The sequence below is a fragment of the Apodemus sylvaticus genome, chromosome 10 (genome assembly GCF_947179515.1).
Source record: "Apodemus sylvaticus chromosome 10, mApoSyl1.1, whole genome shotgun sequence".
Taxonomy (NCBI): domain Eukaryota; kingdom Metazoa; phylum Chordata; class Mammalia; order Rodentia; family Muridae; genus Apodemus; species Apodemus sylvaticus.
Window position 1 is genome coordinate 27998185 of NC_067481.1, and position 59889 is coordinate 28058073.

Genomic DNA, 59889 nt, shown 5'->3' on the forward strand with positions numbered 1-59889 from the left:
CTGAGTCATCTCTCCAGCCCTAGAAATCTCTTTCTAGGAAGAAAAATAAGAGGCTCGCGGCACACACGCATAAGCCTACAATCTCAAGATAAGAGGATTGTGAATTCAATGCTAGCCTGAAGAAGAGCCAATTCCAGATCCTACCTACACTCTGGGGTGGCTGCAGTTACCTTGGTTACCACCAGGTGGCAGGCCCGCCCACTTCCAAAGGATTAGCGGCTGGGAATTAGGATAACTCGGTTGCTTATTAGGTAGGATGGGTTGCTTATTCGTCCTTCGTTCATTTATTCGATTATCATTCATTCATGGTTTCTTTTCCCCAAGCACATTCGATTCCTCACGTGTTCCAGGAGGCACTGCCTTAGGTGTGGCCAGGACAAGATGGATGTTCTAGGTACTTCACCCTCCCTCTCTGCTCAGCGGGCACAGGCTGTCCCTGGCCAGGCCTACAATGGCGGCAGGTGTCTGTGGGCCAGGTCTTAAGCCACAAGGCGGACTGCCTGGATTTCTTCCCGCTGCAGCCGCTTAGGAGAGTGCTCCCATCCTTTCGTTTTGTAGCAGAGCCAGCAGGCAGTGGGCGCAAAATTTGGATCGCTTCCCTCTATCAGGTCGCCCGCAGCGGGTCTCAGGTGTAGCCACACAGTGGTCCCTGGGGCTGAGGTTTTCTCCATCTCTCTTCTTCTTCTAAACAAGCTCAACCTCAAACCGCTAATCCCAGCCCCCTCTCCTGCTGCTTCCTTCTGATCTCTTCAGCAGTTTTTCTCCGAAGTATCCAGGGAGCTGAGCATGGGTATTAGAGAGGTGTTTGGGAATCCATCTATTTTCTTCAAATCTCCACCGCAGCCCCTCACCCCGCCCCGCCCCCACGCCCCGCGCCCCGCACCCCCGCCCCGCCCCGCCCCCCGCGCCCCTGGTTTCTGGTGTGTTGGAAGCATCCACTCTTTGACTGTTGACAGGGTCCCCTCCTAACGGCATCCTCTAAAGGCCAGAGAGCTTTGTTTCGTACACTGCCCAGGCCTTAGTCTCTCGCACAGAGCCCTGCATGTGTAGACCAGAAGAAGGTGGTCTGCTGCACACAGTTTTGTGTAGGAGGCCACAGCGACCCACCTGTGCCAGGCAGGGTGGTGTGAAAGAGGTGGCACTGAAGAACTCACCCAGTACCTGGCACCCTTTGCCCAAGGAGTTGCCTTGATCTAACGTGGAGGCGCCTGCTTCCTACCCTAATAAGAACCATGAGGCTTCAAGGGTTTACTCCCAAAAGACCCTGAGCCTAGAGGGACAGGGAGTTCTTTTTTTTTTTTTTAAGATTTATTTATTCTTATATGTTAAGTACACTGTAGCTGTCTTCAGACACACCAGAAGAGGGCGTCGGATCTCATTACAGATGGTTGTGAGCCACCATGTGGTTGCTGGGATTTGAACTCAGAACAGTCAGTGCTCTTAACCGCTGAGCCATCTCTCCAGCCCTTGGAAACCATTCTTTGAACAGGTCCCTGCTTCCAGAAGAGATCTGCCTCTTCTGCTCCATCTCACATCCAGATCCTCCTCCGTTATCCAGGGTCCCGGGTCTGGTGATTCACAGCACAGCTCAGCTGGGAGGCATCTGGCTGTGCCCACAGCTCTGGCATCTGGCCGCTGGCGCCACATCCGAGGCGCTCTACTGAGACCTTCCTAGCGGTCCTCCTCCCCATTAACGTTCTGTTCACCGATTCCCCGCAAGTACAGCTAAGAGGTGGGCAAGGCCTGGCTCCGGGCCTCCTGTGCCAGGTGGAGTGGGAGTCTCCCTCTTATCAGCTCATCACATTCCACAAATTCCCTGTGGGCCGGGTGGGGGAGGTCAGCCGGAAGGAATGCGGGGAAGCGGGGAAGGGGGGCGTGGCTAAAGTCCCTGGTCTGGGTCTGTGGGTCTGCTTTAGGGGGGCTTCTGTGGGGCTGCCCCTGCGCGCCCCTTCCCTGCACCTGTCAGAGACCTTCCTCCACACTGTGCGCTGCCCCAAGTCTTCTCCCGGTGGCTGTCTTTCTAGTCCTGCTGTTTTTTTGTTTTTGTTTTCTGTCCTTTACCCTCCCCAACCCCCTCCCTTCTCAGCTGCCTTCTCTCTGCCGTCCCTGAACGGTGACAGGATTTGAGACACAGGTGAGTTGCGTTCTTTAGGCGCAGGCTCCTTCTGCTCTGCCCATTTTCTATGTGTCTTGGATCTAGAACTTGCCCTCTCTGACCCTTCCGCCCTTAGGAACACAGTGTTCTGGGTCTCCAGCCCTGGTCTCTAGCCCCCCCCCCTTCCTCCTCCCCCTTCTTTTCCTCCTCTTCCTCTGGCTCTTTCTCCATCCTGGAGAGATTTCTTTTCAGAGCTTCCTTTCGGTCTTTACAAAGCTAATGGTGAAGGCCAGCCTCCCTGCCTCCCACCTGCACCCAGGTCACCTCCTCGCCATCTGAGAAGCCTGCCAGTCTTCCCAGAGCATCTAGGTATTGATTCAGTCAGTTCTCCAACAGAGTTGTCCTAATCCTAAAATTGGGTATGATAGTCAGGCCTTCAGCCCATAAGCCACATCCCCAGTCATCCTCAGCGTATCATATCAAAAATGTAGAGGTTTGTGCCTTCCACAATATCAGAATTTATTGCAAAGCTAATATATTCCCAAGCTGCCTCAGTTCAGTTGGCAGAGATTGGCCAGTTGTTCTGATTTTTCCTGTGGTTGCCAGCACAGTTTCTTTGATTCTAATCTCAACTACTAATACTGGCTGTCAGATCGCACACTAACACTTCTCACAATAACACACAGATGCACTGGTTACAGGCCGACTGTCCTGTGAGAGACAGTGCTGAAGTTCAAGGAAGTCTGTGGAGGACCAGATAAGGAGCGGTTCTACTACAGGAAGGAAGCTAGATAAGAAATTTATGAACCGAAGGCCCAGAGCTACGCAGCCACACAGCTGTCAAACTCAAGTCCAGGTGACAGGCCATTTGAGGATCAGTTTGAAGCGGGATGAATGTCATGAGCAGGGGAAACAGCGGAAGCGGAGAGAGACAGATGCAAGAGTCTCATAATAGGATAATCTTCCGGGACAGAGTGTGTGACAAGTGACCAGGTGACTGTCAGTGTACCTGACATGTTTTGGTCTTGGGTGCTCCTTCTTCCTAAGTGGAGGGTCCTGTCGGGAGCTGGTTGGTAAGCTTTGATGTTTGCGATGGTTTGTCGTATACTCAGATGCTACTATTTCTTGGCACAAGTAAGTTATTGTGTCTCCTAGTGTGTTGGTACCGGTTTATTTGTGAAAAGATAGTCATGGGACAGAGATGGTTCTGGAAAGCACTTAAACCTGATAGTGTGAGTTCCAGCCCTGGGTTTTACACAACAGAAGGAGAAAAGCAGCTCCCAAAAGTTGTTCTCTGACCTCTACACCTCTACATGTATGGCATGGTGTGTGTGCATGTACCTACACACACACACACACACACACACCATGCACACACACACTCCATATAAAAAATTAAAGTGTGGGCTGGAGAGATGGCTCAGCAGTTAAGAGCACTGACTGTTTTTCCAGAGGTTCTGAGTTCAATTCCCAGCAACCACATGGTGGCTCATAACCATCTGTAATAGGATCCGATGCCCTCTTCTGGTATGTCTAAGACAGCTACAGCACACTCATATACATTAAACAAGTCTTTAATAAATAAATAAATAAATAAATAAATAAATAAATAAAGTGTAATGAAAGGATGGTGTGATGTGGTGTGGGGTACATATTTGGTCTAGCAGTCAGGAGCCAGAGGCAGGCAGCTCTCTGTGAGTGGAGACAGCCTGATAAACACAGAGAGTTTCAGACCCATCCAAGGTGACACAGTGAGACCGTGTCAAAAGAAAAAAAGGGGGGGGCATGGAGTCATTGTTTCTTTGCATTTCTACTCAAAATGGAGTAGCTCAGGCCAAGGTTGTTGTTTTATAACGTGGAGTCATGCTAGGTTAGGCACAACCTGCAGGTTGATGTGCCCACAGCACAGAGTAATCTGCAGCGGTCCTTACTAGCCCTTAGTCCCTGGGCTTTTATTTTTGTGTTTTAAAGATTTATTTATGTATAGATAGTGTTCTATCTGCATGTATGCCTGCAGGCCAGAAGAGGGCACCAGATCTCATTACAGATGGTTGTGAGTCACCATATTGTTGCTGGGAACTGAACTCAGAACCTCTGGAAGAGCATCCAGTGTTCTTAACTGCTGAGCCATCTCTCTAGCCCCTTGGCCTTTGTTTTAGTTAAAGAAAGGGTCCCACTGTGTGGCCCAAGCCTTGAAGCTGCAATCCTTCTGCCTTAGCCTGCTACCTCCCAAGACCTTAGGTGTATAGTGTTCTACCTGGATTACAAATTTCTTAACTAGGACACCAGAGCTATTTAAGTGTAAAGATGAAATGTGAGAAATTATTATTCATTAAAATTAGGGTTAAGCAATCATTAGGGAGACAGAGGCAGGAGGATCACAAGTTTGAGACTGCCTGGTTAGTCTGTGCTTCAAAGGGATAGAAGAAGAGTCACTATTAAGCAAGTTTCCCCAGGGGCTGGGGATGCAGAAATTGCTGAGCAGGGGCTCACATGGCCAGGGCTCCTGGGTCCTTCTTCAGTACTTAAAAAGAGGAGATGGGGTGGAGGCCGGGGAGGTGAAAGGCAACAATAAGTAAAAATGAAAAGGCCCCACAGGGCTACAGACGGGGAACTGATCCGCACCCTTGTGCCTACTAGAGTATACACACCACTTGGCAACATCTGGTGCCCTGTGGCCCGGCAACTCCACTTCCGGGCATGCGTCCAACAGAAAAGCACCCACAGTGTTCTTGAAAACATGCAGTGATGTCCACCACAGCGCTGTTGTCAACAGTCCACACTGAAAAGAAACAAACAAATAAAACTCAGATGCCCATCAATGGCGAGTACGCGGGTGGTGTCATAGGTCTACAATGGCATACAACGCAACAGTGCACAGGAAGAGACAATTCCCACACGAAGCCAACTGCACCAATCCCATGGTGTAAGGTTAAAAAATATATCAAAGTAACCTATTGCCACTGCACCAATGACAATGATCATTGACACCAAAGTCAATGACACCAATGACTCGGGCCACAGAGATGATTCAGTGACGCTGCACAGTGCTGGTTGCTTCTGCAGAGGACTCCTGGTCTCCTGGTTGGTTCCTGGCACCCACGTGGTGGCTCCCAATCATATGAATCTCCAGTTCCAGATTTAACCTCCATGGGCAATGGGGGCACACACGTGGTACACAGATACACATTCAAGCAAAACATCCGTACACCTAAGGCAAAATCTGGACACTGATTTTGTTGATAGCTCAAAACAGGCATGACTAATCTATGGTGACAGAATGAAGGGGACAGTGACATGCAAGGAAGAGAGACAGGCGGGTAACATAGGAAGCTTGGGAAATGCTGGGGATATTCTATTTCAAGACCTGAGTTCTGGTTACTGGCCTGTGATCTTTTTTGTGAGAATCCACACAATGTCCTGTCTTGATTTACATCTCAATAAAGCATTTCCATTGAGGGGTGAGGAAATGGTCCCATGGGTAAAGCACTCACCCAGGAAGCATGAGGACTTGAGTTCGAATCCTCAGAACCCATGGAAAGCTAGGCAGAGCAGCACATCTATAAATCTGGTGCACCTACAGGGAGGTAGGAGGTGGAGACAGAAGGAATCCTGGCAGCTTTAGGGCCAGTCAGCCAGCCTGGTGTGTGTGTGAAGGGGGTGGCAGGAGGCGCCAGCTACTTAAAAGAAACTATGTCTCAAACAAAGTGGAATGTGAAGACTGACACCGGAAGTTGCCCTGTGACCTCCACAACACTGGTGGCATGCTCTTACCCACATTCATGCATGAATGGGAACACTCCACCTACCCACCCCACCCCCACTAAATAAAAAACATTTCCATTTAAACAGATGCCATCTGAAGAGATTTTTTTTTCATCTGTCCAGAGTCCCACAGCTCTGAAGTGGGATGTTCGGAGTGTCAGCTTCTCCTCGGATTTTCTCCTCACTGTGCGTGACTTTGCACGGGTTGCTTCCCCTTCTGCAGCTCACCCTCCCTTATCTTTATTGACCAGGAAGGAAGAAAACCACACAGGAACTGGCTATCCAAGAGGATTCCTCTGAGGAAGACATCCCTGTTGGGAAACATCTGGCTGGGCCTTCCAGATGTGAAGAATACAAGAGAAGCAGGTCTAGCCTTATGATGAGAGATATGGGGCTTCCGGAGAACACAGCCTTTCTGAGAAGAGACGAGGACAGAGACAGAGAGAACAAGGAGGAGGCCTTTAATCCCAGCACTTTGGAGACAGAGGCAAGGAGAGGAATCTCTGTGAGTCTGAGGCCAGCCTGGCCTACATAGTGAGTCCCAGGATAGCCAGAGCTGCACAGACAAACTCTGTCTTTAAAAAAAAAAAAAAGTCAATCCGAGAGCACACAGAAACATGACTGCCAGGGTCCATGCTGGCTAGAAGCTGGGGGAACATGGCTGTCAGGATCCTGATCCTTCCTGCCCCCCCCCACTACTACCCCTCTGGAATGTGGTAGCCCCCAGTGCCTTGGGAGAAATGACCCAGTGTTTTGGAGAAAATGGAAGGGCGGGGGTTCAGTTGCATTCCACAGCTGGCCTGCCAATCAGAGCCACTGGTCAGGCGAGAGCTAGAAGATGCTGAAAAGCTGGCCGGCCAGGACGGAGGACCCAAGACTTGTGGGCGAGCTCAGGCTCTGAGAGGATTTTCCAATCTGAGCGAGACAGGTGAGCCTAGAAATGTAAAGAATCGAAGGCCATAGTAATGGTCATTGTGTTATATGGAAAAAGAAACAGTAGGTAAGTTAGATGTGGTCGTAAGCCCACACAGGCCAGGGGTTTTCCCCATGATCCTGGCTGTACTGCTGAGGGCTATGAGTGGGTCAGCCCCTCTGACAGGAACACACACACATACACACAAGACCCACCCACCTGTCATGACATCCAGAAGCTCAAAGGTAGCCCCACCTCCAACCCCAACCAGACTGGACTGTCCTTAAAGCAAGGGATATCTATGTAGGTCCCAGACTTCCAGGAGAGTCAGCTGACCCCCAGCAGTAAGGAACAAGGTTCTAGTGGCTTGCAGCAACCCAAGAGTAGCAGATGCTGAAGCCAGGGCGGTAGGTGAAGGGGCTGCACCCACCATGTACGTCTGTCCCGAGACGGAGGCTTGCCCGGATTCTCACACCTTCGACTGTGACGCTTCCCCAAGGATCTCAGTTCTCACAGAACGATAACCACTGCGATCAGTGCGAAAAGTGCCAGGGAGCACGTTTTGCAGTCTCTATTGCATGGTACATTGTGGTGTAACCAGGGAGGAGCCAAAGTACAGGCTGGAGGACCACACTGTGGGTAAGAAGGCAGCCTTTGCACATGAGCCAGTAACAGTGCTGAGAGGAACTAACTCTGCTTGCTGTGGTCAAGGAGGCTGCAGTTGGTACAAACTGAGGAACTAAGGGGTAGGCATGTGTGGCAAGGGAAGGAGGCTCTGCGCCGATGGGGTGTTTTTGACACAGGCACAGCCATGTCAGGAATCCAGTGCCTCAGACCCATGGGAATGGTGAGGCCTCCCACCTCACCCCTGGGGTGAGGATCAGATGGCAAAGTTCTAGTCTAAGTGTGAACATTGACAACGAGTCCAAGTAACCTACCAGTGTGTACACAAACTAGTAACTGGAGCCTGAGAAGCTTCTCCCCTGTAGCTTGCTGTAACGAACGCCCTGAGGTACTGGGCTGTTGTGTAGTAGGTGTGTCCTTCACCTGATCCTGGCTTTTCTGTATGTGCTTCTGTGTGTCTTTGTTCCCTCCATGCCCCAGTCAGGGGTCACAGGGTGTGGCAGGTGTGGCTGCTAGAGAGATGGAAGTCGGGGGATCTGAGGGATGCTCCTCTTCAAGATTCATCTCCAATTGTCTTCATTGGAGGAGCTATCCAATGAAGCTTTACCTTACCTCTACCTTACCTAGGCTTTACCTTTACCTTATAGCCCTAACCATTCAGAACACCCACACCCTGATATGCCTCATTTGGGGTACCTCTTCACTGATGACTGTCATGAACTGGGGAAAGGGGCTTAGAGTCCTCTTCAAAGCATTAGTGGGTTCTGGGGTGGAGCAAACCCTGTATTCTAGTCAATCACATAATCCCGGAGGGTGGGGCTCCAGCCCCTCCAGGACTGCACCCTCTTTTCTTCCTTCCTGCCGTCTTCATTTCTTTCCTTTGCTTTCTTTCTCTAACAGCGTCTAGTATATCCCAGGCTGGCCTCAAATTGATTATATAGCTGAGCGTGTGACCGTGAACTTGATCCCCCTGCCTCCTCGTCTTGAGGACACATACCACCATGGATAGTTTATGCAATGCTGGACACTAGGGGTGGAATCCAGGGCTTCTTGTATGCTGGTCAAGGAAGCTACTTCTGATCTAAGGCACCAATCCTTCCAGGGTGTTCTAAGTTAACCAGAGAGGAACTGGCTCTGAAGGAGGTGGAGATTGGCAGAGAGTGGTAGTCATAAAACAGGAATGTTCCAAAACCTCAGAAGCAGAAGCAGCATTTGTGGCTAGAGCAGGGGGCTCAGATCTCCCGCAACAGTCCTATTTCCCAGTCTGATCTCAGGGCCTGTTCCCACTGTGCTGTCTCAGGACCACAAAAGCTGTAAAAAATGTAACCAGCTGTCCCCCAGCCCAGCACTGCTCCATCTCCAGATCCACCATTGCCTGTATCTGATCCCAGTCAGTTTTGGGGTAACAGAGACAGGAAAGGAACGCACAGGTCCTATTCTATAGGGGAGCCCTAGAGTCAAGGGACTTCATCCCCTGACAGATCTTCCCTGGATTGGGATGGAAGGGAGCACTGGAATCTTTACTGAGTTTATACTCTAAACCTGGCACTGGGCACTGAAAGGGATAATGAGGTATTGATCCGACGCTCACGGGGCTCTGAGTCCTGAAGGACTGAGAAGATTCAAGGAGGACGCCCTTCTGAAACCATGAAGTATGGCAAAAGGTGCCGGCACAGGCTCCCTCGAAGAACACAGCGGCTTGTAAAGACTTGCTCAGGCCAGCAGGATGGCTCAGTGGGTACTGGCAAGGCGTCCACTGACCGTCACAAGCACACTGTGGGGTTCTCCCCTCCCCATCTATCTCTCTATCTCCTCTGTGTGTGTGTGTGTGCGCGCGCGTGTGTGTAAAGAAATACAAATTTGAAAATGGAAAGGGATTCATTAGAGGGCAGATGGGGGAGGGTTGGCGCTAGTTTCCCATGGTTCTCAGGAGTCTATGGGGGAAAATGATCCCCCTTCTGCCTTGTCAGGAACGTCTTACTTGAAATCCCAGTCTAGCTCCATGAACCACACCAGAGAGGAAATGTGTTCTTGTCTAGTCAGACCCTGTCTCCAGCACTGCAGGGGACTGAGAGGAACGCACGGCGGAGGATATAAGCTTTGCACACTCAGGATCTATGGTCACTTCTGACCTTTTCTTCTCTTCTTATCAAGTCTCTTCTGGGTGGGTGACGCCTGGATTCCTGCCTCAGTCTGTCTACAGACATGGAAGAGACAGGGACTAAGGAAGAGGAAGACAGGAAAAGGGGGGGGGGGGCAGGTCATGGGGCAGAGAAGAGGCAGGAGGGAAGGACCCAGAAGGAAGCCTTGGGCAGGGCCCTGGGGGATTGGGCCAGATACTCAGATGAGCCTGGACCAGAGAGAGAGGAAGTTCTGAACACCCAGCAAAGAATCTTCATCTTTGTGGGGTTTACCGCAGACTGCCATCAGCAAGCAGTTCTGGTGTGTCACAGGCCTGCCTCGTGTGGTGAAATCAGTGCCCCGAGTGATGCCACCAGTGCCCCGAGGAGCAGTGCCTGTTGTTGTTAGGTTGCTACACCCACAACAACCCCTCCACTCCCATCAGGACTCTTGATTATTTGTTCCTGTTGCTCTGCCTCTAGGGACTGCCTCCTGCCCAGGATGTGAGGCAGGCAGAGGCTTGTCCGACCCCACCTGGCCCTGGGGTGTCCCTTCCTGGAGCTGGGGAAGGTTCAGAGTTAGCAAGACTGCTTGCTGCTCCCTCCACTGGCCCGGGAGGCCCCCTCCCTGCCCAGCTCCCCCACCTCTCCAGGGAGCTGGCTTGAGCCTTGGAATACTGCCAGATTCCTTCAAGGCGGGTGGGCCCCACGGAAGCTGCCATTCCATAAATCCCGCCCCCCAACCTCCACCCCAGGGCTCCTGCCTCCCTCTGCCCCTCCCCTGTGCCTAGGACTCCTTAAGCCAGACAAGAGTAATGGACAGAACACAGGGCCTGACCCCAGGTCCTTGGCTGCAGGCCCAGCCCTAGGAGCTCTGTCAGTAAATATTTGGGGAGTGAATAATGCCCACCCCTCCCCGCAAGCAGCCAAGTCTGTTCCTGCAACCAGAAACCCTTCTTGGGTCTTGGTGGCCATCCCTTGGCCTTTTCGCTGAAGGTGATGGGACCTTCAGTATGACCAGTTTGGCCATAGAGAGGAGCCCCAGGGCCAACTCCATCTCAATCATCTCCCTGCCTCTTGGCTGGTATAGGAAAGAGATTAAGGGGCTGGAGAGGTGACTCAGCCGTTAAGAACACTGCTCTTCCAGAGGTCCTGAGTTCAAATCCCAGCATCCACATGACAGCTCCCAACTGTTTCTAAGTTCCAGGGGACCTAACACCCTCACACAGACATACATGCATAAAAAACATCAATGCACACTTTAAAAAATTAAGTAAATAAAAACATACTTTAAAAGAGGGGGGTGGGGTGGGATGGGGACTAAGACAGCTGATCTGCGTTTGCTCCAGGCTGGAAACCCCAGACCACCTCAAGAAAGCATAGACTTTTGGGAGGGGATGGGTGTTCTTTCTGAACCCTTAGCTTTTGCCCTCCCAGAAGCTCTGAACTCCAGCTGCTCTTTGACACTCACCCCGCCTCATGCCCTCCCCCCACTCCCATACTGTGTGTTCACTGCCACCCAACTAAAAGGCCTTGGGGCTGAGTGGGCGCCCCTAAGTTCTGTGGGGTTTCCTGCCGGGTCTGTCAGGAGCAGGGAGGAGGACACAGCTCTCATCCCTCTCTGACCCTTCCCTCTTTTTTCTGGCCTGAGATCAAGGCAACAAGCATGTCTTCAAAGGAAGTGCCTGACATTTTGCACAGAGCGTTGTTAAGAATGCAAGGGAGCCTCCAGCTACCTGCTGCCCTGGGGGCGTCTAACTGTGTTCCCTGGAAGGACTATTGGGACGTTAAAGACGCTGCACTGGCTGAGACACTGGCTGGGGTGACTGAGGAGCAGGGAGCCCAGGATGACAACAGTGTAGGTTTCTCCAGGTTTGCCCCCTTATGTACAGAACCATCCCTAACCTAAATGGTAGGGCCCAGGGTTTCTCTGTATAGCCCTGGCTGTCCTGGAACTCACTCTGTAGACCAGGCTGGCCTGGAATTCAGAGATCCACCTGCCTCTGAAGTGCTGGGATCAAAGGCGTGTGCCGCCACCATCCAGCTAAAGATTTATTTTTGTATTTTGTGTTATCTGAGTGCTCTGTCTTTACACTCACCAGAAGAGGGAATCAGATCACACTATAGATGGCTGTGAGCCACGGTGTATTTGCTGGGTAATTGAACTCAGATCTCTGAAAGAGTAGCCGGAAACTTTCTTGTCATTGGGAAGATTTGAGCCAGGCCCAGTAGCGAATGCTGTAATCCCATCACTGGCAAGAGGATAGTACATTTGAGTCCAGCCTGGGGCTGCATGGTGAGACCCTATCTCATTATGTAGATGCGGTAAACTAAGGCTCAGTTTTCTGATCTGTAAAATGGAAATATTAGCCTCAGGTGTGCCTGAAACCCTAGCATTTGGAAGGCAGAGGCAGGAGAGTCACTTGAGCGCAAGAGTTTGAGACCAGTTTGGGCAATGTAGTGAGATCCCCATCTAAAAAATAATTAAATAAAACTCTATCTTTCAAAGTCACCACTTTGCTCCGTCACTTTTCCACCCTCAACCCTAGATAGCTACTAGTCTGCCTTGTGGTTTCTACTTGCCTTGTCCGCATGGTCCCTATAAATGGACCACCGCATAAGCAGCCCTTGGTGCCTGGTTTCTTTCATTCAGTGTATGGTGGTTTGAATGAGGATGGCCCCCATAGGCTCATACATTGGAATGCTGAGTCACCAGGGGGTGGAGCTGTTTGAAAGGATTAGAAGGATTAGGGGGTGTGGCCTTGTTGGAGGAAGTGTGTCACTGGGAGTGGCCTCTGAAGTTTTAAAAGCACATGCTAAGTAAGCTAAGTCTCTTTGCCTGCAGATCAGGATGTAGCTCTCAACTTCTTCTCCAGCACCATCCCTGTAAGCAAGTCCCACAATTAAATACTTTCTTTTTATAAGAGTTGCCTTGGTTGCTGGGTGGTGGTGGCAGTGGTGCACACCTTTAATCCCAGTGCTCAGAGGCAAAGATAGTTGGATCTCTGAGTTCTAGACCAGCCTGGTCTACAGAAATAGTTCCAGGACAGGCAGGGCTTCGTGGAGAAACAAAACAGAAACAGAAAAACAAAGAGTCGCCTTCTTCATGGTATCTCTATTCATGTGTTTTCAAGGTTTGCCCTTATACCCCATGCATCGAATTTTATGCCCTATTGCCAAAGTTTCGTGTGTGGGCGTACTACATTTTGTTTATCTATTCATCAATAGATACTTGGGTTGTTTCCATATTTCGACTATTATAGATATTGTTGGTATGAATATTCATGTCCAGGATTGTGTGTAGACTTGCTCTGTTTTCCTTGGGTATAAACTCATAGGTAGACAGTCTGAGTCAAATGGGATCTCTCTACCTAACCCTTTGAAGAAATGCCAGGCCATATTTCTATATTTTTTCATTCTTACTAGAATTAGAATCAGGTGAGGTCCTGACATCTTCCTGCCTCCCACCTCCCATCTATCAATTTTTTAATTTTAATTTTTTACTTTCATTTTTTAGATTTATTTATATTTATATAGTCATCTGCATATATATATGTATATATATATATATTTTTTTTTTAAAGACAAGGTCCCATGTATCCCAGGCCAGCCTCCAATTCACTATATGATTTGTATATGCTTAGCATATACAAATGCTAAATGGTTAAGAGCACTGACAGATTTCCAAAGGTCCTGAGTTCAATTCCCAGCAACCACATGGTGGCTCACAACCATCTGCAATGAGACCTGATGCCCTCTTCTGGTGTGTCAGAAGACAGCTACAGTGTACTCATATGAATACATTAAAAAAAAAAAGTATATATGTGCACCATGTGTGTACCTGGTACCCATGGAGGTCAGCAGAGAGCACCAGGTCTCCTGGAACTGGAGTAATAGATGGTCGTGAGCCACTGTGTCGGAGCTTGGAACAGAACAAGTATTGTTTTTATATATATTATGCATACACATAATAAATAAGATATAAAATAAGTGTGGCCAGAGAGCTAATGCTCTCGCACAGGACCTATATTCAGTTTCCAGCACTGTACAGTGGCTCGCAGCTGCCTGTAGCTCCAGTTCCAGGAAATCTGATGCTGTCTTCTGACCTCCTTGGACACAAGGCACACAGAAGGTCTACAGACATACATTCAGACCAAAACCTCATACACATAAAATCAACAGATCTTTATAAAAATAAATAAGTACATAAAATATTGGGAAGATTTTTTTTATTTGGTTTTTTCGAGACAGGGTTTCTCTGTGTAGCCTTGGCTGTCCTGGAACTCACTCTATAGACCAGGCTGGCCTCGTGAACTCAAAAATTCACCTGTCTTTGCCTCCCAGAGTGCTGAGATTACAGGTGTGCACCACCACCACTGCCTGGCAGGAAATTTTTTTTTTTAACCTTTTACTGATTCTTTGTGAGTCTCACATCACACACCCCAATCCCACTCATCTCCTGGTCCCCTCATACCCACCCTTTGCCCTTGCAACCACCCCCCCTCCACCCCAGAACACACTTGCAATCAAATAACAAAAACAGCATAGAAAACATCTCATCATGGAAGCTGTAGTGTGTCCCAGTGCGTCCCACAGCATATCCCTTTGTCCACACATCTTGCAAAAGTTCATTGCCATGAGTCATTGGTCTGGTTCGAGATATCTGGCTTCTGTGACATCAGTATTCAACTCCTCCAGGTCATCCTGTTGTTTCCCTGTGTCACGGAGATCCTGCAGCTTTGGAACGGCAGGACCGGTCCTATCGTGCTTCCCAACCATTAGCGGATGATATCGATTTGGGGGTGGATCAATTTAGAACCTGGATCTGGGCCTGGCTGGTCAGCTCTCCTTAGCCACACCACCAGGGAAAGCTCTCCAGCATTGCTCTGGCTAGACCACCCGACACCGCCATAGACAGGAGGCAGGGTCAGCTCTCCTGCTCCCACACCCTCAGGCAGGCTTCCCCGCATCCACTGTGCTGCCCAGTCAAGGTGTGGGGCTCACTCTCACACCTTGTGGCTGGCTCACCTACGCCTTCACCATCAGGGCCAGCTTCACTGTGCAGGTGTTGAAGGTTAGGGGGGAGAAGGCATCACCCCTGCACCCACGCCCCTCATGGCAGATGGAGGGCCAGATCTCCCACACTCTTGCCCTTGGGGCTGGTTCACTTGCACACACACCCTACCAGGGTTGACTTAGGTCTGCTGTCCAGGTGAGATTCAGGGCCAGCTTTCCCAAGCGCTAAAGCCAATGAGGGGCAGGGCTAGCTCTCCTGAGCTTATGACCCTTTGAATAGTTTTCTTAATGGCCAGAGATGTTGAGGAATGGTAGGGGCATCACCTGTGCAACCCAACTACCCCACAGTAGACAAGTGGTAGGGTCAGCTCTCCCACACTCATGCCCTTGGGGTGGCTCACCCTTAACCCTTTACCTCCCTCCCACTCCTTCCTCACACCCCCTCTACCCTCCTCTCCGCTATCAGGGCCAGCACCATTGTGCTGCCTGGATGAGACGCAGGGCTCATTCGCCCATGTGCTGCCAGCGGTGAGACATGGGGCCAACTCTCCAGAGTACTGCATCCAGTAAGGGGTGGGGTTAGTTCTGCACAGCCTGTGGACACCCGGGTGGTCCTCGGTGGCTGCCCTGACCAGGAACATTGCCATGTTCTCTAGTGGTAATATGAACCACAGACATTACCATCAATCCCTGTTACACAGACTCAGATATGGTCCCCGGCACCAGCTCTACCTCACCATGGCCCCCGGTAGCAGGGCTGCCCACTCATGACCAGCCTCGGGTCTTCAATTCCGTCTCTCTTCACAATGTTCAAACTGCCCCACTTCTCTTTCTCTCCCATCTGACTACCACATACTCACTCACTGGGGTGGTTCCAGCTGCAGGCTGGTCACACAGCTGTCGGGCTGGCCTCAAACTCAGAAATCTGCCTGCCTCTGCCTCCCAGAGTACTGGGATTACAGACGTGCGCCACCACTGCCCGGCTCACTCCCATGTTTTAAGAGTTTTATAGGTTTAGACCTCATATGTATGGCTTTGGTCCGTTTCTTCGTTTCTTTGCGATGACGTTTATGCAAGATTTGCAGTGGGGGTTGGGTGGCATTCTTTTCCCTGTGGTCATTCACCCTCCCCTTGCATGTTTACAAAGCTCAGGGGACGCTAATGCCCCAGGAAATGCCAGCTGGGAAATGCCAGCCTCCCAGACCTCAGACCATGTGACCCGAGAGGGTTGCTGCCCTGGACACAATGCAGTTCTCCCATCCACTTAGCTTATCACCATGACTCCGCTCACCTCATTTGTACCAAAATATATTTACTGAGCGCTGCCGTGTGTTTGGCTGAAATAACAAGTTAGGGAGTGAGTAAAATAATGCGGCCTCGTTGTCAGAACTGGAAGGGACCCAAGCGGCGGGGTGTGTTCCAGGACAGCAACTTGCTTTGAAGATTGGAAGCCTCTAAGACTCACCCGGAGGCATCAGGTGGCACAGGGCCACGTGGTCTAATCACTCTCTACCCAATGCTTTTGACCCCGTGCTGGCTGCACCCCTAGGCAGGCAATGCCTATTTATTCATTGAGTAGGTCCCCTGTGTCAGGCCCAGTGCGGGATCTTCTGAGGCCGAAGGGACAAGATCCCTGGACCCTTGCCCCAGGTTTCTCCTCTAGGGACCTAGGGTGGGGGCTAAGCCTGGCAGATCTATCTTGGGCTTCTAGAACCTCCCTTTCCCGAGCACCCCCTCCATGTAGGGCCATCCCTTGGCTCCAGCCCAACCTTCTCTGTTCCCTTAGCTGGAGCACTGAGAATGTGAGGCGGGCGGGCGGGCGGCAGGCAGCCAGGGGCACAGGGCGGGCCGAGAGGAAAGGCCCAGGTCCGGGTCATTTCCTGGCACCCTTGTTTGCCGCGTGCCCCCGACTTCTGGTAGCTGTTTCCGCCCCGCCCACAGCCTCCCTGTCTGAGTGGGCAGCTGGCCTGGAACTGGAATCCTTCCACCCTTGGGTCCTTACCTCAAAGCCCAGAAGTCCCTAGGCTCTGTTGAGAATGTACCTCCCGAACTTGGGCACTCACTGACCGGGTCAGGCAGCCTTTTTGGGAAAGGGTATCAACATGCTTTTTGTAGTCCATAAAAGATGCATAGACTCTCAAAGGGCTGACGCAAGGAGCCGTCCACTAAAACCCTCTTACTCAGTCAGCGTCTCTGCGTTTTCTTCTTTTACAAAGTCTTCCAGGATGCCTTTCAGGACTCTCTGTCACTCCTTGGGGTCTTAATCCTAGGGTAAGCTTTCTGGGCTCTTCTATGATGGGGGGGGGGCAGCACCTCTGACCATAGCCTATGTGCCCTTACCAATCGAGTATCAACTTCCTTAAACCTGTGGGGGGCTGGCAGGGAGTATCGTCTCAATGGAGCAGAGAAGACTCACACTGTTCTCTCCAATCCAGGCAGAGCTTTGTAGTCAGAGCTCCCAGCACCGTGCCTGACAGAGGCTCTGAGTTTCCTTTTCTGGAGACCCTGGCTCTTAGAAGCAAGTCCACCAGAGCCACCCACCCTCTTACAGTTACCATTATCATCTCCTATAAAAATACCATTTGTTGAGTGGCTACTTAGTGAGTGTAAGGCACCATTACAATTCCCAATACACCGCAGTGAATCTGTAACTAAGGCGCGATGGTTTATTTAGGAAAAGTGAGGCACAGGGAACACACACACACACACACACACACAAATGCCCAAAGCTAATAGGTGACCAAATATGGCAAATACTTCTCAGAGAAGAATCCATGGTAGGGCGGGCATGCAAGAACCCTGGGGGATGGTGGGTTTCTTCTAGGCAGGAGAGGACTGGGGCCTTGTAGGCAGAGAGTAACCAAGTTACAGGGCTGGAGAAAGCAAGGAGCGGGCGTGAGCACGAGGGGCCACCTGCTTGCTGCCCGGGCTGCGTGGCGAGGACAATAGGGTGACCCCGGGAGGAACCCACATTGTCTGGGAAGGGATTGTTCTGTGTGTCATGGGACCTGAGGTTTGAGGAAGAACAGACTGGTCTCCCAGAGCTCAGGTGAGACGGCTCCAACAGAAGAGAAGTGAAGGCCTCGGGCCAGATGCCAGGGGCTTCCCTAGTCCGACTGGAGCCACTCCTCTGGAGTCCATGGTTCTCATTCTTTGCAAAGGAAGGGACTGGAGCTCTGGATGGGTTAGAGTAAATTGTGCACTGGACTGAGTCATTCCCCTCTGAAATCCCCCATCCCAAATCTGTCCTCTCCCATCCCGTCGCAGCCCATCCCCCACCCCTGCTGGCATCGGGCCAGGCCCTTGGCTCTCTTTGCGCACTGGTGGGTAGAGTGGGTGCCATTTGTGGACAGGAAAACAAGATTATCATAAATGAATAAAGTGGAGGCAGCCTGGCTGCAGCCAGGCCACCTAGAGAGCAACAGAGGACGGAGGGACTGAGGGCAGCCTTTAAAGGCCTGCTGAAATCAGCAACCCCAGGGGGCCAGTGATGGCTGGGTTTCCTACAGCCTCCTCAGCGTCGCAAGGAAAGGGCTTTTTGTTGGTGTGTGGATCCAGGCTGCCACAGGGTCCCTCTGGGCTCTGGACTCCTTGTCTCCATCCCCATCCTGGACCTTGGATTTCTATCTAGGAGGCCCTCTTGGTCCCACAGCCACGACCCAGTCTCTTTTTGCTGCCTCAGCCTCTGTCTCCTCTGCATCCTTCTAGGTACCAGCTCCTAATCTAAAACATCTCTCAAATCCATCCACATCTCTCCGACCTCTCACCCTCTCTCGCCACCATCCACCCACACCTGGTCTCCCCGATGCCCTGGCTAATCCCCAGGTTGTCAGCTTCTTTCCTGGAGGAATCGGCTAAAGTTCTCTTTGGGTATCGGCTGATGAAGCCCTACTCTTGATCAAGCACCTAGGGCTTCCTGAACATGGCCGCCAAAGTATCTGTGCTTGTGATTTTCAGTGTTTGCCTTTGCTCCCACGGTCCCCTCATCTCTTCCACCACCGTTTCTGCCTCTCTAACCCCCTGGTCCTTTCCACTGTAATGGCGGTGAGGGGAACTCTGCCTCTGTGCTGTACCCCAAGAATGTAACCTAGAGCAGTCCTGCCATTGAGGGCAGGGCGGGCGTAGCCTTGATGCCTTCCAAGCCTCACCTGACGGGCGGAGTGGGTGGGGGTGGGGGATGGGCAAGAGAGAAAAGAGCCAGAAAGCAAGACCTTCATCTCAGTCCCCATGGACTGCCCCCACCGGCCACACTAAATCTTTCCTTGTCCCCACCCCCCTGGCTCCCAGGCTCTGGTCCTTCCTCTCTCCCCCTTCTCAGTGGTCTGAGTCATCTGTGCCTTGGGCCCTCATCTCTGGCAATGCTGTCATATCCTGCCTCCTCCCTGCCAGGGAGGAGGAGGGCTTACCCCTGCCAGGTGGGACTCCTGCATCTTAATAGGAGCCCTCAGAAGGCCAGGCCCTTCACCTATCCCAGGGGGTCCTGTTGATGAGCTTTTCTGTCATTCTAGCAGGAGAGAGCTTGTATGAGAGAGGTGAGCTGAGACTGGCTCCCAGCTCCAAACCCATGTGGGGCCAGTCAGACTTGACCGCCAGGGTCAAGGCTTCTGGGAACATAGTTTGTGTTTCCCATTCAGCCTGTCCTTGGACGGCTGCCTCCTCAGCCCTGCACCAGTTTGCAAGGAGTTTTCAGGTCAGTGGTACATATATGTCCACTGCCTTCTGCCGGGTGACCCCAGGATGGGAGGAGGGAGGGGAGGAGGAGGACGTGTCTACCTGTATTACTCTAGCCTTAGGTTATGCAGAGTTGGCCCGGAGGAGGAAGTGAGTCAGTGGGCACAGCAATCCACGCCTCAAAATTCTGACTTTCCTTTTCAACCCACTGAGCCAAAACGTTTGTCCCAACAGGATCTTGGAGTGGGGGAGGGGCTGGCAGTGGTGGATGTTAAAGAGACAGAGTCTCTTGCTCTGTTGATCCATTAGGTTTTATTATTTATTTATTTATTTATTTATTTATTTATTCATTCATTCATTTTGGAAGGTTAAAGGTGAAAGGTTATAAGAGCTTGTGGCTGACTGAGGGCAGCTAGACAGATAGGAAGTTGAAGACCTGCTGAATGTCAAGGGCTGTCACAGGGCTGGGAATTACAGGCAGGCGTCATCACAGGGAATATGACAGTTGCCCCAGGGTGTTAATGACTGGGCCCTAGGTTGCTGCTCTAACAGACCTGTGAGTTTGTTATCTTGTTCCCAATATACAGATAAGGAAATTGAGGCTAATGGGAGGAAAGAGACTTGTTTGTTTGTTGGTTGGTTTCTCGAGACAGGGTTTCTCTGTGTAGCCCTGGCTGTTCTGGAACTCACTTTGTAGACCAGGCTGGCCTCGAACTCAGAAATCCGTCTGCCTCTGCCTCCCAAGTGCTGGGGCTAAAGGCGTGCGCCACCACTGCCCGGCTAGAGACTTGTTTAAGATCACAATCCCATCCATCACTTAGTAACCATACTGCCATCTCAGGCAGGCCAAGTCAGTGCAAGGCCTGGAAGTTTCCAGTGAGTGTCTGTGCTGTTTTGTGTATATGGTAGCTGTGAGGGATAGAGTCACTGAGAGTGGAAACTCACAAAAGATTTCAAAGAACAAACAAGTGAACATTTTCCAAGTATTCCAGCAGGCAAAGGGTAACCATTTATGAAGGGTGTTGGCCTGGCCTGTCTTGTTCGAGGAATTCCCTTGGGAGTGGAATGAGATACATTGACATGCTGGGGCGGTGGGTGGGGGATGGGAGGAGCAGGCAGTGCAGGGAGAGGGACCTGTAGAGTCTGAGGCTGCAGCCTGGGGGAACTCTGCAGCAGGGGTCATCAGCAGGTAAAATAGTAGCCCATAGGGTCACGAGAAGGTGACCTCACTGAAAGAACGGTGGGAGGAGACAGTGAGGGAGAGCCCGGGAGGGGAGGGGTTTGAATGAAACCCAGAGGGCCAGCTCAACAGGTTATGGCTACCACCCTGAAGAGGTCAGACCCATGGACCAAAGCTGACAGGGACTCTGAGAAAGCTTCAGCTGGAGGGCGAGACAAGCCTTCCAAGAGAAGGAGGGACTGAAACCCTTGTCGAAGTGAAGGGAGGGAACCGTGATAACCCAAGGTCCCTGCTCCAGAAAAGGGCAGCCGGGTGACTCGAGGCTATGTGTTCTACGCTGAGACCCTTGAAAAGATACGACGAGGTAGCTGATACAAGGGACTGAGGGCAGGGAACCGGCAGCAAGCTGGAGGTAGAGGTTCCCTGGGGATCTGGGAGGGACTCCGGAGCGGGAGAGCAGAGCGGAAGTGAAAGTGTGAAGAACACACAAGGTGAGGTCAGCGGGGTGCAGTCATTGTCCCAGTGTGCGGCTGAGAGGAAGGAGCAGGCACCAGGCTTCCAGCTGGGAGGCCTGTGAAGCGAGAGATCTGGATGATCTTACTGCCTTCCCACTGGACTGAGATCTGGGGGAGCTCACTGCCTTCCCCCCAGGACTGAGATATGGGCGAGCTCACTGCCTTCCCCCCAGGACTGAGATCTGGGGGAGCTCACTGCCTTCTCCCCAGGACTGAGATCTGGACGATCTTACTGCCTTCCCCCCAGGACTGAGATCTGGACAAGCTCACTGCCTTCTCCCCAGGACTGAGATCTGGGCGAGCTCACTGCCTTCCCCCCAGGACTGAGATCTGGACAAGCTCACTGCCTTCTCCCCAGGACTGAGATCTGGGCGAGCTCACTGCCTCCCCCCCCAGGACTGAGATCTGGGGGAGCTCACTGCCTTCTCCCCAGGACTGAGATCTAGACGATCTTACTGCCTTCCCCCCAGGACTGAGATCTGGGGGAGCTCACTGCCTTCTCCCCAGGACTGAGATCTGGGAGAGCTCACTGCCTTCCCACCAGGACTTGGATTCAGCAGCTACAACTAGGTTGCCAGAGCTTGGGGCGGCAGTGCTGATTCAGGACATACAGCTATGGAGTCTCAGATAGTAAGAGTCAGGCATGGTAGCACATGACTGTAATTTCAGTACCTGGAGGGGCGGGGCTGAGGCAAAGAGGATTGTGGGTTCAAAGATATCTCGGGCAACACAGGGAGACTCTGCCTCAAAAGTGAGCCAGCAGAGGGGTCAGCAGGTGAGGGCACTTGCTTCAGAGCCTGGTGACCAGAGTCTGATCACAGGTACATGATGTCACATGCACACTACAAACATACATATACATGTATGCATGCATACATACATGCATGGAAAATGTGGAGCCATTTTACCTCATCGGGGTTTTTGTTTTGTTTTGTTTTGTTTTTGTTTTTTGGATTTGTTTTTTTCGAGACAGGGTTTCTCTATGTAGCCCTGGCTGTCCTGGAACTCTCTCTGTAGACCAGGCTGGCCTTGAACTTAGAAATCCTCCTGCCTCTGCCTCCCAAGTGCTGGGATTACAGGCGTATGCCTCCACTGCCCGGCCTTTTACCTTATTGTTGAGGAGACACAACAGTTGGGTGTAATGGTACACACCTTTAATCCCAGAACTTGGGAGTCCAAGACAGGTGGATGGACCTTGAGGCCAGCCTGGTCTACACAGTGAGACCCTGTCTCAAAACCAAAACAAAAGCCGAAAGGAGAAACCATGGAAATAGGTTTAGGTGGTGTTCGTTTGTGTCATGCTGGAGATGGAACTGGAGGCCCCAAGCCATGCATCACCCTGTGATCTACCTAGAGCCCCCTCCTCCCACTTTTTGTGTTGAGACAAGGTCTTGCCATACAGCACAGGCTGGTTTCGAACTCACAACCTTCCTGCCTCCACAAGTCCTGAGATCCAGGAGGGCCTGACCATGCCCAATGGATTTGTAATTTGTATCCTTACCTGAATGCATAATGTATTTCTTTATTGTGTGCAGTGGTCCTTTGTGTTTGCTCATTTGTTTCATTGTAGTTTTGTTTTGTTTTGTTACTGTGACAAATATCTGAAAGAAACAGTTTAAAAGAAGGGTTTATCCATTCAGTCTGGTCACTTGGGTTCCTTTGCTGCTGGGCTGTGGGTAGGAAGAACATCACAGTATTGTGTGTAGTCGGTGGCCAGGCGGTTTACCTCATCACAGACAGGAAGCAGAGAGGCAGGAAGGGGCTAGGGCTGGATACAGCCCCAAGATGACGAGATGACGCACCGCACCGGTGACCTACTTCCACCAGCTGGGGCCACCTCCTAAAGTTTGCATCATCTTCCACAATGACAGCTCAAGCTGGGGACCAGCTCTTACACTGGAGCCTGTGGGGACACTTCATATCGAAACTGTAACAGCAAAACACACAGAGTCTCACAAAGACCACTAAGTACCTCCTGAGCCACGAGGACCTCGGCTTCTCATAGGGTAAGACCAGGTGCACTAGTTACGTGGATTGCCCAGAACGGGAGGATGTATTTAAGCAAGCTGGACACGTGCCACCATTATCTTCACCAAGGCCACTTGCTAGGGTTAACTCTCTCCCCATTATACCAGTCAACCACTGGCAGAAGGTGAGTCAGGCATGTACACCACACATGCCCTCTTCCTGAGGAACTTACTGTGGAGGAAAGGACCTGCCTGCCGGTAGAGCAGATAGCCCTAGGGCTGGCTTAGCTCCAGTCACATCAGACTGTGTTCTCAACGGCTGCACCTTGGCAATCTTGGTGAGTTCGACTGAAAACAGGTTGACACCTCTGTCACAGGGGTCTTAGAAGAGACCACACAGAATATGTGCCCAATAAATATCAGTCTGTGGGACCATCAGTTTCTCCTCAACGGGGGCCATCTTGACTCTAGAGCAGAGTCTGTTAGAGTTAGGAGCCAGACAAGAAAGGAGAGGGGCCTAGGGTCAAGCCAGTGTGGACACAAGGCTATGCCTTAGGCAGTAGGAAGGGACCTTGATGGAAGAGGCTGGAGTCAGGGAAATTTCCTTTGTTTCTGGGTACCTCACTAGGCCCCCATGGGGGCCACTGCGCAGTAATGCTGAGGCCCCTTGCTTGGTAGCTCTCCTACACCAGCACCCCACCTCCTGTGCCTGGTGTCCATTTTTTCACATACTCCCCACCCTCCCTCTTTCTCTACCCCTGTTCCCGTTCAGTCAGTTTTACATCTTCCTCCATCATTTCTTCTTGAGACAGGGTTTCCCCTGTGTAGCCCAGGCTGGCCTGAAATTTACCAGTTAGACCAGGCTAGCCTCAAGCTCTTAATCTTCCTCCTAGTGCTGGGAGTACAGGTGTGTACTGTTAAATCTGTCTTCCATTGCCTCCACTGGTACCTACTGGTCCCTCTAGGTCTGTGCTGGCCACTCAATCCCATGCTGTAACAAGTGCACATACTCTCTCCCTCCGTCTCCCTCCCCCCTCTCATTTTTTCTTTATTCTTATCACATACAATAAGCTTGCTGTTTCTCATAGCCTCTCACACACACCAACCCTATAACACAAGACTGTCAGTTTAGCCTGTTTAATACTGAGTTCCCAGAATGCTTTGCAGAGGCTGGAAAGATGGCTCAGCTGTTAAAACACTAGGCTCAAACCCAAAAAAGACAGAGAAGGGGGCCAGAGGAAGCCCTTTCTTCCTAGCAGAAATCTTTACCTTTGTCAGTCCCAGTGGGGGACTTAGGTCTGAGCTGATTCAGAGAAGGATTTCGCCTTGGGGCTTGAGGTAGTCAAGGCCAAATCTGGGTTGGTGGAAAAGGAAATCTGACAAAAGGCTCAGCCACTCCTTCCTCCCTCCCACTTGCTCTGCTCTCCCTCCCAAGTAATTTGTGTCTTCAATCTGAGTGACCTGAGTTTAGGTTCAGTAGCAGGGCTGGTTCATTTAGTGCTACAGATCCGAGGAGCCCTGAGACACACTGGACGCGCTGATGAGGAATACTAAGAAGGCGTTTTGGCTAGCCTTTTTGCTTACTGCATGGGATTCCAAGACCTGGGGTAGGAAGGTGCCTTTGCTCAGGTTAAGAAAACAGATTAGTCAGTGCTCAGCCCTAGCAACAGGCCGCTGTGTGGCCTTGTAATCCCTGCAGCAGCTGACCAAGGCTGTGTAGTCCCACTGGTGCGAACACAGCAAGCACTCCAAGAAGAACGGAAGCCGCCTTCTGAGAATATTGACATTGTCACTGATCCAGCTGGGAAAACTTTACCCCAACACAGGCCAACTTCTGCATTTCTTCTTTTGAGGTCTCTCAGGCCCGTCTCTCCTTTCAGCTCCTTTTCCTTCTCCCGGAAGCCTTCCTGACTCCTCCACAGAACGCACAGCTTGCTTGTTGGTGCAGTCACCTGCAAAAGCTGAAACTATCTCACCAAAGGTTTCACTCAAACATCAGGATGGATGGCACCACTCATGACCCAAGAGAGCATGAAAGGTTTGCTTGTTTATCTAATGTCAGTCTCTGAGGTCAGCAGCTCCCAGATGGCTTGGGAGCCAGGATGGAGAATAATGTGGATTTCCACTGTGGTTGGGGGCTGTGGTGAAGGTTCACCCTGGGAGGGGCTCTAGGACTCTCCTTCCCTCAGACAATGAAGAAGAAGCCCGGTCCTTGCTTGTGGGCTTATTCAGGTGTGAGCCGTTAAGGATAAGAACGGGGAGGGGCTTAAAGGCTGCACGTTGTGAGGCCCGTCATTTTACACACATCCGGTGTGTTTCTAGGCCGATTCATTCTCCCTGAGGAAGAGATGACAATGTGGAGGTGACTGGAGGGGTGAGATGAGGCCCTTGAGATAAAATGCTCAGGAACAAAGAGTCTCAGCCCTACCCTACCGCATGGAACTGGGAGTTCTCTCTCCAGATCTCCAGCCTTGACTTAGGCCGCCCATGTCTCCCTCCACCCCATTCCACCCCCCCCCACAGGCCTGCCGGACTCTTCCCACATTCCTCAGCCGGGTCTGTCTTCTTTGGGTCTCCCAGCTCCTGCTCCCACATTCCCTGCGGACGCTGCTTTACACTGGAAATACCACCCCTCATCCCTTTCCTGCTCCAGGTCCCCAGATCGGACATGCTGGTCCTTCCTGTTTGGGATGGTTTACTAGATAAGGCCTGGCATGGGGCCCATCTGTCACCATCACATGACTCAAAGCTATTTTGGACAGGACCCTTGCCTATACCAAGATACCATGCTGGCCCTCCAGGCCCTGGCTATCTACACTCCTCCAGGAACAGGGCCAAGAGCCAAGGGAGCTCTCCAGAAGGGCAAATGCATCGGCTAGGCTTGCATCTAGCTTCCTGTTCCTTGACCCCGGTTGTCTTTGGTAGCTCTAGCCCACAAGCCAAACCATGAGAGAGACTGAGTGGCCCTGGAAGACACAGTTCAGCCTAATAACTGTTCCAAGGGCAGCCAGGGACAAGTGTCTGCTCCCAAATGCCACAGAGAAAACTGTTATCGCAGCTGTTCTTGTTTAGGTATGTCTGACTGTCTGAGCAACATCTGCCTGGAGTTTGTCTCTTAAAGACACAGCTGTGGTCAGCGGCTCCAGCCCCTGCTCCGCCGTGCTCCCTTCCCGTGAGCTGTATGACTTTGGATATCCAGGTATACTCCTGAAGTGTTGCTCCCTCTCGAGGCAAACAAGGGCCCTAGTCTTGACTTTCAGGGGGCACCTGGAAGGAAGAAGTGAGTCTGCACGTTAAATGATTTGTAAGATTTGAAGCCAGGCTTCAGAGGCCACTCCCCTGGCTCTGATGCTGAGGTCACCGTCCTAACTGTACCTGGTTAAGGATGCTCGCTGCTCAAAAGCCAATATTCTGAGGCTAGCCTGAGCTACAAGGCAGACGTCATACCAGGATGGCAAGATAAGGTAAGGTGCTTGCTGTGCAAGGCTGATGACCGGAGTTTGACCCCAGAACTCATGTAAAAGTGGAAGGAAGAACCGCCTATCTCATGAGGTTGTCCGGACTTCCATGTGTAGACTGAAACATGTTGTATATGAGTGAGTGAGTGGTCTTTGCTGTCTATGGCTTACATCTCAGGGATTTTGGGTGTGTTTGTTTTGTTTTTTCCCCCTCTTCCCAGAACACTACAAACCACTTTATCTCCCAGACTGGTTCCTGAATGTTTCCAAAACATACGTCCTCTTATCAGAAGTGAAACAGCTCAGTTGTGAATATGCCTTAGTTTGTATGCAAAGTCAAGGGAATAGGGTTACAAAGATCTTCAGATCTTCTGGTATCTGCAAAGCTAAAGGAAGATAGTTTAGCAGTTACCATTTTAACCATCTAGGCGTGGCATCTAGTTAGAATTCACCAAGCCAGAAGGGAAGTAGAGGTAATGGCCGAGGACACTCCCAAAGGAGAGGCTCTGTTACACTTGAGTCTCAACAAAATCTGATTTGTCCTAAGTGTTAATCATTAGCATAATGGTTAAGAAGGGTTCTGGGGTTAGATACCGTGCTGTTAGAATCCTAGCTGTGTGGCCTTAGCTAAACAGGGTAACTTCACTGTGCCCTGTTCTCATCTCAAAGCAGAGCTAACACCTTGATGACTGGTGTAAAGATTTAATAATTGCAGCACGTGCCTTCCAGCATCTCACCTCTGCTTCCCTGGCTTTCTTTTTAACTTCAGACTCATCTGGGCTGCTCCTGCACCAATGTGGCCACACGGAGCTGCAAAGATTTCAAACTGACTCGAAGCAGGAAGAGCTGCTCCCCCTGGTCCCTCCAGGGGAGGATGGAGGATCAGATGTCTGATGGAGGGGCAGCTCTGCCCCCATATGTAAATAGTGACAGGCACAGACCTGGATTTACATAGTGGTAGCAAAGACAAACTGTCAATAATTATCTTTAGCAAAAAGACAGCGTGGTCTCTAAGGGATCTTATCCCTTGGAGTGCAAGAGATAAGATCATCTGTGTGGAAATGATTGTATCTTCTAAGGTCACAATGTATAGATAAGGAATCAGACACAGACTCTGGCTTCTCAAACACCAGAGCAGAATCCCATTGGATGGGTCCATTTTCTGCTTTGCCTTTTCCTTAGAGAGACTTGTATATATGTATATTGCCTTGAAAAAAGTAGTATTTGTAAAGCAGTTAGCATAGTGCCTGCTGCCTGTACTGTTCTTATTTAATTATAAAGACATATAGAAAATGATGCTCAGGGAAAATGAGTCTTTGTTCTGCATTAGGGAAAATCTGAGTTAGACTAAAAAAAAATTCCATAATGATCTCTTGGAGTTCTCTCTCAGTTTGATTCTTTCCTGGATAGTGAGATCTTTGAACCTAGCTCACCTGTCTCCACCCGAAATCACAACTCTGGGTGTTGAGGTCCCATTCACTGCTCTTAGAGACAAAGGCTGCCCTTTGCTAATTACAATTTCTGATGGGTTGTAATAACCACCGCTAAATATCTGTCTAGCTTTGCGGAAAACCTGCTTCCAGCTGGGATCAGGATAAGCGGGGGACAGGTCGGGAGGAGAAATACTCTTTCATACATAACATTTGAGGGCACTTAGTACGAAGAAGTTAAGTTCGGAGACCCGCAGTCACTTCTTAGGAACTTGCAACGCGGCGGAGGTCCGCATTCCAGGCAGCCGGAACACAGACGACCGTTCCCCAAAAAGCCAACGCCTGGCTTGTCCAGTGAGGATCGCGGTGCCGGCCGTGCCTTGAACGGCCTTTCCAGTTGCAGCCGCCGCGAAGCGCCAGGCAGATCCCACCTCTGGCCCCGCCCGTCCAATCCGTCTCGTACCAAAGGCAACGCTCCTGGGAAGAAGCTCTCGGTTGGAAGGGGAAATCCAGGCTTTAAGGGTTCCCGACAGGTGTCTGAGAGAGAGGGCGGAGTCGCCATAGGAATGATGGAGAGGGAGGGGCGGCGCTGCCCCTTTAAGAGGCGGCGGCAGAGCGGGGACCTTTTCTCTTTCCCCGGAAGGAAAGCGGAGCCCGGACTGGGCGCGCAAGGTGGGGAGGTGCGGGGCTGGGCGGTGGGGAGGCGGGGCGCGCGCCGGGGAGGATCCCTCCCTCCTGCCCTCCTGGCGATCGAGGGCTTGCCTGTCTAGATCCTCCACCTAGCTGAGACCCAAAGAGCTAACACCTCCAAGGGGGCGCGGCCGGGACCATCTAGGGTGCGGGGTGTCCGGAGCCCGGAACGGTGACCGGTCCACCGGACCAACGTGAGAGTAGATCCACGGATCTGGAAAACGGATTGGAGAAGCACCCGGAGCAGACCTGAAAGTGACCCGGACTAGGGCAAAAAAATTGCCCGACTCCCGGTGCAGCGGCTCTGCAGGCTCGGGTGTCCTCTGGCGGCGCCTGGAGCAGGTGAACCGTTCATCACTCCCGGTGCTGAGCCTTCTAGCGATTTCTCCCGGCCCGGTTCGGCCCGGCCGGCAGCCATGGGCCCCGGCGGAGGCCGCGCGCCCCGCGCCCCTGGCTGGATGCTCCGCGCCCTGGCCTTGATGGTGGCAGCTAGCAGCCGGGTCTCCTTCGCCTTCAACCTGGACACCCGATTCCTGGTGGTGAAGGAGGCGGTGAACCCCGGTAGCCTCTTCGGCTACTCGGTCGCCCTCCATCGGCAGACTGAGCGACAGCAGCGCTACCTGTAAGTCAGCCTGGCGGCGGTGAGGTGGGGTGCAGAGAGAGGGGTATGTGCGCGGATACCTGACCTAAGCTAAACTGGAGCCCTGGGCCCGCTGACTACCAGGCCTGCTGCTGCTGGCCTTTCCTTGTGAGGCAGGATTAAGAGGGCGGGTACGACGGCAGCCCTCCGGTTGTGGGGCTTGGCGGCAAGTGGAGGATAGGGGGTGGGGGTGGGGGTAGTAATCATGGCAAGTGCTGACCTGGCTAGAACCTGTCTAGACGCGGCCGCTTCACGCTTCAGACATCTTCGGAAGTAGGGTCTTTGTTGCCCAGCGCCCTGAGAATCCAGTACCTAACATTAGCTTCTTTCCCGGGCTAGGAGAACTCTGTGCGTTACATCGCCTTTCCCCTCCTCCTGCAGAGAACTTGAAAATATACGCGGCGTTCAAGCTCCTATTAGCCCTCTCATTTAGCCTGCAGCCAGAGCAGCCACGCCCTCTGCAGAACCAGGCTGGACCACACTTCTCAAGGGCTTGGTATTGCAGAGAGAGGTGAAGAAGCCAGGCATTAGGAGCTGTCCAAAGGCTCCCTCTGACCCCTAGAGGAACGGACAGTAGAAGACAGAGGAGGCGCTGTCTTAAGCCTCCTAGGCCAGAGCCCACCCGGAAGCAGTGGGGGTACTCCCACCAGACATCTCCCTGCATTCCACAGATTCATGTTGAATCAGCAGCCCTGAGTGTGTTTGTTTTGGTTTGAAGAGGGAAATGGGGTTTTCTCTTTTCTTCTGCTCCTCTTTGCAACAGCTGCAAGAAGTGGGAAGAGCCCAGCAGAGTGGAGGCGGGGAGGAGATCGCATCCAGTCACCTGCCCCTCCCTAGGAAAACTCATGCCCAACGGGTCGTGTCTAGGTGTCTGAGGTTTCTTCTGTGTGCTGAAGCTGGCTAGCTGAGGGAAGAGGGTGGCCTTAGGGGGCAAAACTGCCCAGGGAGGGACAGTGATGATCAATCATATAAGCCCCTCCTACCTTTCTGAGCTGGGTGGCCCACCAGGCATTTACTCCGACCTGGCCTCTCTGATTGTTACTAAATCGGAAGACACAGTCAAGGTAAAAGTGTTGAAACCTCTCCCTGCTCTGACTGGGGCCTGTAGGAACTTGAGGAAGTTTGGAATGGTCAAAGTCCAACGCAACTTCAGGCTTTGCCTCTGCCCTGCTGGCCCAGCCCCTGTCCGTACTGCCCACCTGGACTTCGTCTTTACCCTACCTGGCCCCTGTAGAAAAAGGTGGATCCACCACACCCTTCCTTCCCTGGCCAGGCAGATCTAACCTTCTACCTTTCCAAGGCCCTCTGATAATAGATAGTTGCTACAGCAGCGCCGTTGCCTCCCCCCCAGGCCAGTCCAGAGGTTTTGGAAATTCTGATGTTGTATGAACATGGCTGGAACTAACACAATAGAAGAGATTCAGCAACACCTTCTGCTTCGTTCTGTGACCTTGAGGGTGATAGTACCCTCTCAGGGGCCAGTTTCCCCCTGGATGAGGTTGCACCTGGATCTGGGTGTTCCCTCTTATTTCTGCTGGCCTGTGAGAGGCGCCTTGGCATTGTGGAGAGAAAAGATGAGTGTTCGATGCCGCGGCCGCGTCTTAGCTCTGCTCTAACACCTGAGCCTTAGTTTCCCCAGCTCTGGAGAACACATCTTCTCAGAGTTGGTAATACTTTAGTGTGATAGTGTGTCTAGAATGGTTCTGGCGTGTCCAATCCTCCAGTGGATACCAGAAGGCTCTGGGGCTGAGGCTAGATGAAGGAGTACTTCTTTCACCTATGATTTCTACCCAAGCCGGCCATGTAAAAGACCTTTGCTTTCCTCCCCAGGGAGCTGCATAGAATGCCGAAACTTGCTGACCTCTGAGGGCAGGTGCTTCTGGCCAGATGGGTCTTCTCTGTCTTGCCCAGAGCTGCTTCTGTGTCTTGGCTCTGTCTTCATCTTACAGAGTTCAGTCCTCCGTCCTTTAGGGAGAAGCAGCTGGGATTCACTAGAGCCAGCTGTGTAGCCAGCTGCAGACAGCTGCCCAAGTGGTCTAGGGAACTAATACGTCAAACTGCAGCCTCAGATTCTGTCAGTCTCAAAGTGTCCTTGGGAGAGTGGGGTGGCTCACGGCCCTTCCTTTGGGGTCTGCTAGCTGTTCAGAGAGCCCTGAGAGAGTATGACAATCATGGGGCTCTACATAGTTCCTGGGAGATCAGGGAGGGGAAAGCATAGCTTTGATGTTCCAAAGCTTTAGGCCCAGAAGTGGTTAAAAATCCAAGATAGACTATCTCTCTATCCTGGGGTAGCCCACCCAGAACCTAGATTCACAGAACTCAATATCTTATCAGATATTGGGGCAGCTAGGTGGTGGTAGGGTATGACGTTAATTCCAGCATTGCGGAGGCAGAGGCAGGTGGATCTTCGTGACTTTGAGGTCAGCCTGGTCTACAGAGTGAGCTCCAGAACAAGCAGAGAGAAACCCTGTATTGAACAAACAAACAGACAAGCCAAAGCCACACCCAAAACAAAAAAGGCAAACCCCCCCCCCCAATGGATAGACCCACTCACTTCTGGCCAGCCTGTCTGTCTGTCTATCTCTTTACCTCTATCTATCTATCTGTCTGTCTGTCTGTCTGTCTGTCTGTCTATCTGAGACATGGTCTCTTATATAGCTCTGGCTGTCCTAGAACTCGATTTGTAGACCAGGCTGACCTTGAACTCAAAAAGATCTATCTGCCTTCCTCTGGCTCCCAAGCTACGGTTAAAAGCCTGTGCCCTCCTGTCTGGTTCACTATCGTTACATAAGCCCCCTTAGAGGGAGAAGAGCTGCTCATTTGGGAGGTGGTAGCTGACCCTCTCTGCACCTGCTCCATTATTCCCTCTCGATCTGGCCTGACCCCATTGGCGGATGTGGAGATTCCTCTGGGCTCCCCTCCCTTTCACCATTGGAAGTGAGGGTGTCTGGGAAACCGTGGCTCCTGGAAATGAGGTCATGCCTGAGGTAGGCAGGAGCCTGGCTCACCTGCTGTGCTCTCTTGAAACACCTCCCCGGGCAGGGCAGGGCAGGGCGGGTTCCTGGCAGCCTTCATGGCTCGTGCCAGTAGAAATGGCACAGCAGCTGTGGCTGTGGGCACAAGGCCTGAATGTGGTTTATCCTTATCTGCTGGCTTTCTTCAGTGACCATTCCAAGCCAAAGGACATTAAGATGGAAAAGAGGTAGAGGAGGACTGATCTTGTCCAAAAAGAAGCAGCAAAGAGGGATTGGCATCCAGGGGGATAAGCTACAACTCAAGAGAGGAAGGCAGGAGGGTTGGCAGCTTGCTGAAAGTCCAGGCTGCATAGTAAGACCCTGTCCATTGCGATAAAGGGACTGAGGTTAGACAATTCAAAGGGTCAAGTATGGAATACCTACTAAAAAGCCAGGGAAAGGGGAGACATGAGAAAATCGCTTTATCCCTTTCCACCTAAGGTCCTGCCAAAACACTGCTCTTTCCATCTTTCTCTTTCTCTCCTTGCTCTGGTTCTAGGGCTGAGTCACCAGGGGAGAGGGGACTGGGTGGGCAGTGTGAGGAGGGAGGGGGAGGGCAGCGAGGGCAGCAGTTTCAGCCGCCATAGGAGAGCCTCTGGGGAGGTGGCTAAATCAGGCAGCCTGGCAGAGAGCTGGCATCCACAGACTTCCCTCCTACTCAGGCTGAAGCAGCCTTTGCCTTGCCTCACGTCCTGCTCCCACGCCTGCATCAGAGGTGAACAGTAACCCAAGACCCCAAAGAAGTCTCTGGAGGCTTCCCCAGATCTCCCCATGGGCGCCACCCCACTCCTCCCTGAGAGGAAGTTGAATCAGTAGACTTTCTTTGAGCGCCACCACACTCCCAGAATCCCGAGGGCCTCTTCCTCTTGGGGTGAGCCAGCCTGGTGCCCCTGAGTTCTCTTGGGTCCCATTCTCTGGCCTTCTCAGATTGTGGCATTTTCTGTGCAGTTATTCTATTCGTTTTGAACTGCTTGGGAGGAACGGCGGTGTAGAGGGCTGGGCTGCGTGAAGAGCCCCACTCCTTACGCTTGGAACTCAGGGGCTCCCCAGAGGCCAGGAGGGGCTTTCTAGTCAGAGTCAAATGAAAGGGTGAGCAGGAGGCTGTTGAGAGCTCTTGGTCTTCCATTTCACCCATCCACTTCTTCCTGGGGTGCTCGCTGGCCCCGTCCCCTGCCCTGACTCCAGGAGAGGGCGGTTCTATCTCCCAGGAGCTCTGTCTAAGCATCTCCATTTTGCCCACTCTGACTGTGGCTAGGAGGTAGGTTTAGTGATGGTCTGGAGGAGGTCTGTTTTTTAGATTATCTTTTTGTTGTTTTGATCTGGACCCAATATCAGTACGTAGTACTTTACATTTTAATTTACATACCGTGAAGGTTTGCTCCAGTCTAGGGATTCCCTGACCCTGATCTTCCTGGCTTTGGCAGGAGGAATGTGGACCCTACCCTCTGAAGCCCCTTCCTCCATGCGAGTGCAGGCCTCTGGCTGTAGACCACTGCATCCCGGCTGGGCTGGGAGCCAGAGGGCCTTAAAGGGCCTCTGAGTGGGCCAAGTCGGAGCTAAAAATACTCCAGAGGGTGTGGGGGAGCTCCCGTTGGAATCTCTCCGGGAGGGAGGAGCCCAGGGATTAGGGAATCGGCCCCTCCCCCATCCCCACCAGTGGGTACAAGACTGGCACAGCACAAGAACAGGAATTCGAAGACTGCATGGAGTCTTATTCTAATCCAGGCATGGTTTGTGCTTTGCTCTGCCTGTTCCATACCTCAGGTGGCTAAGAGGAAGGGTCGCTTTCAGTTCCCTCCTGGCGGAAACAGATTTAGGAGGCATGGAGACCCTGTTCCTCAGACACCTGCTAGACAAATCAGGTAGGACGGTTGGCAGCCATGATGGTGGTGCACCCATTACATTGTATGCCCCCACCCCCAGGCCTTTCATCCACTGAAGCCTACAGGTTCACCGTTGGAGATCCTTCCCTCCAGCCAACTCTATGCTTCTTCCAGCACCGGCCTATCCCTCCCCTCCCCCAGTGACTGCCTGCTATCCTCAGGATGTGGAAGCGCTGCTTCTGTTCAGCCCTCCTTCCTTCCAAACAATGAAGTAGTCTGTCCTTTTCTTGGTGTGTCAGGTTCCCTAACCTGCAGTATTGGAATTCCTGGGTCCCTGGAGAGTGTGGAGTTGAGCTCAGGGCAGTGCTGGTTCACAGAAATCCAGAGCAACAGTGTCCGTGTGCCCACCGCTGCCTCAGAGAGTCCTTATGCAGGAACGCAGTTGTTTCCCCCCAAATCCTGGAACAGAGAGTTCATCTGGCATTCCCGTTTTATGGATAAGACACTCAAGACTCACAGGGAAAGGAGATCACTCTAGAAGCAGGGCCCTAGCTTTCTTTCCCACAGGCCCTTTCTTCTCTCCTTTGTCAAGCATGCCAGGAGGTGGGTGTGTACCTGTGGTGAGCCAGGGTAGTCAGTCAGGTACCCCCCCGCCCCCCCCCTTCGGCCCCTAGCCTGAACAGAAGTTGGTTGCTAAGCCAGGCAGTGGCGGCACACTCCTTTAATCCCAGCACTTGGGAGGCAGAGGCAGGAGGATTTCTGAGTTCGAGGGCAGCCTGGTCTACAGAGTGAGTTCCAGGACAGCCAGGGCTACACAGAGAAACCCTGTGTCCAAAAAAAAAAAAAAAAAAAAAAAGAAGAAGAAGAAGAAGAAGTTGGCTAATGGTCTGGCTGTTATATGTCTTCCCTTACCCCTCCTTAGGGTGCTCTGTTTGGGGAAGCTTTGTCCCTGCCCTTGAGCTGGAGCCTCTGAGGTGATGACTGAGCTGCCTCTGTGGGATACAGGTCCACCCACTTCCTAGTACCTCCAGGCAGTGCATTCCTGACTCCTCGTAGGTGGAGGCACCCCAAGCCCCAGCATGCCTGGGCCCTGCCCTGCCTACTCCCTGCAGGTCTGACTCCCAGGTCCAAAGCAGGGCAGTAGGTACAGCCCTTCCTCAGCGATTCCAGACTGGCCAGGGGCCTGGAGTCCTGGGAGCCTCGGGGCCACAGTGTTGCTGGGCTAAACAGAGGGACACCTGGGAAGTGCTGCTACCCAGAAAGCTGAGTCGGCAGGAAGGTGGCCGAGGCCATGGTCTACGAAGAATATTGATAGGGAGAAGATACAAGAAAAAATTTGGTTCTGAAGCTGGACTGCCCCAGATACCATTCACATAGCCTGTGGTAGTTGGAGATTTTCTTTTATAAATACCCAGGGATTGTCTGAGATAGGATTTCAGGACTGATCCCGGCTACCCTGCCTAAGTCACCCTTTAGGTGTGGGATGGGGCTCCAGGGTCCTAGCCCCCTTGTGGGAATTTCTTGGTGTCCCTAAAAGTGGATTCTGAGGACAAGAGGACAGATAGTTCTTGTCCACTCCCATCGCTGGAACTCAGTTCTTGAGCCACACTGGTATCCAGCCCCGCCCCATACCGCTGTGCCTGTCTCGGGGTAGGGGTGGGGCAAGTGGGGGCGTCACTCAGCTCACCTGGAAATCTGTGCCTCCCAGAGCTGTGTGCTTGACAGTTTCAAGAGGAGAGATCCAGGCTTCCAACAACCCACACATCCTTACACAGATGCTCTCTTCTGCCTTCTCTGATGCCTGCAGCCCTTGAACCCATAACTGCCATCCCTTCACAGCTACCTTTACTTCTGAGGCCAAAGGATTCCTTCAGAAACCCAGACCCGGGGCTGGGAATGGACCTCATCTGGCGGAATTGCTTATCTAGTGCTTATTCTGCAAGCTCCAGATAGAGTTCCTAGCACTACATAAAACTGGGCACGGCAGTACATACCTGAAAATCCAGCACGTGAGAGGTGGAGACAGGAGGGTCAGAAGTCCGAGGTTGCCATCTTTGGTTGAATAGGGGGTAACCCAGCCTGGGCTACACAAGACCCTGCTCAAAAAGAAAATGAAATAAAGAAAAACAAACAAACAACAGATCTGATCTTGTCACTGCCTTGCCTGGGGTCCCTCTGTGGTTCCTTTAAGGCCTTTGTCCTGGCTTATATGCCTCCCCCAATGTTCTTCCTGGGTTCCGGTTGTCCAGAGGGCTGGTGCCTGAATCACTGGCTTGCTCATACTTCCTGGCCCTTGTACATATCGTACCCTTGTCCCTGGTGCCCTTCCCCCTCTTTTTCATTGGGTGACCCCTGGCCATTGTCCTTACACTGAGGCCAGGGCACCTTGTGTACCAGACCTCCATGCTTTCCCCGTGAGATCCTTACCGAGCGTGTGTTTCCTGGCCCGCCTTCCTCTGTGGTAGGCTCTCCTGCAAGACAGAGACAAGGCTTATCGATGTCCTATCCCCAGAACGTGGTATGGAGTCTATGCCCAGAGATTGCTGATTTGCAAGCTGACCGGAGGGAGGCTGATCCACCTGCCTTCCTTTTCCAGCCTTCTGGCCGGTGCTCCCCGAGACCTCGCTGTGGATGATGGCTATACCAACCGGACTGGTGCTGTGTACCTGTGTCCCCTCACTGCCCTCAAGAACGACTGTGAACGGATGGACATTTCAGAGAAAAGTGAGAAGAACCTGGGGACAGAGCTAAGCCAGGAGCCTGACAGAGGGAGCCCAAAGAGGAGTTACGAGGCTAGCTTGTTAGCGAGGCAACATTTGAAGCTAAGGCCAAAAGACGGCGAGATCAAGGCTAGCCTGGGCTACATAGTGAGTGTTCCAGAATAGCTTGTGGTGTAAAACGGAGACCCTGGTTCAAAAACAAAACAAAAAGCAAAGCTGATTTGTCCCCTGCCCATCTGGGAAGAGGAGCAGGAGAAAAGGGAAAGTCATACAGTGTGAGCTCAGCACAATGACAGACAGGACAGAGGAGTAGAGCTGCTACGCACAGGAGGCTTTGGATGATGGGGTATGGAGGGAGGGACCCGAGCTCGTGACCCCTCCCATTCTTGCAGGTGACCCTGACCATCACATTATCGAGGACATGTGGCTTGGAGTGACTGTGGCCAGCCAGGGCCCTGCAGGTAGAGTCCTGGTAAGTGAAGACATGACATCATCTTCCCTGAGCCAGGGAGGATGGTGAAAGGTGGTCAGGGATCCTCCGTGATGGCCGGGGCCTTTGCAAATGTCCGATTCTGTGGCCTCGTGTCTTTACAGGCCTGTGTGTTCCCTGATCCCTGCACTCTGGGGAGAGGGTTGTCTGCCACTCTCCTGAGGCTGGGCATGGCATGGGTCCTATGTGACCTGCATGGATGCTCACCACCCGTGGGAAAGGGCAGAGAGTGCCCCGGGCAGCTGGGCGCTGGCAGGCACTCCTTCCTGGGAGGCTGGCTGCCGGAAGAGGCACAGCCCTGACGGCCCTGGAGCACCCTGGCACTGGTTTGAGTGCCACTCCCTGCTGCCAATTGTCACCTTCTGCTACTGACAGTTCTTCAGTGTCAGCCCTTGGGATCTCAATTTCTGTGCCCTGGACAGACATTGCTTAGGTTTATATACAATTTACATACGGTGAAAAGGGCGGATCTTAACTTCTATGAGGTCTGACCATTGATAAAAGCCTGTGTCAATAACACCAGTGAAACAGAGCATTCTTATATCACTCCAGAAAGTTCTCTGCACCACCTCTGAGTGACTGTCACTTCTATAATCATCACTGCTGTGATTTTTGTCCCGAGAACACTATTGTAAGCTGTAGGTGTCGATCAGTTCATGAGACCACCCCTTTGTACCCCCTGTTGTTTGTGGGTGTGTGTCTAGAAGTTTGTTTAAGTGATTGTAGACTCTAGGATTAGCTCCTTGCCCACCCTTACTCAGTCAATAAATATTTAGCTAGCACCTACTATGTTCCAAGCAGCAGAAATTTAGCAGTGCCTAAGGATAAGTTCATGTGAATTGCTGGCAACACTAACAAGCTGGGATATAACAGAAAAAGGGAATAAACAAGAGCACCCCGTTAGCTGAGCCGGGTAGTGGCACAGAGGCAGGGGGATCTCTGAGTTCAAGGCCAGCCTGGTCTAGAGTGAGTTCCAGGTCTGTCAGGATTATACAGAGAAACCCTGTCTCAAAACAAACAAACAAACAAACAAACAAGTAAGTGTTCACTGCTCTTATTAATGCCATTATTATTACTATTATTAATATTATTACTAATTGTAAATGACCCTTTCATTAAGTAGCAGGATTATCTGGGGACAAGAGAAAGGAGTTCCCTAATCTCTCTGTAAATAGCTTCTTTTAGACCCAGTAGCCTGAGTCCCACATTCCCTCATCCTCTTAATCCTTTCCCCAAGATCTCTAAGCTGCTCTCAAATGCATCTTCTGGCTTCCCCAGATCTGTTCCTGACCCTTGATTCCAGTATAATGGCTAGGGAGGTACAGGTCTCAGCGTACCCGCGGAAAGAAAAGGAAGCTAGACTTTGACCCTTGACTCACAAAGCCGGCAGTGCCCAGGGTGAGAGCTATAGCTTGCCAGGGTTCCCTGATCTTGGCTAATGCCATGTGTGTGTATGTGGGTCCCTAGGTCTGTGCCCATCGGTACACCAAGGTGCTGTGGTCTGGGCTAGAAGACCAGCGGCGCATGGTGGGCAAGTGCTATGTGCGTGGCAATGACCTCCAGCTCGACCCTGGCGACGACTGGCAGACATACCACAATGAGATGTGTAACAGCAACACTGACTACCTGCAGACCGGCATGTGCCAGCTGGGCACCAGTGGTGGCTTCACCCAGAACACTGTATACTTTGGTGCCCCCGGTGCCTACAACTGGAAAGGTAGGGACCTGGGAGAAGCGGGTGCAATAGAGACCACTGTCAGTAAGCCACGGCCAGTCCAGACCGGCCAGGGTCAGGGTCACAAGAGACAGGGCCCTAGGCCAACGGCAGTGTTAAAGCACTCACTGTGCGCCAGCAGAGCACCCACTGTGCGCAAGTGGCTTTACATGTGCCGTCTTTTAACTCTTCTGTGTACGTACACATGTGCGCATGTATCCGTAGAGGCCAGAGATTGGCATCAGTTCCTCAGTTGCTCTCCATCTTATTTTGTGAAGCAGGGTCTCTGGGTAAACTTGGAGGTCACTGATGTATCAGGAGTGGCTGGCCAGTGACCTCCATGGGTTCACCTGTTCTTACCATGGCAGAGCTAGGGTTGTAGACACGTGATGCTGCTCCTGGCCTTTTGTGTGGATGCTGGGAATGTGTAGCTCCTACACCTATTATCTGAAAAACACTCGTGTGTGTGTGTGTGTGTGTGTGTGTGTGTGTGTGTGTGTGAGAGAGAGAGAGAGAGAGAGAGAGAGAGAGAGAGAGGTGGTAGATCATACTGTGAACTTTTTTTTTTCTTTTTTTTGAGACAGGGTTTCTCTGTGTAGCCCTGGCTGTCCTGGAACTCACTCTGTAAACCAGGCTGGCCACGAACTCAGAAATCTACCTGCCTCTGCCTCCCAAGTGCTGGGATTTTGTGCACTACCACCGCCCAGTTACTGTGAACTTTCTATGTAGCCCAGGCTATTTTCAAACTCAAGGCAATCCTCCTGTCTCTGTTTCCCAAGTGCTGAAATTATATATAAAATATATAATATATAAAAATACATATAATATAAAATCATTACACATAATACATATAATACATATAATACATATAATATGTTATATATTATATAACACACATATATAAATATATATATTTAGCATTCCTAAAGTCCTCAGGTGGCACAAGCATTTTATGCCTATTTTACTTAATTAAAAACTTTGTCTTAGAGAAAGCCAACAATAAATTAGGAAACCTAGATTGGATTGCGACCCGTCTGATGTCAGCTCAACCTCTGGCAACTTTCACAGACGTGCTTCTGGTGCAGCACTAAAATCTTAGGATTTGTCAGAAGCAAAAGCAAAAATGGCCAGTCCCCGTGGCACTGTCCTGTGATCCCAGCTATTCGGAGCCTGAGGCAGGAGGATTCCATAATCCTGCCTGGGGTATATAGTAATCCTTTTCCAAGGTTCACAGTGTCTTAGGGCTTTTTCCACACTTATTTGTGCATTGATGTTTTGCTGGGATGTGTGTCTGTGTAAAGGTGTCAGATCACCTAGAACTGGATTACAGACAGTAGTGAGCTGCTATTGGGAACAGAACCTGGGTCCTCTGGAAGAGTAGCCAGTGTTCTTAACTACTGAGTCATCTCTCCAGCCCCTTATTTTAGTATTTACAGGTATCTTCATAAAAGCAAACCAGATCAGAAATGAAATGTTCTGGCCTTCCACATTCCCTTTTCATATATTATAAGCTAAAAGTAGTGTCTTGGTTAATACTTACAGGGCTGTTCTTTGGAGGTTACAGAATATTTCATTGTCTCAAGATCCTTGCTTAGAGGAGATGGAGAGATAGATGGTTCAGCACCCGCAAGGTGGCTCCCAACTGTCTGTACTCTAATTCCACGGAACCCAACACCCTCTTCTGGCCTCTGCAGGCACTGCGTGTAGGTGGTGCACAGACATAAGTGCAGGCAAAACACCCATACCTATAATCACATAAACCATTACACGCCAACATCTGGGAACCTGAGGCCTGAGGATCACGAGCTCAGGGCCTGTCTGATCCCCTGGAACTGGAGTTACAGACCACTGTGCGCTACAGTTGGTACTGGGAATCAAACCTGGGTCTCCTAGAAGAGCAGCAGCCAGTGAGCCATCTCTCCAGCCCCGTCCCACCCACTCACCCCCTACATCAAAAGCATTCTTTTTTTTTTTCATCAAAAGCATTCTTAAAGAGGAAGTGATTTATCAGCCAGGCTATGGTGACACACACCTTCAGTCTTATGCTTCAGGTAGCAGAGGCTAGCAGATCTCTGAGAACTCAAGGCTAACCTGGTCTAGAGTTCCAAGACAGCCTGGGGTACAAAGGGAAACCTTGTCTTGGAGAATAAGATAAGACAAAACAAAGCAAAACAAACAAACAAACAAACAAAAAACCTGGAAGTGATTTATCAGAGCAGTGCTCACACACGCTATTGTTGTTCTGGGGAGGTGGGTTTTGTAGAAGAAAAGACTGCGACTGATTCTTCCCCAATCCTTTCTGCAGGAAACAGCTACATGATTCAGCGGAAGGACTGGGATTTATCTGAATATAGCTACAGGGGCTCAGAGGACCAGGGAAACCTCTATATTGGTAAGCCCAGTGCTGGTGGCCTATTGCAGGATGGGAGAAAGAAACCACCTTGATCCCCCTAACACACTGGCCCTTTTACCCCTGCTGTGTGCTGGGGGGTGAGACCACAGTGCAGATCTGACGTGAGGCGTTTAGTTCAATCAGCACACATTTATTGAGCACTGCCTGCATGCGAGACTCTGCCCTTGGTTTAAGCTTTCAGATGCAAAGTCGGTTCCATCCCGAAGTTCAAAACCCAGAGTGCAAAGAAGACTCTGACTGGATCTGTGGCCCACTGAATTACTCAACTTGGCCTAGAGGCACAGATAATAGTAGAGGGTGGACAAGGACAGGCTCAGTATAGAAGGGAGCATATTTACTAGGGCTTTGATTGAACACTCCTCCCCCCCATCCCAGGGTACACGGTGCAGGTAGGCAGTGCCATCCTGCATCCCACGGACATCACTGTTGTGACGGGTGCCCCACGGCACCAACATATGGGCGCTGTCTTCTTGCTGAAACAAGAGTCAGGTGGAGACCTGCGGAGGAGGCAGGTGCTGAAGGGCACGCAGGTGGGCGCTTATTTTGGCAGTGCCATTGCCCTCGCAGACCTGAACAATGATGGGTGAGAATCCAGGGACACGTGGCATCCTCTGGGGCCAGGGGCGAAGGTGGGAGGAGGGGTTGGCAGGCTTGCTCAAGCTAGATCAGGGAAGTAGAAGCTTTGCGTTCGGTTCAGATATTTGCGTTCACTGTTTCTAAGGTCTCAAATCACACCTTATGGGAAGCTGGGCATTTGCATGTCATTTGCATGTCATTTGCATGACACTTGTGCTTCTTGTCTATCCCTCTCATTCATAAGGTGCCAATGGGGTAGGGGCTTTCTTTGTGGGCTATGATCTTTGCCTGCATGGTATCTCTGTGACATGGGTTTTCTGTTTGGTGGATCTCGCTGGCCTCCTTATGAACCGTGGTCAGACATTCGCTCAGTTGCATGGCCTTTGGCAAAATCATGCTCATTGGATGACATCTGCCATTGCCTCTCAGGGGCCACCTTCACACGTCCATTCTCACTTGTCCCCTGTGCAGGTGGCAGGATCTCCTGGTGGGTGCTCCCTACTACTTCGAACGGAAAGAAGAGGTGGGGGGCGCCGTCTACGTCTTCATGAACCAGGCGGGCACGTCCTTCCCTGATCAACCTTCCCTCCTGCTTCATGGCCCCAGTCGCTCTGCCTTTGGCGTCTCTATAGCCAGCATTGGTGACATCAACCAGGATGGATTCCAGGGTAGGAGCCAATATCCCTCCTTCAGAACGCATATTGGCTGAGCACCAGCTGCATAGCTTGACGGGACTTGTCAAAGACGTAATAGCGAGGATGTATAGAGGGCGATAAGTGGGCTGTGTTGAGAGTGCACGGAAGAGAGGCCGGCATAGCATACAGCGTGAGCGTGGGAGCGATGTCATGTACATTACCCAAGTGGACACTGGGGACTAGCTGGTGAGTGCTCCGAAAGCCAGGCAGAGGAAACGGGGCTTCCTGTTCAGGTCACAGTGAGAGTAAGGAGAGGGGTATAGCTTGGTATTTGGAGGATGATTTGGGGACGGTGTGGGGAGGAGAGGATATGGAGATATAGAGAACCTGGGGAGATAGGGTCAAAAATGTACCATATCATGTGATTGCCAAGGGCTGGCACAACGGGGGAGCCCTAGGCAGAGTGCCATTCCCTCGCCAGTGTTCTGTGGGACCCGGGGACAATACAGTCAGACCCAGGGGGAAGTCGCAGGAAGGACGCGTTATGATGCGTCCAATTACTGCGTAAGCACTTAGCTTATCAGAAGTCAGTTCTATGACAATCTCAGTTTCCCACAACACAGCTGGGAGCCAAAGGAAGGAAGGCAGAGCTTCTCAGGAGGCAGACATGGATGCCAGAGGGGTCAGCCAACAGGCCCCAGTGCTTCCCACAGAGGGGTCGGTTTCTTCAGCCTAGGGTCTGCTCACTGTCCTCAGCATCCTTTTCAGTCACCCCAGCCTCAGATCAATTGTAGCCGATGAGTCCAGCAAAGACCGAGACCATCAAACGTGTTGTGTTCATTTGAGAGTCATCACTTAGCATCTTAAAAGCCTTGACAAGTGAAGTTCCATTTATACTGAAGCAAAATCCACTGTAGTGTGTTGTACATGTAATCTAGTCTCCTGGCTGTGTGATCTTGGGATTTGAGCCTGCTCATCTATAAAGGGAGTAAATAATAGTACACGATAGCAATACCCACCCCCAATACACCACACACACACACACACACACACACACACACACACGCACGCACGCACAGCATTCTCATAAGGGTTAAATGAAATGGATACTGTGATTGCCATGCTGGTGGTTGTCATCGGGGAATGGCTTCTTTTCTGGTCTTGACAGTAAATGTCATCTAGAAGAACCAAGGTGTCCAGAAAGGTGGTTGTTGGGGGTGCTGATGGGTTATGCTGTGGAGTGTGGTGCAGGGCTCTGTCTGTGGCGCTGCTCACTTGCTGTGTGGTGTTGAGGAAATTTCTTCCCTTTTCCTGAACCTCCATTGCCACCAGAGCTCTGGAGCTCTGAGGTTCCTTCTCGGCTGCTCTGAACACTTCTGCCAGGGTGAGGTCACCGCCACAGTGAAGTCACTGCCACACTGGGCTCAGTGACCTGGAGCAGAGAGTGAAAGAACTGTGGGGCCTGGTATGCCTGGTGACTCTGCCCTGTCTCTCCTTCCCAGACATCGCTGTGGGAGCTCCATTTGAGGGCTTGGGCAAAGTATACATCTACCACAGCAGCTCCGGGGGGCTCCTCAGGCAGCCCCAGCAGGTATGAATGGGTGGGGACAAGTCTATCCTCCCCCATTCCCCTGGGCCCCTCCTCCAGGCACGTCTCCGAGCCCGTCCCTACCACTTCCTCTTGGCTTCAGATAATCCATGGAGAGAAACTCGGACTGCCTGGCTTGGCCACCTTCGGCTACTCTCTGAGTGGGAAGATGGATGTGGATGAAAACTTCTACCCAGACCTGCTAGTAGGGAGCCTGTCGGACCACATTGTGCTGCTGCGGTGAGCCAGGACGCGGGGCAGCGCCATGTCCTCCTCCGCCCTCATCTTCCTGGAGCCTCAGCTCTGCCCACCTTCTGCAGTGATCCTCAGAAACCTGAACCCCAGCCCTGGCCTGGGGTAGGCAGGAAATACTGATGTCTGCCTGCTTTCTTGTTCCCATAGGGCCCGGCCTGTCATCAACATCCTCCATAGGACCTTGGTGGCCAGGCCAGCCGTGCTGGACCCCTCGCTTTGTACAGCTACTTCCTGGTGAGACTGTCAGCCCAGCTCTTCCTACCCTCTCCTTAGGCCTCAGGCCCTAAGCCCGTCCCTGGACACGCCTGGTGTCCCACCATCAGCCACTGGATTCCAGGGTCACCAACATCTTCCCTATCCAATCTCATTTAAAGTCAAAGTTCCTTGCAGGACCTAATGTGTGAGCACGAGGTTAGGAACGAGAGCTCTGGGCCATCGGACTCAAAGCCCAGACACTCACCACCGGGGGAGAGCAGGGGGAACTCTGAAGAGTGAGGGATGGAAGGAAGGGGAAAGGAATGCTCTTAGGTGGATGGGCGTGGGGATGGAGATTCACCCTGGGCAAATTATTAGTCTGAGTCTCAGACATCGTATAAAAATGTAATGATCAATTAACAGGGTTCTTGAGATGGCTAGATGAGATGCTATACAAAAAGTTCTAAGCACAGTAGTCTATACCTTAGGTGTAAAATAAAACAAAACAAAGAACAAGCAAACAAACAAAAACACCACCACCACCACCACCACCACCAGAAAACCCAGTTGCTAACAGAGCGTTACATCAGTAGTGACCCTAAGGGCTTTTTCGTGGATATCAGTCTGGTAGCAAAAGGGATGGGGTGGGGATGGGGGCCAGGCAGAGCTGAAAATCATGGGACTGGAAACAAGTAAAATCTGGAGATCCCAAGATCTGGACTGGACCACCAGCCACCTGATAACATCAGACAAACTACTGCTCCTGGGATCTCAGTTTCCCCACTGTGGACCTCTAGTATCTGTGAGAAGTCACTGCAGCTCTGTAGACTCCCCAGTTCCCCCCACGAGGGTCCTGAGTTCTTTGCCTAGCACAGGAGTGGAAGAGCAGGATAGGACTGTCCTTCCCGCAGTGACCAGACCCTGCTATGCTTCTCCCCCACCCCCAACAGTGTCAAGGTGGAGCTGTGTTTTGCCTACAACCAGAGCGCTGGGAACCCCAACTACAGGCGGAACATCAGTGAGTGCTGGGCACAGGGTACTCGGGCAGGAGAGAGATGGGGGTGTGCTCACCTGGCCACCTGCTCACTGCCCTGTCTGTCCACAGCCCTGGCTTACACACTGGAAGCTGACAGGGACCGGCGCCCACCCAGGCTCCGGTTCGCCCGCAGCCAGTCCTCTGTCTTCCATGGCTTCTTCTCCATGCCAGAGACACAATGCCAGACATTAGACTTACTGATGATGGTGAGAGAGGGGCTGTGGGGGAGGATGGGGGCCCCTGAGGTCCCGGGGAGAGGTGGCCAGTGTCCCTAAGTCAAACCTCACAGACAGGGGTATCCGCCAGAGTTTGGGGAAGTCGGTCTGGGAAATATGGATTGGCAAGATGGTGGCTGCGTACAGCAGGCCGCCCATATTAGGAGAAAGATAAGCCCCGAGGAGAGATGGGACCAAGGCGCTTATCACCTTGGAAAAGAGGTGTTGGCTCTGGCCCAGTCTAGAAAGAATGGGTTCCCGATTCAGGACAAGCCCAGTTCCACTTTGGGGCGCTATGGCGTTATGGGGAAGAGATCCGTAAAGGGAGCCCCCGTCCCGGCGAGGCTGGGCAGTGCAAGATAGTAGGACTCGATTTGGTGAGTGGATTAGTGGGGGTTCAGCTTAACTTAGGGGTGCAGGGTAGAGAGAAGCCCAGCCCCTCCCTGGGTCTTAGTCTGGCTAGATTTTAATGAGATGGGAGGATTCAGCTTGGGGGCCGTGTTCACAGCACCCTCTTCTTCCCCAGGACAATGTTCGCGATAAACTCCGTCCTATCGTCATCGCCATGAACTACTCCTTACCTCTGCGCCTGCCCGATCGCCCCAAGCTGGGCTTGCGGTCTCTGGATGCCTACCCAGTCCTCAACCAGGCACAGGCTATGGAGAATCACACTGAGGTGAGCAGGCCCTCCCCGGGCCCAGAGGGCTGTAGGTTCTGACAATGCTGTGTGGGTTGCAGCCCCTCAAGCCTTCTACTGTCCCTAGGTCCACTTCCAGAAAGAGTGCGGGCCAGACAACAAGTGTGACAGCAACCTGCAGATGCGAGCAGCCTTCGTGTCTGAGCAGCTGCAGCCTCTAAGCAGGTGGTATTTGGGTGACCCTGATTGGTCATGGGCTGCGGGGGTGGGGGGGGGCTAGGGGAGGCTCACTGGCTGACAGAACTGGGACAAGGCCTCACTGGGCAGGGAGGGGTAGGGTGGATGTGAGCAGGAATCCTTTAACTAGCCAGGGTTAAGACTTCCTGGTGTGACTTGGTTGCCCCCCCCCCCCCAATGGCTTTCCTAGCCCCGGAAGTCCGAAGGGTGGAGCCTAGTGGAGGTGGGGCTTTTGGCTTAGTCCCAGACTCCTCTCTTCAGGCTCCAGTACAGCAGAGACACCAAGAAACTGTTCTTGAGCATCAATGTGACCAACTCACCGAGCGGCCAGCGGGCCGGGGAAGATGCGCACGAGGCATTGCTCACCCTCAAGGTGCCACCCGCTCTGTTGCTGTCGTCGGTGCGCCCGGTGAGTGCCCGCTGCTCAGGCTATTTGTCCCACACTGTATACGACATTTATTTGCATGACTGCTTTTTTTCGGAACTGGGGTACCTCTGACCTTTTCTGGAACTGGGGTACCTCTGCTACTCGGTAGACAAGCCTTCAGGGCTTCTGATTGTGCTCCCGAGTAGACGGAAGACAAGTACAGCCCTCACCTTATTTGCTTTCTTTCCTCAGGCTGGGACCTGCCAAGCTAATAATGAGACCATCTTGTGTGAGCTAGGAAACCCCTTCAAACGGAACCAGAGGGTGAGACCGGCCACCTCCTTCTCTCCTGAAGGTTCTCTGGCGAGCTTCTAGCCGTCTTACCTGCCCAATTCATGGGATTTCTTGAAGCAAAGAACCAGAGTGGAGGAGGGAAAGCACTACAGGGGGTGAGAAGAGGCCCAGAGACTAAAATATGGGGCCACTAGGAACCTATGCATGATTCTAGGGAAGGCACAGCAGGGAGACCGCTTGGGAGAGCCCTGAGGCCGTGCTCACCCTACAGCTGGCGCCCCGTCTTTTATCTGATGCACCAACTCAACGTTCCCTAATCCAATAGCTATTTCACAGACTAGGAAATGCAGGCTTAGAAAGTTTCAGTCACTTGCTTAAGAGTTTCCGCAAAAGTGGCAGAGATCCCCAGAGCAGCAAATGAGGTCCAACAATCTCATCCCTGAGCTAGGAGGCAGAGGTGAAGAGGGAGGAGGGATGGGGAGCCCCTCGCCCGCATCTTTCCCGTGCTATAGCCCCAAGGCTCCTTTCTGTTTCCCTGACCCCTGTGCTAGATGGAGCTGCTCATTGCCTTTGAGGTCATCGGGGTGACTTTGCACACGAGGGACCTTCCCGTACTTCTGCAGCTGTCCACGTGAGTGACCCAGTGGAGGTCGTCTGGTCAGGAGGGCTGAGCTCATATCCTGAGTCTCCTTCTCACCACCTGCGTCTTCTCTTCAGGTCAAGTCACCAGGACGACTTGCAGCCCGTGCTCCTGACTTTACAGGTGGACTACACCCTCCAGGCCTCGCTCAGCTTGTGGGTACCGCTCTGTTCCCAGTCCTTTGTGCCCCAAGCCAGGGCTTCCCTACCCTCAAGAAGCCGTCTAAGCTCCCCTGACACCTCTCTTGGTCTGGGGTCCTCCTGGGATAGCCATGGTTGCTATGATAGTTGCATTATTATTCCCTGTATGTAACACAGGTAGGAGGGGCAGCATTAGCACATCTTTCTTTTTTTTCTTTTTTTTGGGGGGGGGGATTTTTGGATTTGGTGTTTTTGAGACAGGGTTTCTCTGTGTAGCCCTGGCTGTCCTGGAACTCACTCTGTAGACCAGGCTGGCCTCGAACTCAGAAATCAGCCTGCCTCTGCCTCCCAGAGTGCTGGGATTACAGGCGTGTGCCACCACTGCTGGGCAGCACATCTTTCTTAAACCACTTTATTTTCTTGACATTTACCTTTGTGTATGTGTATGTATGATGTGTTAGCACATGCATGTGTGAGAATGCAGATGTGTGCATGTCATGGGACACATGTGGAGGTCAGAGGACAATATGAGGTATTGCGTCTCACCTACACCTTGTGTGGGGCAGGGGGTTTCTCTGCTGTTGTCCATTGTATACACGAGAATGCGTATGCAGGCTAGCCGGCCTGTGGGCTTCCTTAGGGATCCTCCTGTCTTAGGAATCCCCCACCCATCTCACAAAAGGAGCACCTGGATTACAGATGTGTGCTACCACAGTCAGCTTTTAAGTGGGTTCTGGGGGAGGGGTATTTAAACTCAGAACCTCACTCTCATATAGCGAATGCTTTACTCCCTGAGCCACCTCCCCAGGCACCTCCAACTTAAAATTTTCTTTTCTTAGATTTATTTCCTTTCACGTATACGGAGTGTTTTGACTGCATGTATGTCTCTGCGCCATATGCATGCCTGATGCCCAGGAAGGTCAGAAGAGGGTGTCAGGTCCCCTGAAACTAGAGCTATAGATGGTGCTGAAAGCTGAACCCCAGTTCGGTTTTCTCTGGAAGAGCAACATGTGCCCTTAACCCCTGGGCCATCTCTTTGGCCCCTCCCCCACCTTCTTGTAAGCCCATTGTGCAAAGATGTCAAAGACTCTTAGTGATTTTTTGCATCACTGCCCGGCATTGCAGCAGCTGTTACTAACCCTACCTCATAGGCAAGGAACCTGAGGCTCAGGAAGGATTGGTAGTCTGTGTGAGCCTGCACAGCTGGGTATAGAAGAACTATATGGGCACTGTAGGCACACACACACACCCGGCACTGCAGTCCCCTCTGGCAGGGCTCTGGCGTCCTGTCCGCTCTTAACTCTGGATGTCTTCTTGCCCAGGATGAGTCATAGGCTGCAGAGCTTCTTTGGCGGGACTGTGATGGGCGAAGCCGCCATGAAAACCGTGGAGGATGTGGGAAGTCCCCTGAAATATGAATTCCAGGTGAGGGCACCTCTGGGGGTCCGGGCTGGCGGCTCTTCCGAGAGACAGTGGGGAGGCTGTTCTGAGTCTGGGGTTCAAAAGTGAAAGGTTTAGGGCTGTGGAGCTGTGGGTGGCCCTCCAAAGGATGGTAACCATGACACGCGGGTCCCGTGTGCCCACAGGTGAGCCCAGTGGGAGATGGGCTGGCAGCCTTGGGCACACTGGTTCTAGGTCTAGAGTGGCCGTATGAAGTTACCAACGGCAAGTGGCTGCTCTACCCCACGGAGATCACCATCCACAGCAATGGGTCTTGGCCCTGCCAGCCGGCTGGACATCTTGTCAACCCTCTCAACCTTAGTCTCGCTGTAAGTCCATTGTCCAGAAGGGTCCACGTGTGTCTCGCTTGCATGCCGGAGGGCGGAAAGGCCAGAGTCTTCCCCTGCCCCTTTCCTGTCTCCTATCTGCTATTCTGTCTCTCTCACTGCCTGCCCAACATATCTCTCTCCTCATTAGGACCCTGGAGTCAAGCCACTGTCTCCACAACGCCGCCGGCGGAGGCAGCTGGATCCAGGGGGAGACCAGGGGTCCCCACCCGTCACGCTAGCTGCTGCCAAAAAAGCCAAGTCTGAGACTGTGTTGGTGAGTGGTCAGTGCAGAGGTGGGGAGGACTGCACAGCCTGTCACAAGGTGCCTGGGCGTCAGGGGCCTATAAGCAAGGGTGACGGAGACCACTCACACAGAGACACCAGTTAGAGAGGTGCTGTAGACCTGGGCCTCAAAAGCCTCCTGACAGAAAAACAGACTTACCTCCTACCCTAGGGCACATCCAACGCTGTGGTCTCCAAGAGGAAGTGCTGGCAGATTCCAAGGTCTCACATCCTGTTGGGCATGGCTTGGGCATTTGGTATGGGAAGGATGTGTAGAGCAGAGTGGTCTATGAGGAAGAAGATGAGAAGAAAATACGGGGTGGTGGCGCAGGCCTGTAATCCCAGCACTTGGGAGGCAGAGGCAGGCAGATTTCTGAGTTCAAGGCCAGCCTGGTCTACAGAGTGAGTTCCAGGACAGCCAGGGCTACACAGAGAATCCTTGTCTTGAAAAACAAAAACACAAAACAAAACAAAACAAAAAAATCTGGGAACCTAGGGGAAGCCTAACTGGCTAGAGGGGTGACAGGGGTAGCCCCGGGCGACAGACCACACCCAAACGTGCTTGGCATCAGAGAGGTTTCGGAGGCTACGCCTTGCCAGCCTGAGCAGTGACTAAGTTTGTGTTCCCTGAGTCAGCCGAGCTTGGCCCCGAGAATGCATCTTGAATGTATGTTTGTGAAGTAGAGGAATTGTACAAGCAAAACAATGAACAGAGACCCCTTGTCACTCCAGGGTGGGACAAAGGCTAGGAGGGTAGGAGATAAGGAGCTAGCATCAGCTCTGGAGACTCAGGCTGTCCCCTGTCTGTCCCCTTGTCCACCTCAGACCTGTTCCAATGGCCGCGCCCGCTGCGTGTGGCTGGAGTGCCCCCTTCCAGATGCCTCCAACATTACCAATGTGACCGTGGAGGCGCGGGTGTGGAACAGCACCTTCATTGAGGTCAGTGCTGGGTTTGGAGGCCTTTATTGTAATCCACTTGGGTGAGGAGAGTGACAGGCAGGGATTGAAGCCAGGGGTGTGTGTGTGTGTGTGTGTGTGTGTGTGTGTGTGTAAAGCAGTATCACGCTCTGCACAGTTGTGTGTCTGTTACTGTGGTCACATGGGTGTTATGGTTTTGTGTGTGTGTGTGTGTGTGTGAATATGTGATACTTCCAAAATGACCTTTTATGTGTCTTTTACATTCTGTCTCTGTGCCTTTGCCCCTGGTGCCCCGCCCACTGCAATGCCAGCTTTTTTTTTTCTGTCTCTGTGCATGAATTCCCTATTCAGCCACCAACTCTCCAGCAACCCTTGCTTCTCGTCTCTGAGATCCTAGCTAACGTCCCCAGCTGGAATCCTCTCTTCTGAATATCACATGTCTCTCCTGGAAGTTAGCTGGGTCACCTGACCTGCTTGGATAGGATATGGTTACCTTTATATCAGCCCTCTCTTGCTACCTAGCCTAACCTTTTCTTAAGACTAGACTGTCAATCTTTCTGGCCTATGTGATTGGTTTCTGCCATTTCTACTTAGTTTCCAACACTGGACCACAAAAGTCACCTTAGGTAAATGAAGGGGCGTGGCTATCTACCAGAAACAGGTGCTGGGTAGATTTAGTCCAGGAGCCTGACCTAGACCCCGTGACCTTCCCTGTCTTTGCTGCCCTGGCATCAGCACAGGACCCAGTGCACGGAGTGAACAGCAGGCAGTTGTGGGTGCAGGAGAGACTGGGTGACAGATCCTTTGAGAGTGCTGTCTGGTGGGGTAGAGAGTGTAGAGCCAAGAGGGAGGCCAGGAGAGACTTCAGCTGCTGGTCCTGACCCCTCTGTCTTCCTGGTAGGACTACAAAGACTTTGACAGAGTCAGGGTAGATGGCTGGGCTACCCTGTTCCTGAGAACCGACATCCCTACCATCAACATGGAGAACAAGACCACCTGGGTGAGTAGGTGTGCTAACAAGAGCATCTCTAAGGGGACAGTGATGCTGGTCCTGATGCTGGGGGCCTGCCGCCACCTTAGTTTCCTGGGAGACAGAATAAGAGACTCATTAAGTCCCAGGTCTGCCTAGGCTATTGTGAATTCAAGGCCAACCTGGGCAACTTACTGATATTCTGACTCAAAACTGAAAGTGAGGGCCTGGGAAGATGGCTCAGCAGGCAAAGGCCTTGTTCAACAAGTGCGAAAACCTGAATTTGTATCCTCAGCACCCAAGCACCCAAGCACCCAAGCACCCGGTTAAAATCTGGGCATGTGGACCATGCCTATAACTTCAGCTATAGACCAGTGAAGGCAGGGAGACGCTGGGGACTTGCTGGCCAGCCAACTTAGACAAAATAGCTATGGGTTCATTGAGAGATATTGAGTCTTTTAAAAAAGGTAGACAATGAATGATAGAGAAAGACATCCAACATTGATCTTTGGTCTCTAAAAAGGCACACAGGAAACCCACACACAGATGTACACACACACACACAATTTTAAAGGTAGGAGAGGGGACATGGTAGCACACAGCTTTAATCCCAGCACTTGGGAAACGGAGGCAGGTGGACCTCTGTGAATTAAAGGCTGGCCTGGTCTACAAAGTGAGTCCCAGGACAGCCAGGACTATATAGAAAGTTCCTGTCTCAAAAAAAAAAAATAATAATAAAATAAAATAAAATAAAATAAGTAAATAAATAAATAAAAATTAAGAAGGACTGGCCATGTTGGAGTGCTCTAGAGGCTGGTGCAGAAGCACTGATTCAAGTGGAGACTAGCCTGGGCACTTAGTGAGCTCAAGGACAGCCTGGACTACACAGCAAGACTTTGTCTTACAAAACCAAACCAATCAAACAAATCATGAATAATAACAACACACATCTATATGGCCAAGAGTGTAGAAAACATGGGAGTAATAAACATAACCACAAACACGTGACAAAAAATTAAAGTGGTATATAGGAAAAAGAAAAGCTGATATTCTCTCATTGTCAGATCTTTTCAAATTATCCCAGTCCAAGTGAGATTCAGGAAATTTCAGTGTGTGTGTGTGTGGGGGGGGGGATGTTCTAAGTTAGAAGAAGAAATATGACAGATTGCTAATGATTTGTTGTGAAAAGGATGTTAGTGGAAATACAAGGAGATACACAAAGTGGGTATGGAAGGCGGGTGAAGGATTCTGGGATGCATTTCCTAAAGTCAGTGGGATGAAGAAGGGTGGGGAAAGGGCAGACTGGAAATGTAGCCACGTTACAGGCCTCCCGCTCCCCCCACCCCGTCCCACTCCTCATTCCCATCCTCCTCCATGACAGGGCCTCCCAGAATATCCCTGGCTGGCTTAGAACTTAATTTGTAGACCAGGCTGGCCTCAAACTCACAGAAATCCGCCTGCCTCTGCCTCCCAAGAGGCACAGGTCAAAAGAGAACTCACAGGAACCGTTACCCCAATGTGTGTGCACACATCAAAAGAGAACTCGCAGGAATTGCTTCCCTCCTGGCACCACGTGTGTCTGAATACTCACACTCAGGTTGTCAGGTTGTCCTTGCCCTCTGAGCCATCTCACCAGCTCTATTTGTTTAGGTGACAAAAGATGTCACTATGTAGCCCAGGCTAGTCATAAACGTTTAGAACAATCCTTCTGTCTCAGCCTCCTAAGTGCTGACATTAAAGGTGTGAGCCACCAGGTGTGGCTTTTACTTTATCATAAGTCCAAAGTCACAAAGGATGAACTGCAAACTTAGACTATATGAAACCATAAATCCATATACAACAGAAGATGACAAGTTAAAAGGACACGTTCTAAAAGAATATGACAAAGTGTGGATATATTTTAAGAATTCAATATGAAAGGTAATATTAAAAAGGCAATGTTTATGAGATGAAATCTAAGTATTTAACTTACACATAAAGCTGGAGAGGTGGCTCTGTAGTTAAGAGCTCTGGCAGGGGGGCTGGAGAGATGGCTCAACGGGTAAGAGCACTGACTGTTCTTCCAAAGGTTATGAGTTCAAATCCCAGCATCCACATGGTGGCTCACAACCATCCATAAAGAGATCTGATGCCCTCTTGTGGTGTCTGAAGACAGCTACAGTGTACTTTAAAAAAAAAAAGAGCTCTGGCAGGAATCTTGAGTTCAGTTCCCAGCACACACACATCAGGCCTCTCACAACTGCCTATAACTACCTCAGGGGATCAGACAATCTCTCCTGGCCTACAGGGGAGTCTGCACTAATGTACACATATCTCCACACGACACACACACATGCATATACACAATGTGATATTAAATCTTAATATTTAAAATGTAAAACATGCTGAATATGGTGGCACATGCCTTTAGCCCCAGTGCTCTGGGGGCTGAGGCCGGTGACTCTCTGTGACTTTGAGGTCAACCTGGTCTACAAAGCAAAGTCCAGGACAGCCAGGGTGGTTACACAAAGACCCTGTGGTTTGTTGGTTTGTTTGTTTGTTTTGATTTGTTTTTTTTTTTTGAGACAGTGTTTCTCTGTATAGCCCTGGCTGTCCTAGAACTTACTCTGTAAACCAGGCTGACCTCATAAATCCACCTGCCTCTGCCTCCCAGAGTGCTGGGATTACAGGTGTACACCACCACTGCCCAGCTAAAGAAACCCTGTCTTAAAAAACCAAAGTCAAAACCCTTTAACTGGGCATGCTGGTGCACACCTTTAATCTTAGCATTCTAGAGACTGAGGCAGGAGGATCATTGTGAGTTCCAGGCCAACCAAGTCTACACAATAGTGAGACCCTGTCTCAAAAAACAAACAAAAAAAAATCAAATTAAACAAAAAACCCTTAAAAGTAAAAGAAATAAAAACAACAAAGAAGAGCTGTCTGCCCATCAGACTGGAAAATACTAAAAAGAGACACGCCATCGGCGATGCTCGGTGGTGGGAAACGCTGCTGACGGGGTATAAATTGGTGGCTCCTTTGTGGAGATGAATTTGTCAATAGCCATTAAAATTTAAAGCACCCTTTCCCTTTGATCTAGCACATGGTCATATATTTCAAGGAGCTAACAGGACAAGTATGCAAAGATAAATAAAAATGTGGGGGTATTTTAGAGCGTCGTTAATAAGAGCAGAGAATTGGAAAGGATCTAAATGTCTGTCAGTAGGAGGTTGGCTCGATAAAATGTGGTCTGTTTCTACAATGGCTGTGCCTGTGCGGTCCTCAGAAGACATCATGTTGGCCTTTATCAACTGAGACAGAAAGATGATGCTATTCATAAAATAAAAAAAAAATCTTGGGGAAGTTGAAGCTTACAGAAGTGTGCATGTAGTGTGATTCCATTATTGTGGGCCAGGTGTATTAACAATACAGAGATAGCTCGGGAGGGCTCACGGGTGCAGGCCTATAATTTCAGCATGTGGGAGAATGAGACAGGATTAAAAATTGAGGCCAGCCTTGGCTAACATAGCAAGACCCTCTCCCCAAAATAGAAAAGTTCAGTACAAAAATTTACTGTGTACTTCTGTTAGTCGTTCATTCATTCATTCACTATTTATTCTTTCTTTCATTCATTACTTTGTGAGACAGGTTCACTGTGTAGCTCAGGCTATCCTGGAACTCACTAAGTAGACCAGGCTGGCCTCTAACTCATGGAGATCCACCTGCCCCTGCCTCCCAATGCTAGGATCAAAGGCCACGCGGGCTTGTTTGTTTGTTTGCTCTTTGGAGGTAGGGCCTCCTGTAGTGCAGGCTGATCTTGAACTCCTGACCCTCTTGCCTGCTGCTGGGATCACCAGCATACACTAACCACTGTTCACTGTGGAAACAGTCTTCCAGAGCAGGGAATTACTGAAAACCTTTAATTTTTCTCCATTTCCTGTTTTTTTTCCCTTAAATCAAAATTATAAAAACGAAGTAAAAACCAAGCAAAGTCATCTAGAGAAGGTCTTTCACAAACTGGAATTGCAAACGCTCCAAAATGGAAACTTCTTGAGCCACAAATAAAACAAAATCTCAAAATTGAAACACTTCTGGTCCCAAGCATCTCTGCTGTGGGCTCTTTAACCTATACATACATATGCACACGGGAATGTAATGAACACATCCGCGCCATTGTAGAGGGGGGAAAACCATGCTGATTGCTATGCACTGTCTGTGTTTTTAATAACTATGAAGAGCACATGAAAGATCTAGAGAGAAATGAAATTACTATACTAGCCCAAGGTCACACAACTTATAGCTGGTATGCAAGTCCAGATGTATGTGTCACAGACTCAGACACCAGGCTGCCTGCCAGATCCGAGCCTTTCCTATGGTCAAATCTGCACCCAAGACACAGACACCTACAGATGGCGATGAGTTCTGCAGGGGTTTTTAACTCTTTGACTGCCCCCTAGTGGCCGTAGGTCAAATAACAGGGACATGGGCCGGGCTGAGACAGAAGGTGACCAAATACCGGGTCTCAGCAGGCTAACCCAGGCTGAGTCTTCTCTCTCCTCTCTCTCCTCTGCAGTTCTCAGTGGACATTGACTCAGAGCTGGTGGAGGAGCTGCCGGCTGAGATCGAGCTGTGGTTGGTGCTCGTGGCCGTGGGGGCTGGGTTGCTGCTGCTGGGGCTCATTATCATCCTGCTGTGGAAGGTAGAGACTCCCAGCCTACCGGGGCTTCCCACTTCAGACCACAGCCAGTGCCAGCGTGGCTCCGCCCTCCCTCCATCCCATTCCTCATCTCCATCCCAGCTGCCCTTTCGCAGACACTCCCCGCCCCTCCCCCCAGCTTCCAGTCCCACCCATGCCCGGGGAGCTGCAGGCTGCAAAGGGGGCACAGGAGCTCTGGTATCTGGCTACCCACCAAGCTTGGCTCAGGACTTAGCTTTCCAGGTTCCTCAGTTCTAAGCCCCAGCTCCCCAAGTGCTGATGGCTAGGTCTACCAGCACCCCTGATGGCCCTCCCCACCTCCTCCCTCCAGTGCGGCTTCTTCAAGCGAGCCCGCACTCGTGCCCTGTATGAAGCTAAGAGGCAGAAGGCAGAGATGAAGAGCCAGCCGTCAGAGACAGAAAGGCTGACCGACGACTACTGAGGGGGGCACCCCCCCTGCCCCTGGCCCACCCGGGTAAAACGGCCTGTGAACCTCCTCTCCAAATCCCCAGCTGGCTGGGGCCTCTGACTCTGTCCTGTCTGCTCCTCTTGCCTTGGGGTCTGCTTGGATTTCACTTGTCAACCACCTCACAGTACAGGCCATTCTGGTTGTCTCTGGTACCCCCACCTCCACCTGGCTCTCAAGAGCGTAAAATCCCAAGAGCATGCTGGGAAATCCTTCCAATGAGTGTGCTGCTTTCTGGAGGACCGGAAAAGAGAAATAGCCAGGGCTAGGCCCTGTGTCTGTCTGATCACCAGGCATGTCCACAGTAACTCTAAGTCCTCTCCTCCCACAAGGAAAGAGAGGACCAAGAAGGGCCAATCTTTTCTGTCTTGAGTCCCACCATCTCCCTAGGATAACCGACTTACCCACCTCTAGGCCTGGCCATTGAGACTACCCCATCCTCCTGGCCCACAATCTCTGCAGCCTCTTGGTCTCCACCTGCCTCTGCTCTCCTCTGTGTCTTCCTCAGTCCCTCCTTCCTCTGGGCCTGGGGTGGGGATGTTCATCTGCCCATTTCATACTGAAGTTGGGGTGTCTGAGTTACGGCCTGCTCTAAGGACCATGGGCGTGGGGGGTGGGGGTGGGAGTGGTGCAGATCTCCTCCTGTTTGAATTCTGGATACTGACACAATTTCTCTTCTACCTAAACTCCAGTGTGACTTCTTTAAGCCAACTCGCTACTACCGGATTATGCCCAAGTACCACGCAGTGCGTATCCGGGAGGAGGACCGCTACCCACCTCCAGGGAGCACGCTACCCACCAAGAAGCACTGGGTCACCAGCTGGCAGATTCGGGACCGATACTACTGATTGCCCTCCCCGACAAACCTCCCAGCGCTTCCTTCCTTCCTATTTATCATAAATTATGACTCCGGCAGTCCAAAAAAAGGGCCACGCACTTGGCTGGCACCAGCAGGCTCAGGCATTCACCCCTCTTCAGTGCAGGCATGTTTTTGGGGGACCCTGGAATCTCCTTCAAGACCTTGCAGTGCTGAGCACAGCACAGCCGTGCCCACTGGACACACACACAGGGCCTGCCACTAATGGCCTGTTCTGATATATCATGGACGGTGCCATGTCCAAGTCTCTGTCTGTGCCAAAACCAAGCCGAAACGCCTCTACTGGGAGACAGGAGGAAAAGGTCCCTGATGCGGTGACACCTCTCCTCCTCACTGGATTCCCCCTTGAGCCATTGTCACTGGACAGAGTTTACTGTCCAGAATAAAACTACTGACGAGGAGGAGACAGTCAGGCCCAGCTGCAATTCCTGGCATGCACTGGAGCGTAAGGCCACACTTAAGGCTACCCAGGGGATGTTCTTATGACCTGTGTGCTCAGACCCAAGAGCAATGAACTAGAAAGCAGGTCCCGGAATGGATCTCAAAAGTCGTGGCTACAGATAGAGCTGGCAAGAAACGTAGCCCAAAGGAACAAAGAGAAACCGTGGGCAGCCTGGACACACCGTGCTGGGACTGACCTGAAGCATGGTGGCATCCTTCAGAGGGCAGGGTCCGGGCACAGCAGACATTGGTAGGGTGAAGAGGAGAGACTTCTGACCCATCCTGACCACCTCAGCCTGGGCAAGGCCTGGAGATCCCCACAAGACCGTGTGGGGTGTGATACTTGAATGCAGGGCAGGGGAGGGTCCAGCCCCTGCCACAGTTGGCCCGACGCAACTCTGCTCCCTTGACCACAGAGATGATATTCTGAGCTGCCTGCGGCTTTCTGAGAAACCTAGCCCTTCCCCTCCCTGCCCTAGGAGCCGCATCCCCATTCTAGCAGTGGAGGCTGATTTCCCAGGTCCTCTCCCCGTCCCTGCCACGGGCAGGTCCACTTCCCAGCTCTGTCCCCTCCACCCCACGGTACTATAACAACGTCCCCCATCCTGTGCCTTCTTTGTATATGGGCTTCTCACTAAAATAAATAAACTGTTCCCGGTTTGTATGTCCGTGTCTAGCCGCCCCCGCCCTACTCCCACCCCAGAGTCCTGACCAATCTCAGTACAACCTGGAGTGGCGATGACCTTCTCTAGCTGGTCCCTTGGGGATGGACCGAGCACCCTACAGCAAACCACGCATGAGAGATTTTGATTCAAGCACAGAGTTCGTGGAGATCCAGTTTTAGGGAGAGCACTGTGGAGGAGTGCTTTCTTTACCTGTCAGAGTTGTGGCCTGTTGCTGCCGTGTTCAACTTGACATGAGACACTTCCATGTATTGCTAGCGCTCCTGGCTTGGATTTGGCGAGGGAGGGAAGTAGAGAAAGGACCTCCCGCGTTCTCAGTTGATTTCAAACTCTGTCGATCAGGATGGTCTTGAACTCGTCCTCTCCCTTGCTAGGGTATCAGGTTTGAGCCAAGCTGGCTTTGGGAAGGGAGAGAGGGGGCAGGGGGAGAAAGAGAGGTCCCATCCAATTTGCCTGGCCCTTGAAAGTACACCACCTGTGCCGTCTGCCACCTCTAATTGTGAGGCTGTTAGATGTCTAGGGATCCTCCCTCATAGCCCTGAAGCCTCTCTGCCAACCGCACTTCCTTTCTTCAGTGTGCTTCCTCCACGACATGCCAGGCTCTGTGCCCAGCACCTCAGAGAAAGCAATGACCAGGTCAGACACAACCTGTGTCCTCCTTAAGCTAAAGTCCAGTGGGGAAGACCCAGGAAGCAGCGGTCAGGCCACTTGGTGAGAAGCTCTCAAGGTGTCCTA

At 51.6% G+C, this 59889-nt stretch overlaps 1 protein-coding gene and 1 long non-coding RNA gene across 2 annotated transcripts; one reads left to right on the top strand and one right to left on the bottom strand.

Moving 5' to 3' along the window:
• Positions 1-19567: 19567 nt before the first annotated feature.
• Positions 19568-25441, bottom strand: LOC127694059 (uncharacterized). The gene is made up of 5 exons (XR_007979781.1): positions 24683-25441; positions 24136-24220; positions 22626-22802; positions 22401-22500; positions 19568-20955 (listed from the first exon to the last, which is right to left on the bottom strand). It is a non-coding gene; the product is annotated as an uncharacterized LOC127694059 (long non-coding RNA).
• Positions 25442-28500: 3059 nt separating this feature from the next.
• On the top strand, positions 28501-59135 carry Itga3 (integrin subunit alpha 3). The gene is made up of 26 exons (XM_052195441.1): positions 28501-29066; positions 36518-36645; positions 37034-37113; positions 38599-38848; positions 41151-41237; positions 41634-41841; positions 42306-42502; positions 43972-44060; positions 44161-44297; positions 44460-44546; positions 45458-45525; positions 45613-45749; positions 46285-46434; positions 46523-46620; positions 46894-47041; positions 47252-47323; positions 47845-47924; positions 48011-48088; positions 49396-49498; positions 49660-49842; positions 49991-50116; positions 50950-51063; positions 51944-52042; positions 56565-56690; positions 57019-57162; positions 57846-59135. The coding sequence occupies exons 1-25, from the start codon at positions 28861-28863 to the stop codon at positions 57127-57129; spliced, it is 3162 nt and encodes a 1053-aa protein (XP_052051401.1). The 5' UTR covers positions 28501-28860; the 3' UTR covers positions 57130-57162; positions 57846-59135.
• The last annotated feature ends 754 nt before the right edge of the window (positions 59136-59889 follow it).

What these genes read in the sequence shown, in the direction of transcription:
- Itga3 (XM_052195441.1), top strand. Translation starts at nt 28,861, where the DNA reads ATGGGCCCCGGCGGAGGCCGCGCGCCCCGCGCCCCTGGCTGGATGCTC. An exon ending in CAGCTGCAGCCTCTAAGCAG is followed by an intron (nt 46,621 to 46,893) that starts GTGGTATTTGGG and finishes TCCTCTCTTCAG; the next exon opens with GCTCCAGTACAGCAGAGACA. An exon ending in CCAAGTCTGAGACTGTGTTG is followed by an intron (nt 50,117 to 50,949) that starts GTGAGTGGTCAG and finishes TGTCCACCTCAG; the next exon opens with ACCTGTTCCAATGGCCGCGC.